Below are 72,089 nucleotides of genomic sequence, written 5' to 3' on the forward strand. Positions count from 1 at the left end.
CATGCTTCTAAGTATGCATGAAAGCTATCTGCTTCATCTGTTACTTCTTTTGGAAGTACTATTGGTTACTAACATCATCTACTTTGCATATTTCATTAGTACTGAACATTAGCAATCTGTGTGAGGCATCCATTTAGAAAATGGGATTGTTAATCCGGTTTATGCAAATCAGATGGAGAAATCCAAACATGGATTGGTTGGAACCTTGGTGCCGATATTCTCATTGGGTGAATAATTTTGACTGGCTTATATATATATATATATATATATATGTATATATACAGATGAATGTCCCATTTGATTATATGATCTGAAGAAGAACTATTCGAAAGCGCTTATCGTTGGACAAGGGACTTAATTTTTATTATTTTTGTTCTTATTTTGTTTTATTTCATTCTTTTTATTAAATTCTGGATTTTAACATAACTTTTATTACTGGATTGCACAGACAGTTTATTTGCTTTTCAGCACAGTGTTAGCCTGGGTGAACCAGCTGTCTTTTGTTTTGTGGATTATTTATTGGACAGTTCACCGCAGCAAAAGGGAATATCTCTTCATTTTTTTTGCTACAAAGATTAGAATTCACGGGTGCACTGTGTACCCCCTGGTTGTATCCTGCCTGTGGTCTGGGGAGCAGTGGACTCTTTACATTGTTTGTATGTTTCCCATGTCTGGCTGGGGCGGGGTGGAAGGTCATGCTACGTGTTTCATGTTTCTTGCTTGGGCTCCTTACTTCCATTGGCATAGCCTGTGAACATATGTCATTCTTGTGTGCTGTTTCCTATCATAGCTGTATATCTGTGTATATCTACACACACACACACACACACACACACACGCACACACACACACACACACACACACACACACACACGCACGCACGCACGCACGCACACACACACACACACACACACACACACACACACACACACATATATATTTGTGTAATTGGTGTTGCCGTAGCAGGCAGATCACAGGAATGATTCCATGTGTGGGGAGTCCTCACATTTGATTATTGTCAGCACAGCACTGACTTCAGACATTGTACACACTTCTGCGTTTTAGCAGTTTCGTCCCATCCCTCTTCTGCACAACCTATTATTCTATCTACTGTCAAAGTTTGTAAGGGCACATTCATGTTATTTATGTCTGCAAATGGAATGAATGTGTTACAGAGAATGTACTTCTACATATTGATGTCTGCATGTGTGTATGCATATATACCTATAATGAACTCACTGCCCTCCATGGGGCAGTCCAATTAGAACCAGCCCATCCAACCCTGGCATGCCTGGCTCCATAATTTCATACCCATAGTTCCTCCACCCCACCCGTGTTCAAAATACACCCATACCCTCCATTGTCCACTTGTTATCGCAGCCATGACACACCTCCACACATTGCTCTCTCCAGAGTATTAGGGGCCCTACATGTATGTTGTCTCACTCCATGTATTCTCAGGCTCTTCCACCATTTAGTCCTTGAACATACCCTCTGTGTGTAAAGTAGACTTAGCAATTCAACAATGTTACTCCCACTGGTAATATCCTGCCTGTGGTGTGAGTAGCAGTGCTTTGCTCACTCCTGCCCAGCTGCATATGACATACGCTGACAGTGCTATGTAATACTGGGGTTGCTGCTGATTCCCTTCTCATTCTTTTTGTATGCTTTATTGTTACATCATTCTTTCTTTATATATATTAAGTTAAATATCTCATGTGATACTCTTATGTCAGTTTTATGGCAAAACAACATTCATTCCACATGGAAAATGATATGTGCTATTGTTGGGCTCGAACCGTGACTGCCTGTTTGATAGGCAGATGCTCTAAACACTACACTTTTGACACGTTGATTCTGCTTGTTTTTGTCTATTTGAATGAATATGATGTGTAAGCTATGCTCGGCGGAGGGCGGCGGCGCACAGACATGCTGCGCTTTGCCTACACCTTCGCTATTGCTGCAATTCGAATGTATAATAGGGACACGGGCACAGGCACTCTAATTGTGACAGTTCTAGGGACAGGGCACTACATTCCACTACGTGCTTGTGTGTTTACTACTTTGATTTTATTTCACTGTTCATGGACACTCTTTTATGCTTCGCATACATTTTGGTACCCATGGACCCTGACTTACTGACTTACTATTAGGGGCAGGGTCTACTAGTAGGCATAGTAGGTTTTGCAAGTGTTGGGGCATGTTTACTCCTCCATAGAGCACTTGTACACGCCCCCTGCACTCGCACACATTTCCTGTGCACGTCGAGGGTTCGGCGGCGTGCCCTCATACATATTCATATGGCGCTGCTGCACCATCTGTCGTGAGGATGCTCTGCGCAAGGCTAAAACCGTCCTTGCGCCGAGCTTCTTGAATCCCAGGGTATGTTTTTTTTTTATAAATCAAATCCAACAAACTCTCCTGGTGTCACAGTCTTTAAGTACAAACATTAGACAACAATCTAACATCATGGTTATCTTCTGCTATTGTTGTTTATATTATATTTTTCCGATGCTATTATAATATACTTTATTGAGTTCTTTATTCTGTTCTTGTCAATAATAATATTTATATCCTTTCTAAAAGGAGATTAACTGTGTAACCATCTTTTTGTCAAATTCTTTGTCTAAGCTAATTAGTTAAATACTTATGAAAAATTTGAATGTATTAAGTTAAAATTAATAATCTCAAGTTTATATGGTCAATCAGATGTCAAGAGAGTTTGCATGAATGGCTATGTTTATTTTACAAAATAATATTCAAATGGGCAAGGAATGTTAGAGATCAGAACTCATGTGGCATTAGGGAAATGACAATGCGTGTAGATGCTGTCAAGAAAACTGTACAATATTTCTGAAATCCAACACCATATTTGTCCAAAGTTCCTATAGAAATAAATAAATAAAACCTTCAGTCCAAAAGAGATCAATGTTTCCATATATGGCTTTAAAGAGAAAACTGTACATTATGCAGTTTCCTAAGCAAGATTTATGTAACTCAAAATGATTCAATGGTTTCAGACTACATACATTACCAGCTTAGATTATTTAGTTTATATATGAACACTGTAACTAGCACCTTTTGTCTGGGTAGCTCAGTGCCTTTGTAAGAGCGATCAGTACCTTGTGATATAGATGATGATTTTTTTCCCCACAAAACTTATTCCAGTAATATATGAATGAGATACAATGAAATAAGATATGTTATATGTATTATTCAAGGATAACTGTATTGGTTCATAGGTGTGTACTAGGCTAATGGCCCTGGGGCCTTTATAAGCCTAGCCATAGGATTACCCTGGCATTGTGCCACCTGACCTTAGTTCCCAGTGCCTCTGTTGAGTAGAGCCCCTGGAGTTATCCCTGGGGTGAATTTTCTAATTCCCATCCTGAAGAGAGTCAGCGAGGTGCACTGCTTGACATGTATGGGAAATCTATTCCATAGCATGTGCAGTCTCTGGGTTATGAATCTGTCCCTCCAGCACATCATGTTGATTGTGGTAATGAGGTTGTGGTCTCTGGACCATGTGGTTTGGAGGCATTGGGATTTCTTTAGATGTAGCATTTCTAACATAACTGGGTCAGACATAGCTTTGTAAGTCAAGCAGAGATTGCCTCTAAGTAGGTGATAGGAGACAGAATAGTTGGAGTTTTTTGAGTCTGTCCATACAGGACAAGTGTTTAAGGCCTATGATCCTCTTTGTGATGTACTTTTGTAGCCAGTTCAGTTGTTGCAGGTGTCTAGTGAGGTACATGCCAAATGGGGTATTGTACATGATGATTGGCCTAATGAGAGAAGAGTAGAGGGAGACAATGACCTCTTTCTTCCTGGATGCAAAACCCTTAGTAATGAGATGTGCCACATAATAGGACTTTCCGATCACAGTGGCAATGTCTGTGGTAATTCATAGGAATCAGTTTTTCCCAAAGTGGATGACAGGAATTTTTTTGGCATTGAGCTTAAGGCGATGGTTCTGACACCACTTGTTGATCTCAGTGAGGCCATTCTGTAGGATGTCAACATCACTTGAGGAGTTAATAATAGCTTCCAACTTGCAACTCTCTGCAAACTTTGTCAACCAGAGTCCCTTTGTGTTGGCCTGGACGTCAGGGAAGTAGATATCAAATAGGAGAGGACCCAGGACTGAACCCCATGGAACTCCACTCATGACTAGTCAGCAGTTTGACTTGGAGTCAGTTACTTTCACCCTGTGGGTTCTGTGAGCCAGTTTACAACCCACCTACTGATATAGGGGTTGATGCCTAGCTTAGTGAGTTTTTCTATAATTCCTGAGTGGTGAATGGTATCAAAGACCTAGGTCAGATCAAGGTAGGCTGTATGAACCACCTTACCTTCATCCACATTTCTGGTGACTGATTCAAAGAAGTCGACCAAGTCGAACAAGACCTAAAGGCCAGTAAATGTAGAGTCAGAAAGAAGACAACCACTTCCAAATGAACCACACACTTTACTAACATTTAATGCTTTCTTCTCCACTACAGAAACTTCATCAGAACAGTTTAACACACAAACCCAGCCATTTAAATACCCACCCCCAATTATTCAATTTACCTTCCATAAGATTTGAAAGCAATATACACACCCAAAATCGAAGCATTAAAAAATATATAAAAATATATATGTTATTCACATTTCTAAGTTGTAATATTCATTTAAAAATTCTAAAATGCTTTACTAGAACATATATGCAATTATTAAATATAATAAAAAATAAATAATGAAGTAAAATGAAATAAAATCTTCAACCTACTGATGTTGACTAACATGCAGGCACTAAAATTTCTTAACTTGCACATACTTTTAAAAATTAACCTAGAATATGATCAGGTTTTAAAATACTAGCAATACTAATTGTTTCATTGATACCTTGATACTGAGAGGCATTTAAATACAATTGCCACCTCAGTTCCAGTACATCCAGATGAACATCTGAAATACATCCCTGCTCATCGTTAAATAACTGTTGAACAACTAAAAATTTAAAATGGTGGCCTTGATTTTCTTTTACATGCCTGTAAAGGGCACTAGTGTTCCTACGGTGTCTCATATCATCCAAATGTTCACCAATTCTCAGTTTGAATTTTCTACCTGTTTTGCCTATATAAAAAATAGGACAATTCTCGCACTCGCCATGAAAATTACATTGTTACTATTACAGTTATAATGCCCTTGGGTGTTAATAAACTTTCCATCGACTCTAAACTTGCCCTCAGTTTCAAGTATAAATGAACAAAAAGAACAAGAGTTACATTTGTAATTACCAGTCTTTCTACTGGTTTTCCTTTCTTATTTTATACCTTCCAAATTTTTTTTACGGCTCTATTCCTCCTAAAGTCATATCTAGGACCTTTACCAACTTTTGGTCCAACATTGACGTCAAATTGGCTTTCCTAACTTTAGTAATGGTGTTAGCTACACCATTATAAGTTACAATCAAGGTTAAATTGGGATTAATTCTGTTGTTTTTACTTCCACTGGAATCCAAGAATCCATTGCCTTGCTCAGATTTATTCAATACGTCTTTACTAATCTCACTTAAAAGACAGTCTGGGTACCCTCTTTGTATAAATATTTGTGTAATGAACTCAATTTCTAACAAGAAATCAACACTGGAGCTTACCATCCTGGCAGCCCGCACCAATTGACCTTTAACAGCTGACTTCTTTTGATGGTGCGGGTGCCAGCTACCATAATCCAAATACGAACTGGAGAAGGTCGACTTTCTATGAATCCTGGTAATAAAGTTCTTATTTGTCTGGTCAATTTCTAATTCTACATCTAAGTAACTAATTTTATTCTTATTGTATTCATATGTGAATTTTAAAAAGTTCACAGTTTCATTGATAAACAAGAAAAACTCTTTCAAACTGTCTTCCGTACCTTTCCAAATAGCAAATAGGTCATCCAAAAATTGGGTGTAGAGCACAATCTGGGGCCTATATAAACTTTTTATCAAATACTCCTGCTCCCAATAGGACATGACAAGGTTGGCAAAAATGGGGGCCCAAGCCCCATTGCCACACCCTTTGTCTGTTTGTAATACTGTCCCTCAAAACAAAGTTGTTCTTTAAAGCAAGCTCCATGAGTGCACCTATTTTATTGACTTCATCCTGACAAAAAATGTTAGTTTTGTTGAGCTGCTGTTCCAATCAACTTAAGCCTTCATCATGGGGAATCATAGTGAAAAGATGAACAGCGTCAATGGTAACCAAAATCAAACCCAAACCAAATCAAAGAGGATTACTGGCTTCAAACAAATGCCCTACACTGACCATCTCAAAAAACTCCAGCTTTACTCAGTAGCATATTGCCTACTCCAAGGTGATCTCTGCCTAACATATAAAGCTATGTCAAACCCAGAGCTGTTGGACATGCTACACCTAAAGAAATCCCAATCTCTTCGAGCTACATGCTCTAGGGACCAAAACCTTGTCACCACAATAAACAGGACATGCTGGAGGGATAGATTCCTGTCCCAGAGACTTCACATACTCTGGAACAGGCTACCCATCTATGTGAAGCAAAGTTCTTCATTAGCACTCTTCAAGAAAAATCTTGATGAGTGGATGGGAAATAGGAAATACACCCCAGGGATCACTTCTGTGTCTCTGCTCGATAGTGGCACAGGAAAATAACTTTCTTGGGTGGCGTAAGCCAGGGTACCTTGTTGGCTAGGCTTACGTAGGCTCTAGGGCCGATAGCCTAGTACCTACCTATGAAACTATGAACCTATGAAACCCGGTACTACCTGAATACCATTCAACTTGTCTAAAAATTGCCAGGAGTCTTTGCTAATGTAATTAAAGAAACCCAAACTCTTTTGCATTTTGTGGTCTAAGTATTTACAAATAAAGTATGTCTTTGATCTTTTGCCATCCACAATGGGCCTACATTTCAGATTTATAAGGCCCTTGCGAATTTTTGGGATGCCAAAAATGTTGGACACCCTAGGGTATTCATTTTTCATGTAATGGTATTCGTTTTCATCAATCTGAGCCTGATATACCATATCATCCAACATTAGGTCTATCTTCCGATAGGCCACTTTGATTTCATTTAAGGAACTTTCCTTATAGGTATCACCCAACAATATGGAATTCATCCCATCCAGATAATCCACCCTACCCATAATGACAACCCCACTGCTTTTGTCAGGTTTCATGAACCTAACTGTGGGGTCTTTGACCAAATCAACCATTAATTGTTTCTCTTCACCAGTCAAGTTAGAGTCACAACTTCATCAATAAAGTGTGTTGTTCATTTGGAAGTGGTCGTCTTTTTGCTGACTGTGCATTTACTGGTCTTTTGGTCTTATTTCTGTGGTATTTCTTGACTTGGACAGCAGGATGGAGGAGTATGCTTCGAATGAAGACATTATGAAATTATTGCAACAAATCAACGAACAGCTGGGGGTTCATACAACCCAGATCAAAAGTTTGATGTATAAACAACCCAATGTCCTGGGTACTTTTGGGAGTTTAGTTCTCCCTCTTACCCATCCAACCCTGGTGTGTGGAGAAAAGGTGAAACGCAAGGTAACCAAATGATGCATGGTGGAAATACAAATAATAATTTGGGACATGGTGACTGGAATTTTGGTGCTAATATTAGTGACAGTGAAAGGAAGGAAAACAGATTTCTTTTTTGTGTGACTGGTAACATGGAGAATATGCATAATCAGGGATTATCCACCCTGAATGACAGACTTTAAAGGTTCGAAAAGGACCAGACAGTGTTTAAAAAACTGCATTTAGAAAATGCATATTTGAACAGAAATATACAAATGCAAGAGGTACCTCGAGGGTTGAGGTTGTGGAGGTACCCAAATGGAATTAAGGACAATAGTGAATTCTTGAAAGATGTGCACTTGTTATTCGACAAAGCAGGCACTGAGTTAATGAGACTGATGGTCAAATACAATCAGGTCAAGCTGGAGCAAATGGTGAAGGACCTTGATGAACTGGATACATCTATTAAGACTGATCATGAATTTAACAAAAATCAGGTTGCATATAATAACCTTTATACTCAGGTCAATAGCATATGCAATGCTATCTTTTCTCGGAAGGAAAATAAAATTAAAAGGGGCATAGATGAATAAAGTAGAGATATTGTATATCCTTTATCCCTGGTTCATCAAAATTATGGTAAGCAGGGGCGTGGTGAAGCACCTAACCAGAAAAGGGAAGTGATGCAAGAGAGTAGAAGCTTCCAAAGTGGGCATTATCAGCGTTCTCAGTCGGAAACCAATGCAGATGATTCAGTCAGGCAGATTGAGAGATAAAGCGGCTTCTTTAACATCATCTTCTTTTTCCAGGAAAGGTTGACAGGAGTTTGTTGTGCAGTGGGCAAAACCAAAGACTTTCAGGTCAAAGAACACCTAGGCGGGGTAGCCTTGGCTCCCATGTCAGGAGAATTTGTGTTTGAAAACCAAGTAAGTTTTGTTGAGGTTTTTACACCATCGTGTCATGTTAGTGATTGTGTTGAACAAGTGTGCCTGAGGGGGATGGCATTATTCGTTATATCAATGACAGCACCTATGTGTTTTTGCTTCTTGTTGTTACACCAAGTGAATGTGACTGTTCGGGTTCCAGTGTGAACCAATTGAACAGTGAATGCATGGATTTGGACAAGGAAATAAGGCGAGGTTTGCTTTCATCACTTGACTTAACTACTTATTCTTTTGGTTATTCTTGTTCTTCTGGTGGGGCTAATGCCAATGGGAATTGATGTGACTAATTGTCATGTTGATTATGAAATTCCCATGGTTTCACATACAATGTCTAAAGAAAATTATTGTTTCAACAATTTCATGTTAGAGCAAATGGGTGATTATACCACTACTGATTCTAATGAGGAGTCTTATTTAGTAAAATTGATACAATGCTTGAATGAACAACAGTATATTGAGAATAGATTAGAGTCTGATATTATATTAAATAATAAGGGTGATTTCAAAATCTATAATTATTCCAAGCTAAGTATCAACAACAGACATGCTGATTTTTTGGCAAAAGGGTTCACTTTTGTGCTCTGTAGATTTGGGAACATGGTAGAAACTATTATTGACCTAAAACGGTATAAAAGGAATTATTCACATCAATCCCATTGGCATTAGCTGTCATTGATATAAAGAATAATGCCATCCCCCTCAGGCACACTTGTAAGGCTTGCTTATGTTTTAATATATGTTTTTAAGGGTGCATTATTAAGTGAATTTTGCATATTATAGGTATTTTAACTACCAAAGTATTAGAAAATGATATTGGCAAGTAGTTTCTTATATAAATGTGATGTGAACTATCACATTTGTTTGATTTACATTTTTACTTCTATTGGCTAGCTTAAGCCAGATGATATTTAGGAAAGTGAAGTCTGATTTACATCTTTACCTTTATTGGTTAGGTAAAGTTCATTAGAATAATCAAGTACATTGGATGATAAAGTTGCTTGTATAAGCACCTTTATTGGTTAGGCTAAAGCATGATATTTACATATTATTTGTCATTGGCTGATAGAAGCTTTATATTATGTTGAAGTGGTTTTTGAATGTGGATCTGAAGAAGGCTTTAGTAGCTGAAAGCGCTTGTCCTCTGTATTTCTGTTTGTTGTTTTGTCACTATCATAGTCTTAAATAAATTGGTTAGTCAAGTTTTATGGTGTGGAGCATCGCTTATCTTTTGTTTTTAGTTGTATTTTGCTGAGCGAGCTAAATTGGAGCATCCTTCTACTGTTCTTATGTAATTTAGATGTTCATCTGGATGTACTGGAACTGAGGTGGCAATTGTATTTAAATGACTCTCAGTATCCAGGTATCAATGAAACGATTAGTATTGCTAGTATTTTAAAACTTGATCATATTCTAGGTTAATTTTTAAAAATATGTGCAAATTAAGAAATGTTAGTGCCTGCATGTTGGTCAACATCAGTAGGTTGAAGATTCTGTTTAATTTTACTTCATTATTTCATTATTTTATTATATTTAATAATTGCATATATGTTCAAAGCATTTTAGAATTTTTAAATGAATATTACAACTTAGAAATGTGAATAATATATATATATATATATATATATATATATATATATATATATATATATATATTTTAATGTTTCGATTTTGGGTGTGTATATTGCTTTTAAATCTTATGGAAGGTAAATTGAATAATTGGGGGTGGGTATTTAAATGGCTGGGTTTGTGTGGAAAACTGTTCTGATGAAGTCTCTGTAGTGGAGAAAAAAGCATTAAACATCAATATGTGTGTGGTTCATTTGGAAGTGGTTGTCTTCTTGCTGACTCTACATTTAATGATCTACCCTTCACAAAACCAAACTGTGTGGGATCCGGAGTTTGCAGATTCTGTATATCCTTGTTTATTAGGTCCATGATGATGCATTCCATAGCTTTGCATATCAAACTTGTCAGGCTAATGGGCAATAGTTCCCAGGGTCTGTAGTTGCTTCTTCTTTGTGGAGAGGGATGACTGTAGCAGTGCACCATTTGGTAGGGACAATGCCTAAGGTGAGGCTGTGATTAACAGGGTACACAGGTGAGGTGCCAGTTCACTCTGTAGTTCATGTAGAACATAGCTAGGTATATTGTCAGGTCCCATAGAAGCTGTATTCTTGGCCCTGGACAGTGCTGTTTTAACAAGTGCAGTGGTAATACTGGGTGCCTGGCAATCTACTGGTGTTGTGATTGATCCTTTTGGGGGGGGGGTAAAGTTGGCACTGAATCTGTCGGCCAGTATATTGGCAATATCTGTTGGCTCGGTATAGGAGGTACCATTGTGCAGTAGCTCAGAGCAAATCTGGGTATTGCTGTAGAGATTCTTTACATAACTATAGAAGGCCTTGTGGTTGGCTTTACTATCTGTTGCAATCCTGTTTTCATAGCTAACATTAGAGGATTTGATGAGGGATCTCAACTTTTTGTTGAGGCTGGTAAGGGAGGTTTTCCAGTCTTGGGACATCACCTCATTCCACATAAGTTTCCTCCTTCTGTTGTAGAGTTTGTTTATTGCAGGAGACCACAAGATTGGCTTCCTTTTTTTTTGGAGGAAAGTGAGATCCATGCATTTGTGTATGTGTTTGTACAGTGCATCGTTGTATGATTCAGTGGTCATGCAACTATTCTCCATTTACATGGATGCCGTGAAGTTAGCCACCTCTTTTTTTAGGAGCCCAAAGTTAGCTTTGGAGAAGTTTTTCATGGTGGTTACCTTTGGGGGAGGGAGCTGGGAGGGATGTAGATTTCCAAGGTGATTAGGTTGTGGTCAGATCTAACCAGGGAGGAGATGACTATTGGTGTAGAGCAATGTCAGAAATAAACTTAAACATCGTAGCCAGAGGTTTATGTCATTGTTTACTGTTCCCATGGGAGCCTCAGCATAGTGCGCTTTTGCTAGGAGGTTTTGAGAGACTGCTTAATGAGTTCACGAGACACACTAAGTGCTAAAAGCTTAATTTCTCTCAAAGATCTATGTAGTTTTTCCCTCTTTTTTTTGTAATTGAGAGGGGACTGTCTTATCAACCAGAGGAAGCAAATAAATACAATATGCAATTTTCCACCTCAAAACTCATCCCATAACTCAGCATACATGGCAGCATCTCTCAGCTAGCTGAAAGAACACAGTGATACTAATATATATTATTATTATTATTTCTCTTCCCTCCTCCCTGTTCAAGGCAGCGAAAACATCAGTATCTACAATACTACTAGCCATATATCTGCTTTCAAGTGCGATGTCATTGCAGACCTTTCAGCACTAACAGGAACTTCCCCCATCAAGCTGACAGGCATATCTTCACTCACGGAACATACATCTAATTTATCTAATTAGAAAACCTGCAAACTGTTCTAACAATTTCAAAGGTGTCTCTATACACAAGCAGAAGCTACCCACCCAAACATACTGGCAGACATATCCCAATTCACAAGGATGCAGTAATGACAAATATTATCAACAATATTTCAAGCTAAACAAGTATATAAAGGCTGTGATGCTTATTTAATAAAATAGAAGGCACAGTAGTATTTGTGAATAAATGTTAAGTTAGAGAGTTGAAAATATGTAACTTTCCTATTTATAATCAGATTTATTTAAGTAATTATTTAGTTATTTGTAAGCAGCAGGCTATCAATTAAGAAAATATTTATTATTTTTTTTCCTCTGTCTTAGCTCAAAAAAACCACAATAAAATAAATATACATATTATAATTATTAATGCATATAGTTTGAGTAATACATAATCCCCATTCTACGAAAACAAAGTACCCCACTCAACATACCTGCATTTATGTGAGAATTAATTTGTCTCTTCTCTTTTTAGGGTTGGACATTAAAGTTTCTTAGTTGATTGAATTACTTTTTGCTTTGAGAAAACAGACAAAGAATACAAACACATTTTAAACCAATACTGGTATCTAGTTGGAACAGCAATTTTAGATTCAGTCTTTTGTTTTTTCTTTGTGATATCAGTCCAAGCACTTGTTCCTTTTGTTCTTTTAAGAGCAGGTGACATCCATTCCATATCTTCTGGTAAATAAATCACGTTGTTGTTTTTAATATATTAAGAAGCTTCTTCTAAGTCACTGAAGGTCCTCATCTCGTTGGCATATATTTTTATTTTAGCTGGATATGCAAGTTATGCCTTAATATTCTGTTTTAGAAATGTTATCATTGGACAAATTACTTTCCTTTGCTCTATTATTCTAGTAGAATAGTCATTGTCAAACCTTATCAGGTTCTGATAATATTTCAAAGGCACTTTCCTCCAGGCAGATTTTAAGATTAGTTCCTTGTCCAAATATGAAAGGAATTGTATGACTATTGATCTAGGAGGTGTATTTTTTGAGTTGGAAGCAGGTTTCCCCAGAGCTCTGTGTGCTCTTTCAATAGCAAAGGAGAGACTTTCTTTTAATTTTAAAAATCAGGGATCCAGGTTGATAAAAAGGAGAAAATGTCCTCACCTTCTTTGTTTTCAGGTAGCCCATAAATCCTTATGTTACTTCTCCTTTCCCAAAATCATTTACTTTGTTAAGCAGCCATGTGTTTTGTTTAAGAATCAATTATTTTTGTGCTTCTTCTTTAAGTCTCCTTTCAGTGTCATTTAGTGAAGTCTCTTTGTTTATTTTTATCTGTTGTTGCTGTAATATTTCCTTAAGAGTATCAGTCTGTTTTGACAGTTCATTTTGAGATTTTCTAGATTTTCTTTAAAATCATCCATCTTCAAAGACAGTTCTTGTAGGGTAGATGTCATCTGTTATAGTTCTTTCTTTAAGGTTGCATCAGGGTGAGAATTCCTTGAGTTGCTCATTTTCAGTAACTGAATAAATCTCCAAGCTTTTTGACAGGCAAATATTTGTGCAAATCCACCAAAGTTGCTGATTCTGTAGTTTAGTCTTTTGTCTATAAGTTTTTGATATTTTCTTTGAAAAATATTTTTATCTGTTTTATTTTACTAGTTTTATGGAGCTCTAAAACTCTACTCCTTTCAGTTGGCCATTCAGGCTCCGCCCCCAACAGGTGTGAATTTGAGAGTAGAATCTTACGGCTGCATTTCTGGCATTTCTTGAAGCCAGAGGGACCCTTAGGTTTTTCAGCCATAACAATAAAGGCTGGTAAAAACTAGACACTCTAAACACTCCCAAACAAGGATACAAGATAGGAAAGTATTTTTTTTTAAATGAAGGAAAGAAAAGTAAGTGTGAAAGGGACTATCAACAATTATAGTATGTGGTACACAGAAGTGTACAGAAAGGGGGCTATCAATGATGATAGCACAAGGTACACTGAAGTGTATGGAAAAGGAAGAGATACAAAAACTTGAAGGGTAGAAAAATAGAGATAAAATAATATTTAGAGAAAGCTACAATAACTAAAAGCAAAAATAGAGAAAAAATCTGAAGGAAAAAAATCAGAAAATTTACTTAGATCAAGAGCTATGCTGAATGCATCTGTCTAGAAAAGCGGCAAACAAGATCTGAGGTAACTGGGAGAGAAGGATTATGGGTAGAGGTGAAGCTCAAGAGTTTTTGGCCAGTGCGAGCTGTAGTGATGGCAGAGTTAGTTTCAATATTGGACCCAAACCCCGTATGTCAAGAATAAAATGAAAAGCTTCTTTTTTTTTTTTTTTTTTTTTTTTGCTGAAATTGAATGAAGGATTACAGAATCCCTTAAAAAATTTGTAAAAGGGGGATGAAAACTCTTAGAGATTACCTTTTTCATTACATTATTTGATAGCCTCTGCAGCAGAGGAACCAAAAACTAAATCTCTATCCAAAAGATTATTTATTTATTTTATTTATTTAACATTTGTTTACTGGGAAAGTCTGACTGGGACAGGAATCCATTTTCAGTGGAGGACCAGGGAGAAAAGCTCCAAAAGATACATGAAAGTTAGGACACTGTATATGGACAAAACAATAGCAAGAATTAAAGCACAAATTACGAGTGGTACACAGGTAGATAAAATAATAAGACATCTACTGGATAGGTAATACTAACTAAAAGTGATGTGGTAGATTACATAAGATTAGATGAAATGTGGAGTAGGATGGGAATAGTTAGGGGTGTAGAAATATATAAAGTTTCTTAGTTTGATATGGTATTCTTTATTGGATGAAATTCATGGTCTATGGATCTCCAGATGTAGAAAGGAAAGGCCCTAAAGAGTGAATTAAGTTCACCAATTATGGAAAGAACAGCTGTAGGTCTAACTAAAAAAGAAATATTATTTTAGTGTTTGCAGTTGTTTAAGCAGTCAGTGGTAGTAATATTTGTTGGCAGAAAATGTACTTAGATCGAGAGCTATGCTGAATGCATCTGTCTAGAAAAGCGGCAAACAAGATCTGAGGTAACTGGGAGAGAAGGATTATGGGTAGAGGTGAAGCTCAAGAGTTTTTGGCCAGTGCGAGCTGTAGTGATGGCTGAGTTAGTTTCAATATTGGACCCAAACCCCGTATGTCAAGGATAAAATGAAAAGCTTCTTTTTTTTTTGCTGAAATTGAATGAAGGATTACAGAATCCCTTAAAAATTCACCAATTAGGGAAAGAACAGCTGTGGAGGGTTCTGGCAGGGATGTAAGGATTTAGGATGGATGTGCAACTATTAGGTTTATATATCATTTTATGTGCAGAAGACAGCTGAACTTGGTTTAGGTGATGTGTGAGTTCAAGCTTGTTAGGTTCTTTCAGAGATAAGCAGTGATGGGAATGGCAGGAGTACTCTATGGCAAATTTGACAATTTTATGGTAGCAGGATTGGAGCTTGTTTTTAACACAAGATTGTAAATTGGTGTATAAGGGGGCTGCATATAAGAGAGAAGGAAGTAAATAGGTGTTGGCAAGGGTTTTCTGGTGGAGTTATCTAAGTAAGGTTTTGCCTATAGAGTGTTCCTAGTTTGATGTGTGTTTTTTAATGCTATTGCAGTTGTGATGTTCAACAGTTAGAGTAGCTGGGCTTCTCTCAGCCATGTCTCTAGTGAGGTGAAGGTGGATAGGGTGAGCTGCTGGAGATGTATGTTATTAGAGGAGAAAATTATGGTTGTGTCATATGTCAGATTTAAAATTTCATTTTTCATATCATCTGGGTAATTCTGAGAAAGCATCCAGACAAACCTCCTCAAAAGAGTACTAGTGGCCTTAGCACTGGAGAAGTATAAACTGTGTCATGCACCCACTGCAATCAATGAGCTGTGACCTGTAAAAATGGAAGAAATAACATCATTTAAAACAGCTTTTTTCTCCACTAGAAGAAACTGCTGTTAAACATTTGTCATTATTTCATAATCAATCTAAATAAACTTTAATGTATGAGTCTGTCAATTCAAGATTCAGAACATCAACGCTGTAGAAGCATACACATTTTTCAGTACTTGCCAGTAATCTTCCCTTCCTTGCCAGAAAGAGTAGGATTAACTAAAGCTATAAGATGCAATACCAGGTTTGAGATGACAGTAAAAAATCTGAAAACACTGAGGAACTTACTTATTCTATATGGCTTTTTAAGGGCAATCGGAAAAATCGCAGGCAATGACACACATTCTCCAAGGCTGACAGAACTGGAGGAATGAGTGAAGGTTCTGAAAAATCCTTCTAGAACAGCTTATAGTATTTTCAGTGGGACTGAGAAACTTCATTGTTCTCCTACTGAAAATACTGGCACATTCTAGTAATTGTCTCAGATAAAGAGAAATCCCACAGAGAGAATAAGAAACTGAGCTCTCCTCTGAGTCTGAATCAGAAATCTGAGGAAAAAAAAAAATCTATATCTGTCCCTTCATCTTCCTGTCCAGATTCAGAATCTTGAATCTCTTCAGGATAAGAGGCATCCCCTCTTTCTTTTACCGGAGTCCACCTTATAAGAAGGCTCAATAGTCTGAATTAAACCCTAAGCCAGACCCAGTAAACTACTCCTTTTGAAGAAATTTTTAAGAATAGATAAATTATTTTTTTTTACAAGAAAAATGGGGCCAACTGTGCCATTAAACACAACAACAGCTTCCCCAGAGATGGACACAACATTCTGACAAATCAGGGAAATCTTCCTTACTCCCTCTTTCAGGACTGGCAAAAGTGGTTCTCCCTTGCCCATTGAGGGGACCCCAACAGCATCAGAGGATGTGGTCCACAGTGGCTATAGGTGCTACACCAGAGGGATCCAGGGTAAAAGATGAGTGGTCTGCTGAACCACATTTGGCCACATCAGCATCACCCACATGTGGCTGAGGCAAAATGCTAGCCTACTGTGGTGGAAAAGGCTTTTTATTTAAAATTGTCTTTTTGTGGCTGGAAGAAGGACTTCCCTTGCAACCGGTAGTTCATTCCATGGTCTGGCTGAAAATGGTGTCTCTTTTTTGGGGGAAAACAATCAGCATAAGCTGGTAAAAATTTAAAGACTTTAAAAATCACATTGTCACACAAAAACACAGTAAAAGTCACTATAAACACACTTTGCCATCCATAAAAAAGCAAAATAAACACAATTTCGCCACAGAAAAAAATGGTTTACAGTTACCTTAAAAAACTTATAAAGTAACAGGAAAAAACTGCTTCCCTGTTTAAAAGTGCAGTTAAATTACCTGGTAGTCCATTAAAACACAAAGGCCTAGCTTAAAAATAACTTGCCTAAACAGGAAAATACATTGAAGGTTTCCCCCAAAGGGAACTTATCTGCCCTGCAAAGGAACAGCACAAGCTGACCTTCAATCCTCAAAAGCCTGCAAAGGAGTGCTCTCTTCAATGGCAGGAAGTATCTGAAGGGCTTAGTGCCCAAATCTGTCTTTTTAGTCAGCTCAGCTAGAGTGGACTAATGATTTGGGAACGAGGGAGGTTTCCTGAAACTTTGCAAACTGCTGTCTGTTATATCCTGTGCAGGTAATCAGTATGTTGCACATGAGTTCCTCCTAAGAAAACTGTGACAGAAGGGAAAAGTATTAAAAACTGAAGATAGCAGTCTTTGTGGAAAATTATTCATTGTACACCAAGCAGAAGAGAAGCAAAGAAACTGCACATGCTCAAAGATAGCATGCAAATCCAAAAAACAATATTTTTTGCAGGGGGCAAACCGCCTGCACCTCTCATCCCCTACTACTTGTAGGTTCATAAGTTCTCAAAGGCTGTGAGAATCTTAAGAAACTTAACCTTGCAGTCCTATGTTAATTATTAGCCCTTATATTTTGCACTATGACTATCCAAATATAGGTCAAACAAGTAAATGCTGGGGTAGTAACATGTTTCCCTTAACCAAGAAGGCCAGTGGTGCTAAACTATGGGAAATGTTGAGGTTACCTATCCATTTATTGAAATTCCTGTACTTTATGTAGAGTGAAAGATAGTTTCACAGGAGTGGTATTCTCTGTGATACATATGTATCCCTCCAGCCTGTTCTACTAATGTTGCAAAAAAGATTTAGGTGCCTTGAGTTTATGACACCACTGGACCTGTGAATGCATAATAGGTTTGACAGAACAGGGTCTGTTGAGGCTTTATATGACAGACCTAGGTCGCCTCTTAATAGCCTGTAGGACAATAAGAAGCAAGACAAAGCTTTGAGACAGTGCATAGTTTTTATGATTTAGGATAAGTACCAATTCTAATATCACATAAGACTGGGAAAGGATATAGTCCCTTCCCTGCTATAACACTGGTCTTGTCAACATTTTGAATTGTATATATATTTTTGTTAGTGTTTTAAAATGTCATTCTTGTGATCGATCAAGCTCACGGACTCATATTTTTTTTTTACAAAATACGTACATTAACACAATCTATATTATATATACAGTAGAATTTATTAGTATGTGATGAAAAGGGCTGACTTTAATAAGAATGAAATGAAAGGAGTAAAAAAAATGAAGCAGTGTACTTGCAGTACCAATATACAGTGCAGTCCTGTAGCCTCATTAGTGGAAATGCTCAGCACAGGTACAAAATATATATCAGAGGGTTGATATTCTAAAATTGCACCCTCCAGTGAACCTATTTTAAAACATAAGACATTTGATGCATCGACCTGATTTTTGAATGAAGTGCAGTCACATATAGTGTGTGTGCAATTCAGTAAACAAAGCTACACAATGCAGTGGAATGAAAAATCACAGCTAACTGGGTTATATGCTAATGATCATAAAATGAGGCAACTTGACTGCTAATAAGGCAAAGGTGGTGCTATTTATAAATGTATAAACACTACAGATTTGTACATGGACAGATGGCTGTGTTCAACCAGTGTTACAATGTTAGGGGTTACCACAGCTATTGTAAGCAGGTATCTGTATCTGTTACTTCAGTCAGTGGCATGTGACTTTACCCCTGAGGTGCTAGGGCTTCCAGTCATTCTTAACATTTCATGCTGTCCATCACAAAGACATAATGGGCCATTACCGTGTGGACAAGGACACCACTGCACATAGCTTTACAACTTAAAAGCCTAACCATACCAATTTCGGCAGAGGCCCAGAGAGAAAAGCTCCAAAAGATACATGAAAGTTAGGACACTGTACATGGACAAAACAATAGCAAGAATTAAAGCACACATTACATGAGTGATACATACTAAATAGGTACATAGAGGTAAATAGAATAATAACATAGTAAAAATGATACACACAAAACTACCAGACCATACTTACCCATGCATAGTCTGGCTACGCTGTGCACTAGATATAAGCAACCTAAGAAGGAATGTACAAAAGCACATGGAACAGATAAAAACATTTGCACAGGGGTAAAGGGAGTGTAAAAGTACATGCCTTTCACAGGGAAGTTTCTGAGCAGCCTACTTAGGCACACCTGCAAGTATCTTAGTTCCTGCTGTTTTCCAATTGTTTTTCTTTTTTTTTAATATCACTAAAATCACTTCCAATTAAGAAGCAGAACTAATGGGAGATCTCTACAAACATTTCCAATTATGCAACATAACTACTAGGAGCTAGCAAGCTACTAAGTCCACCAGCCACTTCGCCAAACAGAGGCTGTCACATAAATAAATATGCTGATAAAGGGAAAAATGGAACTCCTGCTCACCGTGGGTGAGAAAGAAATAAACCTCATTAAAGCACCCCACCACCACCACAAAAAGGATTGGGATCTGACATAATGGTGAAGGTTTTTATCTCATAATCAGAAGGTACAAGGTTTGACTCTCTCATTTAAAAGTAGAATCTGTTAGACTTCAAATGTCCTACAAAACTGCTAACCTAGTACTTACCTATGAATCCCCCTAGTACCTTAAATTGTAAAGTTTATTGGTTTCTTTTTTAAATAACAATTAAAACACTGATTAAGCAGCAAAAATAGCAGGAGTTAAAGAAACAAATTAGAGATGAAACTTTCTATTGCCAAAAACACAATATCCTGAGCTTAAGTAGCTGATTAAGGCCTGTTCCTTGCTGTTCAATTCCTGCAATTTTCCAGTTTTTTTTTAAATAACGGTTGAAACACTTTCAATTAAGTAGCAGAAGTAATGCAGGTTAGACAACTATGCAGTCTACCAGCTACTTATGCAAACAAGGTTTACTAACAAAAATTAATATGTTGATAAAGAAGCAAAATGGAGTTCCTGCTCATGGTGCAAGAATTCAAAACACTAAACTGAGTAACTTACTTCGGCACACCTGCTAGTATCCTAGTTTTTGCTGTTTTCAAACTATTTTTCTTTTTTAATACCATTAAAATCACTTTCAATTAACCAGCAGAAGTAATGGGGGATCTCTAGAAACACCTCCAGGTTAGCCAGGTACTCAGTCCACCAGCCATTTCCCCAAAACAGATGCTGTCACATAAATACAGATGACGATTAAGAAGTAAAAGCAAACTCCTACTCATCCTAGGCAGGAATTAAAAAGAACTATCACCCCTAAGTACTTTGAACTGTATTTTTTTTTGTTTTTCTGATAAATAGCAGTAAAATCACTTCCAGTTAAACAGCAGAAGTACTAGGAGACCACTAGAAACACCTGCAATTATACAACATAACCAATTATTCGGGATAACTAATAGGGGTTATCCACCTAATCAGTCCACCACCCACTTCCCCAAAGCACATGCTGCCACATAAATAAATATGCTGATAAAGAAACAAATTTGAGATGATTCTTTCTACTAGCAAGAATAAAATATTCCAAGTTTGATTAACTGAACAAGGCACGCTCCCTAGTTGTTCAGTTCTTGCAGTTTTCCTTTTTTTATTTTTATTTTTTGGAATACAGTTAAATCCCTTCCAATTAAGTAGCAGAAGTAAAAAGAAGTTATCTACTTGCCTTAACATTCCATTTGTGTTGTCTATTTTCATTCTTCCTCAGCTTATGATTTGGATCCAATCCCTCGGATCCAACTCTGCCATCACAATAGCTTGTGGTAACCAAAAAAAACTCTAAAAATTCTCCCTTACCCATAATGCAGCCTTCCTAAGTACCTCAGCACTCGTTTGCTAATAGAAGTAAGAAGAAATATCAGACGTAACCAGAGAGACCATATCTGGAACTGAGTAGAAGGTAAGTTCCCACCTAATACTACACGCTCAACTAGGAGTTCAACGGCAGGGGGACGTGTGGGTGGGGAGTTGAGGAAGAATGAAAATGGACAACACAGATGGAATGCAATGATGAGTACATGACTTCTTTATCTGATATCAGTTTTTATTCTATCCTCAACTTATGGGACAGAGTCCCCAGCTACCTTATATCCTGGGTGGTCTAAAGGAAAGATGTTCCGCTGTACCTCTGAAGACCAGATCCAATTTATAGTGAGAAACAAAGGCATAAAGAGTAGCACAGGTTGCTGCTGCACAAATTTCACCCATAGAGACCCAAGTTTGAAAAACAGATGAAGTAGCCCTTGTTCTAGCAGAATGGACTGATAAAGAATTTAGCAATGCCATGCCCAAACGGTCATAAATGAAGGTAATGCAAACTGGTAAGCCATGTGGACAGAGTTACTTTGGTGACTGGTTTACCCAATTTAACATCTGAGAAAGAAACAAATAATTGGTCATATTTCCTGAAATCCTTGGCTCTATGAAGGTAAAAATACAATTATCTGAAAACATCTAACAAATGTAACAAGTATTCACCTTTGTTCTCAAATTTTGGAAAAATACTAGTAAATTGATGGACTGATTGATATTTGTAACCAAGAAGATAGTCTTCCAAGAAAGAAATCTAAGATCACACTTAGCTGCTGGTTCAAAAGGGGAGTGTATAATAACCTGCAGCCCTAAATTTAGGTCCCAAGGGGGAGTAGGATCTTTATACAGGGTCTTTAAAAGGAGAGTTCATCTTAAAAATGCTTTGCGAGTTTATGTGAAGCAAATGAGGAGCCCTGGAAATCAATTGCTGCCAACTGAACTTTGATAGTTGAAGACGAAAAGACCTTTCATTGAAAAATTGTGCTAAAAAATTAATAATATCATGAATCTGAGCAGAGAAGGGTTCAATATTATTTTGTAATGCCTAGTGAATTAATATTTTCCATTTACTGGAATATAGCTTGCGTAGAGATGGTCTATGAGCAGGCTGAAGTATATGTCGGACTGTAGAGGAGAGCATAGGTTTTCTGGCTATTAGTGGAATTGGAGAAGCTAGACCATCAGCCTGAGATTGGGTATGACTGGATGAATCATGCCTGCTGGGTGAGACAGGTCTGGAGTTGGATCCAGAATCCATGGTCTGTGAAATAAGTGTGGCCATAGAAAGGGGAAACCAAATCTGTCGAGGCCAACATGGTGCAATGAGGATTATTTTGCTCTTTAACATGTCTGCTTTCTGTAGAAATTTCAGAATTAATGTAGTTGGGGGAAAGGCATAAAGGAGACTGGGGGGTGGGCAATTGTGAAGAAGAGTATATCTTGGTGACCCCCTGCTTGGGGTGGATCAGAGCAAAGTAGTTATTACACTTGTTGTTTTGGGGAGAGGCCAAAAAGTCGCAGCAAGACTGACCCCATCGGCAAAATATCCTTTCTGTCAAATTCTGATTGCTGCTATAAAGTTTAAACTTTGAGTAGACTCTAGATATGATTTCCTGTAGTTTATTGTTATCCCTAGACAGAAACAGGTCTGGAAACAATGTCTCTTGCCTTTAATAGTTGATGCCTGGTTTTGGCAGAAATGAGCCATTCATCCAGATACAGAAACACCCAGAATCCATGCAGTCTCATGTGAGCTACCACTACTACCATGCAATTGGCAAACACCATGGGGGCTGTGGTGAGACTGAACTGATAATGACTGACTCCTAGCCAGAACAGAAAGTACCTCCTGGATCATTTGTTCATTTTTATGTGGTAATGTGCGTCCTAAAGGTCTGTCGAGCACAACCAGTCATCTTTTTCCAGAAACAGAAGAATGGACTGAAACGTGACTGTCAGCAAGTTGTTTCATTGAATTGATTTGTTCAATTTGCTGAGATCCCATATTGGTCTCCAGTCCCTTGTTTTCATTGGTACTAAAAAGACTCTTGAGTATGTTCAGGATCCTTTCTGGTCTGGTGGGACCTCTTGGATGATTCATTTTTCTATCATCTTTTCCACCTGAATTGCTGCATGTTTCCTCTGACTGGGTGGAACATCAGGGATTTTTTTTCCACTGGGGAGGAGGAAAGGAAAAGGGTATTATATAATGCCTGAAAATTATCCTCTGCACCCAGGTATCCAATGTTATTTACAGCCAGGCTCTCCAGTGCAGGGATAGTCGACCCCCGACTGCATCCAGAGTAGGGCAGTTGGGCATCCATTCAGGAGAGCTGGGTCTATATTAGAACAACGAAGATTCAAAACTTCGAATGTTCTAATATCAAACCCTATTCAGCAAAAGCTGAAAACATCGAACATACAGAACAGCAAATTTTTTCCTAGGGAAAAAATTTGCTCTTCCAAAACACATACACATAACACAAGCACACCAAACAAACAGCAATCCACAGACATACACCTAAAATCTTACACCTAACCCTACACTAAACTATACACACACCACTAGCTATCCACTTACCTTAACCCAAACCCTAACCCTAAGATCCATCACTATCGCACACTCACCTCACTCATGCCCTAACCCTAACTCACCTACCCCATCCTAACCATCACATCCAAACAACTGCACACTTACCTGACACGCGCCCTAACCCTAACTCACCTAACCCGCCCTAACCCTCATGTCCACACAATTGTACACATACCTAACCCGCTCCCTAACCCTAACTCACCTAACCCACCCTAACCCTCACGTCCACACAATCGCACACATACCTAACCCACACCCTAACCCTAACTAACCTAACCCACACTCAATCGCACACTTACCTAAACCTGACCCATAACTTTCCACCACAGTGCTGAAAATACCGAAGCAACAGAAACGGACAACCAATTTCTTTCCCTAGGAAAAAAATTTGGTTTTCTGTTGCGTCGATATTTTCAGCTTTCGCTAAATAGGGTTCGATATTAGAACATTCGAAGTTTTGAAACTTCAATGTTCTAATATGGCCCCAGGAGAGCTGGAAGGGCTGGCAAAGAAGGGATCTCTAGACCCTTGGTGAGGGTGGTGTCTACCATTGGAGTTCCTCCATCTGCCTCTGGGGGAATTACTGCCAAGTGTGTCTTGAAAAGACTCTTGGGATTTTCTGAACCACATTTTCCAACTACTTCACTGATTCCTTGAGAAGGATTTCTGGGGACTGGAGAAGTGTATGCCCATGGCAGAAAATGTCTTGCCATCTTTCTCACTCTTGGACAATATGTCTCTTACCCTAGTGCCAACTAAGGACATGCGGTCAAAAGGAGCATTGAGGAACATAGATGGCAATCCCTGAACCCACTGCTCAGTAGAGTAGTAGTGTTCCTTTGGTTACATGTGAAATAAGCCTCATGGAAGATTTAGAAATAGACTGGAAGGTAGTCAACTAGGAAGTAACAAGGCCCGTACTTCCTCAGATAAGAATCCTGCTAGGGTATCTGAAAGCTCTTTAATCTGATCCCTCTGTAACCTACTAATGTGTCAGGTAGTTCAGGGACCATTAGGAGAAGGTCACTAAAGCATAGACATGCTTCCCAAATCTATCCATCGTCGGAGACTCCTTGTTTGTGGGATGGATAGCAGACTTTCCTCAGCTAGTTCCTTCATCATGGTCACTGCCACAACCATGGCATCCATGGGCACAGCTTTTATCCAGAATTATTTATCCTCAGGAGCAGTAATTATTTTGTCTGGTCTCCGGAGAATCAGTTCGATAGTGTCAGGAGCCTTCCATGCCCACTGAGAGATCAACTTAATGAACTCGTCAGCAGGTGGAGTCACCCACGAGGTAGACTGGCAGGTACAAAAAGCCAAGTAAACCAGTCAAAAAGGCAGAAGAAAACAAGTAAACCAGTCAAAAAGGCAGAAGAAAACAAGTAAACCAGTCAAAAAGGCAGAAGAAAACAAGTAAACCAGTCAAAAAGGCAGAAGAAAACAAGTAAACCAGTCAAAAAGGCAGAAGAATAAGTAAACCAGTCAAAAAGGCAGAAGAAAACAAGTAAACCAGTCAAAAAGGCAGAAGAATAAGTAAACCAGTCAAAAAGGCAGAAGAACAAGTAAACCAGTCAAAAAGGCAGAAGAAAACAAGTAAACCAGTCAAAAAGGCAGAAGAAAACAAGTAAACCAGTCAAAAAGGCAGAAGAAAACAAGTAAACCAGTCAAAAAGGCAGAAGAATAACAAGTAAACCAGTCAAAAAGGCAGAAGAATAATAAGTAAACCAGTCAAAAAGGCAGAAGAAGAACAGTTTGGGTAGGAATGTATTGATTTTTTAGCCATAATACTTGGTGTTGTATTATTATTATTATTATTATTATTATTATTATTATTATTATTAATTTTTGTTTTTTATGGTGTTTTTTCTTTGTTTTTTTTCATATAGTTCAAGGTTTATATACTGTGCCTTTAAGTGTAGCCTTTATGTATTGAAGGTATACCATTTCCTGGTACACAATGATGATGCCATGCAGCGAAAACGGTCTGTGGAGCTATTTGTCTGCCATTAAATCTGAGCACGCTACTTCTGGTTTGGTTACTTCCATATTTCTCTGGAGTGCTGAAGTTGGTTGGGTTTTCTGTATAAAAAGGGGGTGGGGGAATACCAGCAATGGTAAAAAAGGGAAATTATAGCAAGAAAGAGCAGTGGTAAGGGAAAACAATCTAAGCTTAAAGCTAAATACAAAATATGCAAAAAAAGGCATTTAAAAGAGAAAGATTTCAGTTCAAATAATTTCAGTTATCTGCTCGAGAGCAACTGGTCACCATGTCTAATGTGAATAGTGGCACACGAGATCTAGGGTATTTAGGAAGGTTGCATTATGGATAATGAGGATAGAATGAAAATTGACAACATCAGATTGTTAGTTAGCCCGCTGCTTAGGGCACCAGCTAGTTATGCAAACAAGATTTAGTAACATATTCAGTCACACTAAGCTAACTAACTTACTTAGGCACAGCTGTTAGTGTCTTAGTTCATGGTGATTTCCAATTGTTTTTCCTTTTTAATTCCACTAATATCACTTCTAATTCAGAAGCAGAAGTAATGGATCTCCAGAAACACTTCCAGTTATACAAGATAACTAATGGGGGTTAGCCAACTACAAAGTCCACCAGCCACATCCCCAGAACAGATGCTGTCACATAAATAAATACGCTGACAAAGAAGCAAAACTGAGCTCCTGCTCATGGTGAACAAAAATTCAATAACCCTAAAGTGAATACCTTACTTAGGCACACGTGCTAGTACTTTAGTTCCTGCTATTTTACAATTGTTTTGCTTTTTTAATATCACTAAAATAAAATCACTTCTAATTAACAAGCAGAAGTAATGGGAGATCTCTAGAGACACTTCCGATTATATAGCATAACTAATGGGGGTTAGTCAGCTACTCAGTAAATACGACACTTCCCATAGCAGGTGCTGTCACATAACAAAGGTGTCAATGAAAAAGTAAAATCAAACTCCTGCTTACTCTAGGCAAGAATTAAATAAACCTACTTTGAGCACCTCACTAAAGTGTATCCCCTAGTACCTTAAATTGTATTTTTTTCTGTTTTTCTGATAAGACTAAAATAACTTCCAGTTAAGCAGATGAACTAATGGGGGACCTCTAAAAACATCTCCAGTTACTCAGTCCAACAGCCACTTCCCTAAAACAGATGCTGTTAGAAAAATTAATATGCTGATAAAAGGAGAAAATGGAGCTCCTGCTCACTGTGCGTGAGAGTGAAAGAAACCTCACTAAAGGACCCCCCACCACCACAAGCAACAGGGTTGGGATTTGACATAATTAATGGTTAATGTGTTTACCTCACAATCACAAAGTACAAGGTTTGATTCTCTCCTTTGAAAGTAAAATTGGCTAGACTTAAAATGGCTTACAAAGAATTATGTTGTACATACCTATAAACCCCCTAGTACCTTAAATTGTAAAGTTTATCTGGTTCTTTTTACAATAACAATAAAAACACTGATTAAGCATCAGAAATGGTGGGAATTAGCCAGCTACACAGTCTTCCAGGCACTTCCTCAAAACAAATGCTGCATTTAAAAAAAATGATGCTGATACAGAAAGAAATATAAAAAAATGTTTAGCTTCTGCTCACTCTGGGCAAGTATCAGAAGTAATGGAGGATAAATAGAAACACCTACAATTATGCAACATAACTACTGGGGGTTAGCCAGCTACTGATGCTGTCATATAAACAAATATGCTGATAAAGGGTGAAGAAGTACAAAAGCCTAAAAAAGGTCTTGTATATGTAGAACACGGGGCATAAAAGGGGCATACTGATAAAGATAACTAGAACTGAATCACCCCAGAGCACAGTCACCATTTGACAAAAGGATTTCATGCGCATCCAGAAGGAAAAAATGCAGAACAAACAAAAGAGGCTTGGAGGGAGAGAACAAATATTACAACAGTAAAGAGGAGGACATCTACTGTTATGATAAGATTTTACACAACTGTACAATGTCCTTCTATATTACTATTGTAGTTCTCCACAGAAAAGGGAGAGTAAAAAAGTCCAAGAAACAGAATGGGTGGTAGAAGGCTGAGAAAAGCCCTCAATAAACCCATGTAAAATGGTTTCAACAACACCTGCAATGGCCCTAGAAACTGTATCCAACTTATAATGCTTAGTAAAGGTATGCACTGAAATAGCAACTTCAAGAAGGGAATTGGTTTCGAAACCCTTAAAGAAGACACCAAAAGAGGCAACAGCCCTAGTGGAATGAGCTCTAGCAGAAGTAGGCAGAGATTTGCCATGAAAAATATAACAAAAGGAAATGGCCTTAGATATTCAGGAAGAGATGGTTTGCTTCGAAACATCCAAACCCAAAGACCTAGTTATGAAAGGAAACAAAAAGCTGATCAGACTTACGAATTGTCCTAGTTTTATTGAAATAGTACCTGGGCTGTCTGTGCAAATTTAAAGTACGCAGGACCTTCTCACTGAAGACTGAGAAAAAGAGGAAAAGCAATGGAATTGTACCGACTGAGTCAAGGACAACTCATTTACTACCATGGGCATAAAAGAAGGATTAGTACAAAGGGACACCCTGTCTCTGTGAAAAACCTAAAAAGGAGGAATGGCCATAAGTGACTGGAGCTCAAAAACCCTCTGAGCAGAAGAGCCAGCAACAAAACAGACTTCCAGGTACAGTGCTGCACAGAAGCAGAATCTGCAGGCACAAAAGAAGGCTGAGTCAGTTTTTCCAAAACAAAATTAAGGTCCCAAAAAGGATGAATAGGTGTTCTTGGAGGCCTAAAATGCAGGGTGACCTTCACAGAAGAATAGGCCAAGCAAGACTGGAGCAAGTCACACAAATAAGAGAGGCCCATACAACCCCTTACTGAAAAAGAGTCCTGGTTACAAATATGGCACCAGACCAAAAAATCCTTTCCATTTAGACATATAAGATTTTCTGGTTGAGGGTTTCCTTTCTTCCTATAGAACCCTGAGCACATCCTCAGAAAAGAGCTGCCTGAAAAAGGGATCAGAGCCCTATCAACCACAATATCAGTTGCAGAGTAGACAAGTGGGGATGGATGAGAGAACCCTTGTGATGATTGAGAACCAGTGTTGTCTTGGCCAAAAGGGAGTCTAGCTGAATCTTCTGCAAGACTCTTGGAAGTATGGGAACAGGAGGGAAAGCATAAAGAAACATCTCATTCCAAGGAAACAAAAGGGCATCCATCTTCCATGCTAGATGGTGTGGCACTCTGGAATAGAAGAGAAGAAGCTCCCTGTTAAGAGGTGAGGCAAAAAGAGCTACCTGTGGAATACCCAACAGTTGTGTAATGTCCAGAAACATGTCTCTATGAAGTATCCACTCGTGAGCTTGTGTTTTGGAACTGCTCAGACAGTTTCCCACTAGACTGTGCCCTGAAGTAATGCATACTGCCTGAAGAGTTAACTGATAACTGAGATACACTTTCCAAGCCTGAAGCGCAATCCTGCAGAAGAGGTAAGATTCCTTGCCCCCCTTCTTGTTGACAAAGCACATCACTGTAGTATTGTCTGTGTACACCTTCAAGGGGCCTGGTGAGAACATGGTGTGAAAAGCCTGAAGGGCCAGAATCAAATCTCTCATCTCTTTGATGTTGATATGGTCTGACTTCTGATGGGGAGGCCAAAGACCCTGACCTTTTGTGTGATCAAGAGAAGCCTCCCAACCCATGTCTGATGCATTATTGAACATCTCTTGAGAATGGACTGGAGGCTGAAATGGCTGACCTTGGTTGAGAGTGAACTGTTGAATTTACCACTCAAATTCCTTCTTGAGACAGGGAAGAAGAGATAACACTGAAATTCAGAGGGTGACAATGCTGTAACCAAACTGACTTGATATACCATTGAAGCTTCCGCATATGCTGTCTGGCAAGAGGAAGCTTTGGAATAGAAGTCGTTATGAATCCCAGGGCTGAAGAAACTCCTGGGCTGGCATGGTAGTCAGAGGACAAAACATACTGAAGGAAGGCTGTAAAACAGGCATCATCTTTGAGGCAGAAGGGAGGCCAACATTCACCGTCTGAATCCTACATCTGAGATACACATGATCCTGAGAGGGAATCAGGAAGGACTGTTGGAAGTTGATAATAAACCCCAGACTTTGAAGAAGAGAGATGGTGAACTGCAGATCTTGTAACAACTGACTGTGAGAATGTGCCTGAACAGGTCATCTATATAAGGAAAAATCATAATGCCATGGAGCCTTCAGAATTCCCTTGGGGCAGCAGAGAGGCTAAATTCCCTTGGGGCAGCAGAGAGGCTAAATTCCCTCTCCCTTATCTTTTTTAGGTTCTGCTTCTCAAGTTGCTCGCCACCTTTCAAGGAAAAAGAAACAGCTAGTAATAAAAACCCATTCCCACTTGGGAAGGAGGGACAAGTTGTATTGTTTCTTGGTTCAGCATGGACCCTGGAACCTCCAGGAAATGAGGAAGCTGCTCTAGAGGAGGTTGCAGACTCCCTAAAAAATCCCTAAAAAAGGAAGGAGAGATTTTCATACCATGAAGTAACCCTGATGAATAACAGAAAGAACCCAAGAGTCTGAAGTGATGAGATGCCAATTTGGAAGATAAAGAGAGAGCTGAAGGGACAAAGGAACATGATGGGGGGTGGGCAGCTGTGAAAGAGAAGCAGGCTTATCAGATAAAGGAAACTTATGGGTTTTCTGTGAACAAAAGCTGACCTAGAAAGACAATTCCTCTGGAACTTATGGATAGGAGAGACAAAACTATGTTTAAGGTCTTGCAAAGTTTTGCCTTTCTCTTGAAGAGACTTAAGCATGTCAACAGCAGCAGTCCCAAAAAGATGCATATTATCCAAAGGAACATCCAACAACAACTTGCCCTTAATCTCCTCAGCTAAAGACTGGAGACAAAGACAAAAATAATGCCTCAAAATGGACCCAAAAGTAGCAGCCCTAGAAAGGGAATCAGCAGCATCATAGCTACACTTAATAGGGTGGCGAGCAACTTGAGAAGCAGAACGTAAAAAAGATAAGGGGAGAGGATTTGCCTTCAGAATCAGGGAGTTCAGAGATGACCTGACAAGTCAGGGCAATAAAAAGCTGAGCATGCTTGGTCATTAATAACCTTAAAGGCCAAAGTAGAAGCAATGTAAACTTTCTTGAAAATCCTTTCCATTGCCCTACTACCTGTATCAGAAGACAGGTTTGGAAGATGGCAAAAGTTTAGAAGGCTTGTCAGCAGAGACTGATACCACAGCCGGATCAGCAGAAAGACTTTTAAATAAAAATTGACAATCCTCAGGAACCTTATAGAACCTGTCAGATTTCTTAGGAGCAGGAACCAGCAATAAAAGTATCTAACAATTCAGTCAACACAGGAGGAACTGACGGTGGTTTAAGAGTATCTCCCAAAAGCAACTCATAATATCTTCTCTGAAGACGAATCTCACTTAAAGAATTCTATCATCCTAGCAACTGTGCCCTCATAGGACAATTCCTCGAAACGAGACTCAGGGCTAATGGATTCTTTTTCATCAGAACCATAAGTCAAAGGCAAAGACAGCTGTGAAGAAAGGTACAAAGACCCCTCACCAGACATTAATTTCTCATCCAAGGAACCTGGTTCCCTAAGAAATCTAGAAGGGGTAGAGGTCCAAGGAGTAGTGGGTACTATAACCCCTTGAGGAGGCCTTAGGGCCAATTAGGGAGAAAACAAGCCCTGAGTAAACTCTAACCATTCCTTTTAAGGATCCATAGGACGGGATAAAACAAGCTTCAGTTGTCTTTTCTTAGAAGGGACATCAGCCCTAACAAATACCAGAGGTTCTGACCCTTGGCGCGTTTCGATAAGAGAGCCCAGAACCTCCTCTCCAACCAATCTCTGTGGAATCCTTCTAGGACTCTCCAAGATAATCAACTGCTGTTCCCCCTTGATGTCCAGAGCAGACACCTGCAAAGCCTCAGGGAACATACAAAAAGATGGATCCATGCTAGCCTCTGGCAGAGTCACAGTGGAGGAATCTGATGTAGACACTGAGCAACCTATAGAGCTATTACATGCTTCTAGAGGGATATGATGTGGAAGCTGGATAGCTAAAGAATCTGTCTGAGACTTCTTTGCCTTCTTTTTCCTTAGAGACAGTTTAAGCTGTTGGTTTTCAAGATAAATGGCCAGGGAACACAAATGGCTTCAGAGTGTCTTGGGTGCAAATGCCTTACAGATATTGCAACAGGTATGGTTGTGGGAAGCACCCAAACAAACAAGATACTATTCAAGATAACTCTTATGGGGAATCTACCTCCCACACTGACATTTTCACTTCATGGATGACATGATCGGTAGGTAGTAAAATAAAATACAAGACCAAAATAGTAAAAAAGTTAACCCCAATGGGGCACTTATCTGGTGTTATTAAATATTCAGTACAGCAACAGGGCATTGAGACCAACTAGCAAAAATGGCGTTCGAACTGGCAGCAAAGAAGTTCGAGGTATTTGCATCCGTACATTACTTTTATGCTCTAAGTTCTGTGTGGGGAGCATAAATGTGACTTATGGAGCATGCAACATTTTTTTAGGCTTTTGCAAACTGGCCAAGTGTAGGTCTGCCCTGGACGGGACATCCCTTCTCTGTAGAATATTGGAACAGTGATATAGAAGGATGTATAGAGTTCCTGCTCACTGTGGTCTAGAATAAACTTCAATAAAGCACCCCCCCCCCAAAACAGTTGCGAATTAGCATTATAGTTAAGGTTGTTACCTCACAGTCAGAAGGTACAAGGTTCAAGTCTCAACTTTAAAAGTAAAACAAACTAGGCTTAAAATGTCTTGCAAGGCAACAAGCCTCATACTTAACTATGACCCCCTAGGACTTTTGGATGTAAAGTTTTCTGTTTCTTTTTTAAATAACAAAAAACTAACTCCAATTAAGCAGTAGAAATAATGCTATTTCTAGCATTCAGCTAGCTATTCACTCCTCTAGCCATTTCCATGAAGCACATTCTGTCACAAATTTAAAGATTTTGATAAAGATTCAAAGTGAGTTACTGCTTCCCATTGGCAAGAATAAAATATCCCTAGCTTGAAGAACTGAAAAAGGCATACTCTAGCTGCTCGCTTCTTGCAATTCTCCTTTTATTTTTTTCACTGACATTAAAAACACTTCTAATAAAGCAGCTGAAGAAATTAAGTTTACCATTAAACTCCCTTAGCATATTGAAGTGTAATTTTTTTCCCACTTTTTAAGAACTCAGATAAAGACTTTCAAATAAGCATGACTAATGGAGGTTATCCATACACCACCTACTTCCCCAAAATAGATGCTAGCCACTTACTCGAAAAAGATTATGCAACAAAAATAAATATGCTGATAAAGAAACAAAATTGAGATAATGCTTTTTATTGGCAAGAGTAAAACATCCTGAACCCGAGTAACTCATTAAGGCATGCTGCCTAACTGCCTAACTGTTCAGTTCCTGCAATTTTCCAGTTTCTTTTTTTTTGTAAAATGATTAAAGCACTTCCAAATAAGTAGCAGAAGTAATGCAGGTTAGCCAGCTACTCAGTCCACCAGCTACTTATGCAAACAAGATTTAGTCATCATCTTCTTTCAGCTGTTCCCATTAGGGGTCGCCACAGCAGATCACCTGTTTCCATTTCTTCCTCTGCATCTTGCTGTGTCACACCAACCACCTGTATGTCCTCTCTCAACACATCCATAAACTTTATCTTAGGCCATCCTCTTTTCATGTTACCTGGTAGCTTCATCCTTAGCATCTTTTTCCCAATATACTCAGCATCCCTCCTCAGCACATGTCCAAACCAACGTAACTTGCCTCTTTGGCTTTGTCTCCAAACCTTCCAACCTGGGCTGACCCTCTAATATACTTATTCCTAATCCTGTCCACCCTCGTCACACCCAGTGCAAATATTAACATCTTTAACTCTGCCACATCCAGCTATGACTCCTGCCTTTTTGTCAATGCCACTGTCTCCAACCCATATAACATAGCTGGTCTCACTACCCTCTTGTAGACCTTCCCCTTTCACTCTTACAGGTACTCATCTGTCACAAATCACTCCTGACACTCTTCTCCACCCACTCCATCCTGCCTGTACTCTCTTCTTCACCTCTCTTCCACACTCACCATTACTCTGAACTACTGACCCCAAGTATTTAGACTCATCCACCTTTGCCACCTCTACTCCTTGCATCCTCACCATTCCTCTATCCTCCCTCTCATTCACACACATATATTCTGTCTTAGTCCTGCTGACATTCATGCCTCTTCTCTGTAGAGCATATATCCATCTCTCCAGGGTCTCTTCCACCTGTTCCCTACTCTCACTACAGATCACAATGTCATCTGCAAACAACATAGTCCACGGGGACTCCTGTCTGATCTCGTCTGTCAACCTGTCCATCACCATTATTTAGTAACATAAACAAATATGCTGATAAAGAAGCAAAATGGAGCTCCTGCTCACAGTGGGAAAGAATTCAAAACACTAAATGGAGTTTTTTAATACCACTAAAATCACTTCCAGTTAAGCAGCAGAAGTTATTGTGGATCTCTAGAAAAACTTCCAATTATACAGCATAACTAAGGGGATAGCCAGCTACTCAGTCCACCAGCTACTTCCCAAAAATAGATGCTGCCACAAAAATAAATGGACTGATAAATGTCCCCCCAGACAGGATTGGCAAGTCACATAAGGTGTTTTTCAACTTTCAAAGTAAAATTGACAAGGCTTAAAATGGTCTACAAGATAGCTAACGTTGTACTTTCCTATGGACTCCCTAGAACCTTTTTTTTAAGTTTTCTGTTTCTCTCTTCAATAACAATAAAAACAATGCGAATTAAGAACTAAAAGTAAGACTTGACTAAGAGTGATGGATCAGCACAGGGTGCCACACCTGAACTTGTCATTGGAGAAAGGTTAGTTAGACTGACATTTATAATGACTTTTAGTTTGGATGCCCCGATTATAAGGCAGACACTATATAAAAATTGGGATTTATTGAAATCAGGTAAGAAGCTGACTTTTATTATTGAACCATTCCCCAGGATCACCTAGAAAAGGGGTTCTAACCTTAAAAATGATTGGAGAAAAATTGTACCCCCTTCACTAGAACTACAGGTATGTACCAATGTGAAAGTTGTGCCTACTGTAAATTCATAGGGGTAGGTGGTACCTTTAATATTAGGGGAAGAGAATATACCATTAAGAATAGGTTCAATTGTCTATCTAAGGGGGTAGTGTACCTGGCAAGCTGTAGATTCTGTCCTTGTTTTTACGTATGGAAAATTGACCATAAATTCAAGGACAGAATATATGAGCATTTGTATAGTATTACGAAAGGTAAAATGGAAAATGCTTTAGAAAAGCACGTATATGAACACCTAGATCATAGCTTTACTTTCAAGGTCATTGACCAAGTTCAACATAACCCCAGAAAGGGACCATTGGGTTTATTACTCGAACTTTATGAACTCATGTGGCAGATTAAATTAAATGCCTATAAACCACCAGGCTTAAATGACATAAGTTCACTAGCTTGCATATTAAAATTAAAAACTATTCAGAGATAACCAGGTTGTTTTACGCATTAAGTGTCACTATATTTTAATACACGTTTTAAGGATTTAATAGTATAATAGTTTCAGATAAATTGGTACATTGGACATTAGTTATGATGAATATTTATTTAACTAATATTTATTTTTTGAATATTTTTACTAGTGTATTTATGTAATTTGATTGACTGCTTCCCTCTATTGGACATCCATTGTTTTAATGTGTTTTTAAATAGGGTCAGTATACCTTTTAGAAGGATGAAAGGGCTAACTTTATTTTGTTTACTTTGTTTATTTTTGGGCATTTTTACAAATTTTAATTAAAAGGAGTGTGGTGAAAGCAGGTGCCAGCAGTTCATTATTTATTTTTATTTTTATTTTTATTCAAGAAGTAAAAGTAATGCTATTTCTAGCACTGGGACAGCTATTTAGTCCTCCAGCCATTTCCCAAAAACAAATTCCTTCACAAAATTAAAGATGTTAATAAACAAAACTGAGTTACTGATTCCCATTTGCAAAAATAAAATATCTCTTGCTTGAGTAACCGACAAAGACATGATCTGTAGTTGCTCATTTACTACAATTTTCCTAACCCCCATAACAATAAATACACTTCCCATTATGCAGCTGAAGTAAAGGAGTTTACCATTATACCTGTCTTTGGAATCTCACTAAAGTACACCCCTTAGCACATTAAATGGAAGTCAGCCCACACAATTTTCCTTTTTTTTCTTAATAACATTAGAAAAACTTCCAATTCTTTACCATAAATAATGATGGTTATTCATTTACTCAGTACACCATCCACTTCCCCAAAACAGATGTTAGCCACTTCTGCGAAAAAGATTCTGCAACAAAAATAAATATGCTGATAAAAATACAAATTTCAGAAGATGCTTTCTACTGGCAAGAATAAATTATCCTGAGCTTGATTAACTGATTAAGGCACACTCCCTGGTTGTTCAATTCCTGCAGTTTTCCATTTTTTTTTTAAATAACAGTTAAAACACGTCCAATTAAGTAGCAGAAGTAATGGAAGTTAACCGGCTACAATTTAGTAACAAAAATAAATATGCTATTGAAGCAAAATGGAGCTTCTGCTCATGGTGGGCAAGAATTCAATAACACTAAACTGAGGACCCTAGTTAGACACACCTGTCAGTATCTTAGTTCATGCTGTTTCCAATTATTTTTCTTTTTTATTGCCACTAAAGTCACTTACAATTAACAAGCAGAAGTAATGGGGGATTTCTAGAAAATACTTCTAATTATACTAATGAAACAGCTGAAGCAATGGATTTTACCATTAAGCTACTAGGTACACAATTTGATTCTTTCTTTTGAAATATAATTGGGTAGACATAAAATGGCCTACAAACCAGCTAGCCTAGTACTTGCCTATCAACTTGCCTATAGCGATTCTACCTACCCCTTTTTTCCCTGAACTATCCTGAAATCAAAGCGATTGACCAATACTCTCGAAAACAATGTACAAACTCAGGTATTCTGTTTGAAAAAAAAAAGGAAAAAGACTATCAGTTTCTTAAATCTGTGGATTTGGTATCTTTTTTTTTTTTTTTTTTTACAGAAAAGCCTAGCAAATTGCCAGAGAAAGCATCACAAATGGAAAAAAAGGGTGTTCCCCCTCACCTGACATAATAATGATATCATGAAATGGATGGAAAGTGGACAAGGAAAGGAGAGGAGTTGGGTGGAGTTATAGGAGGTGTGTGGCCTATCTTAAAGTTTAGTTGCATATTTTTAAAATAACAATAAAAATAAAACTAATTTAGCAGCTGAAATTGCTGGGCTTAGCCACCTACAAATCCTTCCAGCCACTTCCTCAAAGAAAGTGCCTCAGGAAAAATAAACATGCATAAAGAAAGAAAACTTTAACTGTTGCTTTGTATGTATGTGTAAGAATAAAATATCACTAGTTTGAGTAACTGACTAAGACATGCTCCATAGTTTCTCAGTTCCTGCAGTTTTTTTATATATATAACATTTACAACACTGCCAATTAAGCAGCAGAACTAATGGGGGACCATTAGACACACCTAGAATTATGCAACACAAGTAATGGGGGTTAGCCAGCTACTCAGTCCACCAGCTACTTCCCCAAAACTGATGCTGTCATGTCAATACAGGTGCTGAGAAAGAAGTAAAATTAAACTCCTGCTCACTCTGCTAAAGAAATAAACCTATCTTGAGTATCTCACTAAAGTCCAACCCCTTACCTTAAACTGTACTTTGTCTCTGTTTTTCTGATAAATAACACAAAAGTTGTGTCCTGTTAAGCAGGAGAAGTAATGGGGGACTAATAGAAATATCTACAATTATACAAAATTTAGCCAGCTACTCAGTCCACCAGCAGCAGAACTAATGGGGGACTATTAGACACACCTACAATTATGCAACAAAGGTAATGGGGGTTAGCCAGCTACTCAGTCCATCAGCCACTTCCCAAAAACACATGCTGTCAGATAAATAAATATGCTGATAAAGGGGGAAATGGAGCTCCTGCTCAGTGTGGTGGAGAATGAAATAAACTTCACTAAAGTATCCTAGTTTACAACTAGCTTAGAGGTGGTTACCTCACAGTCAGAAAGAACAATTTTGATTCTCAACTTTGAAAGTAAAATTGGCTAGGTTTAAAATCTCCTACAACTCAGCTAGTCTAATACTTCCAATGCACCTCCTACAACCTTTGATTGTAAACATTTTGTTTCTTTTTTTAATAACAATAAAAACAAATATAATCACTTAGTAGAAGTAATGCTGTTTCTACCATTCATGCAGCTATTCAGTCCTCCAGCCGTTTCCTAAAACAGACGTTGCTAGAGAAACAAAAGTGATACTGCTTCACAGTGGTAAGAACAAAATATCCCTAGACTGAGTAACTGACAAAGGCATGATCTCTAGTTGGTCAGTTGCTGCAATGTTCCTGTTTTTTCAATAACACTACAAACACTTCCAATGAAGCAGTTGAAGTAATGGAGTTTATAACCCTTCATACCTTAAAATGTATGTTTTTCCATTTTTTTTAATAACACAAAACACTTCCAATTATGTAGCAGAAGAAATGGGAGTTATCTCCCACTGTTTCAAATTTAATAACACTAGAAATACGTCCAATTATTCAGGATGACTAATAGGGAGTTATCCATCTATTCAATATGTCAAGCACTTCCCCAAAACAGATGCTGGCCACTTATGCAAAAAATATTCTGCAACAAAAACAAAGGGCCGGATTTATGAAAGCTTGCACGGAGTGCAAGAAGAGTGTAGGAGCTCACGCCTGCAATATGTCTGCCGTGCAATTCAGGTACAGCTGGCAGGGGCGTGCACGAGAGCTGCTAAAGCTACTCTTGCACGGACAGCGTCATGGTATGCAAATTACCTCATTTGCTGGTGAAAGCCATGCAAATGAGGTAAATTTGCGATCCAGGAAACACTAACCTGTTCGTGGAAGATTAGTGTTAGCTGCAGAAATGTACTCCATTGGTAACGGATTACCGTTCTGCAAATAGTTAAATGGAGCTATGACAGCTCCAAATAAAGGATGCATACAGTTGAGGAAGCATGCCAATGGCCAAATATAAGGCCATTGTCATTTATAAATGTTTAAAAATATAAAAATTTTACTTTTTTTTCCCCCGATCTCCGATGTTTAAGCAAAGCGCATTACCGCGCAAATTTGCGGCACTTATAAAAACAAGAAAATAATTTAAAAAAAGCCAAAAATAGGCATTTTAACTAAAAGCTTATTCTGCCATGCATGTGAATGGCACGCTGAAGACAACATGGCCACTGAGTAATGATTGCAAATGGGGGGAAAGCTCAGTGTGAGAGATGTAACCATGCATTAGTAGGCAATCCTATGCAAATGAGGATAAGGATAGTGAATCCCAATTTTCCTCAGCATGTGAGCCATGTCCCAAGAGTGTAAGAGTAGGAGTAGGTGAGTAGTAGAGTAGAATATAGGTGAGATCATGAGGGTGTGTGTAAGCTAATTGGAGCACAGTTGGTTATGTTTGCTTTGAGTTGCTCAGGATTGCAAGAGGCATGCCTTCAGTTGTCCTATTTGAAAACCTCAAACCAAAGGTGCACAATGTTAAAAAATAGGAAACTCCTTGCAAACATGCACACAGCATGTGTGTGCATGTTCATGCATTTGCACTTGTTTGCGTGGTGCTTCCCCTAGGGCGGAAACAGAAAGGCAAAAGGAAGGAAAAGAAGTAGTAGGAAGTTAACCAAGGAGAACTAGCAGAGCTACCAGGTAAAATATATCAGAATCAGCCAATTACACAGGCAGCAGACTAGCCCAGCCCAGCACTTTAAACTCTGAAAACAGCATTCCCCCCTGTTTTTTCCCAAGAACTCTGCAACAATGCAGTATACAAAGAGGGAAAGCTTAAAAAGCTTAAGTCTGACAAAATGTTAGGGGCTGCTCTTGCTATCATAAACCAACATGTGCAAGGTGCTGAGGGTGGTGATGTTGTGAATGCTGCTGAGCAACCCACAGTGAGGAGACGGAGAAAAGTGTACAAACCCAGGATAACCTACCAGGGGCTACATGATCTGGAGATAGTGGAGCGCTATAGGGTCGACAGATACCTCCTACAGCGAATTGTTGAGCTATGCCGGCCACACCTCACACACAGAAACAAAAGAGGGGAACCCATCCTAGTGAATACCAAGGTATGTGTTGGCCTAAGAATATTAGCTACAGGTACCTTCCAAAGACCAACTGGTGATATGATGGGGATTTCACAGGCATCAGCATCCAGAGTACTCCACCAGTTCCTGGATGCCATGTCAGCACATGTCAGTGCCCATGTATATTTCCCCAATTCCCGTGAGGCACTGGCCAGCAATATGCGTCTTTTCCATCAAATAGCTGAATACCCTGAGGTAGTGGGTGCAATAGACTGCACACACATACACATCAAAGCACCACCGGGTCAGCGAGGTAGGGTCTACATCAACCGCAACTGCTTCCCCTCCATCAACTGCCAGGTCATGTGCGATGCCCAGGGCATAATAATGAATGTGTGTGCTGGCTGCCCTGGAAGCTATCACGATTCCCACATCTGGCATCTGACGCAGCTGTACCAGTGATTTGCCAATGGGGACTTCCCTGATGGTCACCTTGTGGGGGATGCTGGATACACACTGGAGCTGTGGCTGATGACACCCATCATAAATGCACACACACCTGAACAAGAACTCCATAATGAGGCACACGCACAAACACGAAACATAATTGAGCATGTGTTTGGGATGCTCAAGTCATGGTTCCGGTGCCTAGACAGATCTGGTGGAGCCTTGCAGTACTCATCAACTACATGTACCCAAATTGTTATGGTATGTGCCATGCTACACAATATGATCCTGAAGAAACAGCTGCAGCAGGAACAGCATGGGGCAGGGCCAAACAGCCCTCCACCATTCCCAAAGCCTGCACAGGCACAGAGTGACTTGGAGGAGGAACAACCTGAGCCTGCCCCAGTAGGCAGAAGGAGGCATGCCCAGTATGTGCTGGCCTCGGCAAAGAGGCAACGCATATCATATACACTGACTCAATAGGAACCCTGGAAATGACACCTCTCTCTGACTCACACATACAGTAAAAGGGATGCCTAACATGACACCACCTGTTTTCAAACATGTATAGGGAGTGTACTATGTGCATCCGACATAGGCAGCCCTGCAGCACCACCTGAGGCATGAGTGCCCTATTTTAAGAAATATAAAGCACTGCTAAGCACATTTTACCAGTACTGCACATATTTAAATACAATTGCATATAGCTGCACACCATGCTAACCAGCGCAACGTCGGGCAATGTTGGGCATGTTGGGGACTGTTGGGCAAAGTCCGGCAAAGTCGAGCAAAGTCGAGTAAACACGCTCACACCTGCTTTACTGTTCCTTAACCAGTCAGGTCTGCCCAGCAGGAAAATAAAAAGCAGTGCCAGGGCTAAAACTCAGGATACTGTGCACTACAGTCACAGTACTGAACCACTAAGCCATCAGCATTTCACTGGCACAGACACAACTTAAGTTACTCACACATACCAGTTTGGCGGGGGGGTCACATACCTAACAGTCACAGCCAGCAGGACAATTGTAGACAAACGCAAACACAAACAAATGCTGTATCATGCCCTCTGAAGAGGCATATGAGTAACCACCCCCCAGGCCTATGCAGACAGATAACAGAAGGCCAGGCAGTGTGATGTGGGTTGGGTAGGCTATGAAGTCACAAACTAATATGCATGTAATTGGAAGCTAATGTCTGTAGTACACTGGTATGCCTCAATCCAGTATGATAGGCAACAGTACAGACTGAAATGGAGTACCTGACATAGCAGTGCAGGCCTAGCAAATGTGTATAAGTGTCAGGTGTACCCCTCATCCTATGTACACCCACAGTAACAATCAGGTGTGCCCCCCGGGTAGAAATGTACAAATAATAGCTGTCCCCCCTGCATGTAGAAATGTTGATAAGTCTATGCAAATTGACTCATGGAAGTCCTGCAGGCACAGCGTGCTTCCTGTCGATGTACAACACAAAGGTGAGCCCTGAAGTAAAAACCAACCTGAATTTTCATACACAAATACAGTATATATATATATATATATATATATATATATATATATATATATATATATATATATATATATATATATATATGCCCATAGTGGGCATGCTCACACACTTAAACAAATTTAGCAAATGTCAGTCAACAACATACTGAAAGGTCATACTGGGCATGATCACACACTTAGGCCATGTCTGAGTACAGCAGTGGGCCACACATATCTGGCAGTTGCAATTCTTACTCCAGACACATGTCACTATTCACCAATCCATATGAAAACAGACCCATATAATATATTGGACCCCTGTCATAATCAAACTATGTAAAACAAGTACTTAAGTTGTTCAAAGAAAGTGAAAATCCAAAGAAGATCAATACATCTCTGATCAGTATCATCAAGAAACAATGAGCACTCCTAACATTATCCAAGCCATGTTCTGGCAAAAATATTGCCAAAGAGTCCATAGAGAACCATAAAGCTTTCTTTAGCTATGTCATAAATATCAATGTATACTTACATATGTTCTGAGTCAGTGCAAAGTGTAAATGAATACATGTACATGGCTAACATTGCCAACATCTTGTCAGACAGGTTCATACATATTTACCCCTCTCTCTCACTGACAAAGGGCCCATTACCATACCTGGAGATTGTGAAAAGCCAGAAATCACATATACAATGGTTAAACAGTTCTATCCAAACCTAAAAACACGTTGTCTATGGGATGACATAGTGTCCCTGGTTGTGTCATATGTGAACTCCAAAACAAACAGACCCTGCACCTGAACAGTCTGTTGAGACTCACCCTCTATACAGGATATGAAACTGTTGAATGGGTTACAGAAATGTTTAGCACACTCCACAAGTGTTGGTGCACAACAGACCATGGGAACTATTGTCTTATATGCCTAATAAGCCTGATCTGCAATGCCATGGAGTCCATCATTATGGAGCTCATAAACAGAACTATTGGGAGCCTACAAACACCCAACCCTACCCATTTTGGTTTGGTCAGGTGCAGATCATGGTCCCTAAACCTGCTAGACAGTTTTCAAGGCAGTTACCCAGGACATGCATCAATGAAATGAGCTACACACGGCCTACATAGACCTTGAAAAGCCCTTTTCCAACATTCCACACACATGTCGTATCCACAAAATCAACAACATGTGCATAAACACGTATGTCATCTGATGGATTGCCAACTGGGGCACAGATAGATCCCACAAGGTAAGAATTGTGGTCTCCCTGTTGGACTGTAAGCTGGTAACAACTGCTGTCCCCCATGGCTCAGTCCTGGGACCCCTCCTGTCTGGTGTATACTTTTCAGAAATACAGTCAAACACACGAGGGCTATGGTTAGCAAAGTTTGCAGATGACTGCAAAAAGGTTGTCTTAATCGATGTTTGGGACAACAGAGACATCCTTAAAAAGGGTCTCAGTCAGACAGATGTGGTGTCAAAATTATGGCCTCGAGCTACAGTTATACAAATACCACATAGGTGCCAACACCCTAAATATGGAGGTAATAATAAGGGATCTATGGACACATGCGGATAGTCATCTCTACTTCCAGAAACACATTCACAAAGTGGTTAGAAAATCATGCTATGTGTTCCCACAAATTGTGAAGGTCTTTGCATGTAGGTCAAAGGAGGTTCCCTCTACTCATCAGTCATCAGACCTATCAGAAAGTATCACGGCACACTTGCGATTAATCTGACTAGGCACCTTCAGCAGCTGGAAAGACCACTGAAGTACCTCAACATTCATTGATTACTGGCCTCAAACAAGTATGCAACAGAGTACAGATTGAGTTAAAAGACTGAAGTAACTCAATCTGTACTCTGTTGCATACTGTCTACACAGGCGATCTCTGCCCAACAGACAGGTCCATGTCCAATGCAGAACTGATGTACATGCTCTATCTGAAGTAAACCCAAGCTCACTGTGCCACATGCTCTAGGGAAATAATCATCACAACAATAAATAGAACATGTTGGAGTGATACATTACTAAATCACAGACTTCCCTTGCTTTGGAACAGGCTCCCAACCTACATTAAGCCGAGTCCCTCACTGACATTCTTCCAGAGGAGCCTTGATGAGTGTATGTGAAACTGAACTGTCACACCATGGATCACTTCATCAGCTCTACTACACAGAGGCATAGGGAACTAACCCCATGTGTGGTGATTGCTGTACACTCTGGCCATACTAATATATGCCTTCAGGCAGATAGCCTATTACCTACCTATGTACCTGTATATATATGTAGGGGGAACACAGTATAATAAGCCAAAGATGGATGGGCAGAGATGTGTGTAAGAGGGTGACCATGACAGGGAGCCATCCAGGACTGTCCCACCCAGCACACATCCCAATGGCACAAAAGACATGAGGTGCACATCTCACCCACTGTACATAATAGCCACCAGTATCTGTAAGCATTACAGTGTATGTGGTGCATGTGCCTGCTGTACAACATGACTGTACAATGAAGTAAACATCTACTATCTGTAGACATGTACCTGTCACATAAGTTCATAAGTATGTAGTAGACTATCTTCACAAAGGCATATATTAGCCTAGGCAAGTTGTGCAGCTTTCACCACCTCATTGATTAGTCTCATAAGCCCTAGTTCTAATAGTTAGTACCTTAAGCCCCTTTCTAGCAGGGCTGCTGATGTGATGCCTGGCGTGAATTGTCTGTTTCCCATCCACTCATCAAGGTTCCCATTGAAAAGTGTCAGCGAGGGGCTCTGTCTGATGTACATTGGGACTCTGTTCCACAGTAAGGCAAGTGTCTGGGATGGTACTCTATCCCACCAGCATGTTGTATTCATTGTTGTGATGAGGTTCATATCCCTGGAGTGTGTAGTGCAACTCAATTTTGTTATCCGTAGATGGAGCATGTTCAACAGTTATGTGTTGGATATGGCTCTGTATGTTAGGCAGAGTGTGCCTCTGAGTAGGTGGTACGCAACGGAGAGCAGATTTAGTTTTACCAGTTGTGTTGCATAACACAACTGTTTGAGGCCAGTAATCCTCTTGGTGAGGTACCTCTCTGGTCTCCCCAGCTGCTGGATATGCTTAGCTGAGTACATCCAAAATGGTGCATTGTACTCAATGATGGGCCTGATGACTTAAGAGTAGAGGGCCACCACTACCTCTTTTGATCCTGATGAAAACCCTTTGTTGATTAGGTGGGCCACATAGGATTTCCTAATCACTTTGGCAACATGGCTGTCAAAAGAAAGATGACTCTCTACTTGTGTCCCCAGATCCGTTATTACCTTCTCAGTTTTTAGGGGGTAACACCTATGTGGTAGTTTGTGGGTACTTTGTTTTCCCCAAAGGGGATTACTATGCATTCTTTCACATTGAGCTTGAGGCCATGATTCTGACACCACACATTTGTCTCATAGAGTCCCTTCTGGAGAATATTTGTGTCATCCAGGGAATCTATTATGGCAAACACTTTACATTTCCCAGCAAACTTAGTCAACCACAACCCTCCTGTGTTGGCATGTACTTTTGAGAAGTCTATACCAAACAGGAGGGGCCCCAGGACTAAACCCTGGGGGACACCAGTTGCTACCGGTTTAGAGTCTGACATGTAGCCAGCAATTCTTTATTTGTGGAATCTATCTGTGAGCCAGTTTGCAATCCATCTTGTGATGTATGGATTTATTGCCCAGGTTGGTGAGTTCATATATGATACCTGACTGGGGAATGGTGTCAAAGGCTTTAGCAAGGTATAGGTAGGCTGTGTGGAGCTCCTTTTAATCATCTGTAGCCTGGGTAACTGTCTCAAAGAAATCCATCTAGTTCAGGAGGCATGATCTGCATTTGATGAAGCCAAACTGGGTATGCTCAACTGTGTGAAGGTTCCCAATGTCTTTATTGTTGACTTCCATTATGATTGGCTCCATTGCCTTGCAGATCAGACTTGTCAGGCTCATAGAGCGTGAATGCCAAAGGTCTTTTGTGGCCCCAACCCTGTGGAGTGGGAAGAATGTTGCTGTGCAACATTCTATTGGTACATATCCTGTAGAGAGGATGTAGAGAAAGGTGTAGGTATCCTTGATGAATATGGATACATCCACACCCTATGTGCTATGATCGAGGTTCTGATGCTGGAAGGTATGGAATGAGAAGTATGCTGGTAGTGCTGGTGTGCTCTCTGGAGCCTTGAACTAGGTTTCTGTTACTGCACAGATATCAATATTCTCCATACTGAGAAGTGCCTCGAGTGTGTGCATTTGGAGGCTGAGACTTCTGGCAATTTAGCTCACTTTGTGGTTATTTGTGTTGGTTACAGGGTTTGGTTTGTCCTGAATGCCTCATTGGTCCGATCCCACCATAAGCATGGATTGTGCTATCCCAAACAGAACAAAGACGCTATCCTCCAAAAAAAGGAAGCCAATCTGGTGGTCCCCTGCCATAAATAAACTGTACAACAGAAGGAAGAAACTGTTGCAAAAGAGAGTAAAATCCCATGAGTGGAGGAGCTCCCTTGTCAGCCTCAGTAAGAAGCTGCGATCCCTGATTAAATCCTCCAAAGATAGTTACAAAAACAAAATCGCCACTGATTCTAAAGACAACCACAAAGCATTTCTATAGCTATGTCAAGAATCTCAATGGCAACACTCAGATGTGCTCTGAGTTACAGCACAATGGCACTAAATATACAGACCCAACTGATATTGCCAACATCCTGGCAGATAGGTTCAGTGCTAACTTTACCCCCTTCTCACCCATGAAAGAGCCCATCTCCATACCGGAAGAATGCAAAGTTCCTTTAATCACGGCTGCACAGGTAAAAAACACACTCTCCAAAGCCATAAACACAGCATCCATGGGACCAGACAACATCCCAGGCTGCGTTCTACATGACCTACAGAACAAACGGCTTTGTGCCTGCTGAATGGTGTACAGTGGTGGTTATCCCACTACACAAGGGAGGAGCCACCCCGGACCCTGGGAACTAGCGCCCCATTAGCCTGATGAGCCTGGAGTGGAGTACCACAGGGTTCAGTCCTGGGTCCTGTCCTGTTTGGTATCTACTTCCCTGAAGTACAGGCTAACACAGAAGATCTTTGGCTAATGAAGTTCATAGATGACTGCAAACTAGGAGCCATAATCAAAGCTACTAATGGAACTTACAAACAAAGACATTGGTAATCTCCAAACTCTGGACCCCAAGCAGTTCAGGTTTGTAAAAGGCAGATCATGTTTCCTAAACCTGATAGACTTCTTTGAAGCAGTCACCAAAGCCATAGACAAGGGTAAGGTGGTTCACACAGCCTATCTAGATCTTGCCAAGGCTTTCAACACCATCCCCCACTCTGGAATTATAGATAAACTCACTAAACTAGGTATAAATCCCTATGTCACAAGATGGGTTGCCATCTGGCTCACTGACAGAACCCACACTGTGAAAATCGCAGACTCCAAATCAGACTTCAGACTAGTGACAAGTGGAGTACCACAGGGTTCAGTCCTGGGTCCTGTCCTGTTTGTTATCTACTTCCCTGAAGTACAGGCTAACACAGAAGATCTTTGGCTAATGAAGTTCATAGATGACTGCAAACTAGGAGCCATAATCAAAACTACTAATGATGTGGACATCCTATAAAAGGGCCTCACTGAGACAGATGCCTGGTGTCACAGCCATGGCCTCAAGTTCAATGCCAAAAAGTGCATTGTCCTCCCCTTTGGTAAAAGCTCTGTACCCATGAACTACAACATAGGCGGTAGTATACTTAACACCGAAAGTGTGATAAGAGACCTAGGGACACAGGTGGACAGTAGTCTCACCTTTGATAATCACATCGCTATAGTAGTCAGGAAATGCTTCTATGTGGCACCTCATCACAAAAGGTTTCTCATGCAGAAAAAAAGAGGTCATTGTTCCCCCCTACTCATCACTCATTAGATCCATTACAGAGTACAAAGCGCCTTTTGGTATGTACCTCACAAGACATCTACAACAACTGGAAAGGCTGCAGAAATACCTCACAAAGAGGATTACCGGCCTCAAACACATGCCCTACTTAGACTGTCTCAAAAAACTCCAGATTTACTCCGTCGCATATTGCCTACTCAGAGGTGATCTCTGCCTAACATACAAAGCTATGTCAAACCCAGAGCTGTTGGACATGCTCCACTTAAATAAATCCCAATCCCTCTGAGCTACATGCTCTGGGGACCTAAACCTTGTCACCACACTAAACAGAAAATGCTGGAGGGATAGATTCCTGTCCCAGAGACTTCCCATACTCCAGAATAAACTACCTATCTATATCAAACAAAGCTCCTCATTAGCACTCTTCAAGAAAAATCCTGATGATTGGATGGGAAATAGGGCACCCTGGAGATCACTTATATGTCTCTGCTCAACAGTGGCACAGGAAAATAAGTTTCTTGGGTGGCAAAAGCCAGGGTACCTTTTTGGCTGGGCTTGTATAGGCTCCAGGGCTGATAGCCTAGTACCTACCTATGAACCTATGAACCTTTGAGCCTTGGCTAAAAAAGGTAATATGGGGACAGCAAGAGCCTTGGCCAGTATTCAGAAGCATAGGGGTGACAGGTGCAAACCATCTGTAGCGAAGCAACAAGGCTTGTCTATCATGTCATCACAGACAGACAGAGACTGGATCCCCTTTGAATGACACCAGAAGCTCAGCCAATTGTTGAAGTTTATCGTCTTTCTGTTATATTGCAGTATCATGTAGGTGAAGGTAAGATGCTACTCAAGGTCAGGCTCATACCAGCCTGGGCTACATGATCATAGAGCTACTATATATCTCTTGTCATGTTGTCCTGGGAGGTATGTCTCAGATCATTTACACTGACATGTACAAAGAACACGTCATATATGTACCTGTTCTGGAGTGATGTAAGTGCTTGTGTTATGTGGCGGATCATAGCACCTGACAGACAACTGACAGTAACCTTCCCCTTGTCCAGCTGAGTGAGTGGAACATCTGTGCGCCTGACTATGGAGTCACCTATTACTAGTATGTTGGGTATGTTGTTTTGCCTTAGAGCCTGTTGTGAGGCACACTGCTTTGGTGTATTACGTGTTTTCTGGCATGTGCTTGGAGGTGCATGTTGCTTGCTTGTCTGCTTAGGAGGACACTCTCTCTTTTTCAGATTAATATTTGTATTCTCCGACTATGGTAATGTGTATTTATGTGTGTGTTTTGCTGGTGCTTATATTGTAGGTCTATGTGAGACTATTAGTGTTGTGGTTGTATGACCCTACTCCTCTTGATTGTATTGTCCAGTATTGGGTTGACAGAGCTTAGCCACCGGTTTGACACTGTGTGTGCCAGCATGTGGTGCATCAACCCATATATGATATGGTCATGGCCTATGTATACAATACACTCACAATACACCTAGTATGATAAGCCTGCTGAGGTTAGCAAATGTGAAAAAAAACTTTGGGCAAACTGTCAGCAAGTAATTTCTGTATTGTACCCTGTAATGCCATATTGCTTGCTGAAGTGTAAAAACGTACTTAGCTTGGATTAAGAACCCCGCACTTGCCAACTGTGTGTGTGTGTTTATGTCTGTCTCTCCCTCGGGAGAGAGCAACCTTTTTATAGACTACTCACACCACTTAAAAGTGGTATACTCATCTTTGTCAAGTCTGATGATGTCACCATCCTACAAATATACCTGTGGAAAGGTGAAATCCCAGTAATGTGTATAGTGTGTTGTGTAAATGTGTACTGCTGTAGTATTGTAATGTAGTTAAGTAGGGGTTTGATTCCTGCACTTGCCAACTGTGTGAGTGTGAGTGTGTGTCTCCCGCGGGAGGGGCAACCTTTCAGGAGACTACTCACACCCCTTAAAAGTGGTATACTCATCTTTGTCAAGTCTGATGATGTCAACATCCCACAAATATACCTGTTGAAAGGCGAATCCCAGTAATGTGTACAGTGTGTCGTGTAAATGTGTATTGTTGTAGTCTCATAATGTAGTTTGATAGGGGTTTGATTCCTGCACTTGACAACTGTATGAGTGTGGGTGATTCCCTGGGGAAGAGCAACCTTTCTGGAGACTACTCACACCCCTTAAAAGTGGTACACTCATCTTTGTCAAGTCTGATGATGTCACCATCCTGCAAATATACCTGTGGAAAAGTAAAATCCCAGTAATATGTATAGCACATCATGTAAATGTGTACCGCTGTCGTATCATAATGTAGTTGGGTAGGAGTTTGATTCCTGCACTTGCTATGAGTGTGCGTGTTTCCTTGGGAGAAGCAATCGTTTTGGAGACTACTCACTCCCCTTAAAAGTGTTATACTGATCTTTGTCAAGTCTGATGATGTCACCATCCTACAAATATACCTGAGGAAAAACAAAATTAAATTAATGTGTATAGCACATTGTGTAAATGCATACTGCAGTAGTATCATAATGTAGTTAGGTAGGGGTTTGATTCTTGTACTTACTAACTGTGTATGTGTCTTCTTGGGGAGGGGCAACCTTTTTGGAAACTACTCACACCCCTTAGAAGTGGTATACTCATCTTTGTCAAGTCTGATGAAGTCACCATCCTACAAATATACCTGTGGAAAGGTGAAATCCCAGTAATGTGTATAGCGTGTTGTGTAAATGCGTACTGCTGTAATATCATAATGTAATTAAAAAGGAGTTTGAATCTCGTACTTGCGGACTGTGTGTGTGTACTCCAGGTGTGTGACAGCATTGATCAATGTGGAGTGGGTTTTGATTTTTCTAGTGTATGACATATCACAATGACAACTGTATGTGCATTACACATGTAAGGTAGCTGTGGGGCAAAGCCATATACATACATGTGACATAAATTATTTCATAGGTGGGTAGTCTGCTTTCTCCATGAAAGCATCTGTTATCTTTGCCAGAGCATGCTGGCACTTTCCAGACCTTAGGTCACGTCTGTATGCTTGTGACAAGCTTAGCCACTGCAGTGATCCATGGCTACATCTTCTGTTTCACATCCACTCATCATGGTTTCTATTGAAGAGTGTGAGTGAGGGTTTATGCCTGGGGTATATTTGAATCCTGTTCCAAAGCAAGCAAAATCTGGCAAAGATAACTAATCATTATAGGAGTGCAACAACCTCTGTGGATCTGCATGCAAACCATTTATTGCTTATATGCTCCACAGAGGGATTTCCAAAACCCTTTGGTAATGTGATTATCAAAGGAGAGATGACTAAACACATGACTCTATGTATACATTAGTACCTGTTCCACATTTTGGGGGCTTCTACCTAAGTGTTACTCTGGGGATACTTTGTTTTCTAAAAGTGGATAACTATGCTTTCTTTGGCTTATAGCTTTACAGCGTGAGTTTGACACAGGGTATCTGTCTCTATGATACCCTTTTGGAGGATGTGTGTGTCATCTGGAGAATAAAGTATAGCCCACAGTATGCATTTTCATCAAACGTGGGCAGACATACCACTACTGTGTTTGCTTCTACCTAAGAAAGCTATATGCCACACAGGAGTGGTCCCAGGACTGAGTGCAGGTGAATACCACTTGTTACTGGCATATAATTGTGCATGGAGGCTGCAAATGTTACTGTGTGTCCTACATCTGTGCGTCAGTTGTCAATCCAGCATCTAACAATCGTTTATGGTCAGTCTGTTGAGGTTATGTATAATAACAGAATGTGGGATGGGTATGAATTGCTGGTGAGCTATAGCTTGGCTGTGTGGACCTCCCCTCCCTCACCTATAGGCTTGTTATCTGGCTTAAAGTCTACTAGGTGTGGGAGCCATGATCTGGCCTTTAGAGAATCTAAGTGGGTATGGTGCAGTGTTTACAGGTTCATAATGATTCTGTTAATGAGTTCTGGCTTATAGGGTGAGAGTTTCCAGGATCTGTTGTAGTTCTACCCTTAATCAATTTATGTTAACATTTACACTGGGGTGTGACAAGGGTGGACAGGATTAAGAATAAGTATATTAGAGGGTCAGCCCAGGTTTGAAGGTTTGTAGACCAAGCCAGATAGGCAGGAATATCTGGCTTGGTCTACTGAGGAGGGATGCAGAGTATATTGTGAAATAGATGCTAAGGATGAAGCCACCAGGCAACAGGAAAAGAGGAATGCCTAAGATGAGGTTTATAGCTGTGGTGAGAGAGAACATGCAGGTGGATGGTGTGACAGTGCAAGATGCAGAGGGCAGGAAGAAATGGAAACAGAAGATCTACTGAGGCGACCCCTAATGGGAGCATCCGAAAGGTGAAGAAGAAGAAGTAGACGTTGTAGCTCAACCCTTGTGGACTGTGAACACCATTACCATGCGTCATTCCACAAGTATGTAACTAGTATAGAGGCTGCATCTGGACAGAGTGTTTAGGTGAGTGGTGACTTCATATGTCAGCTTGTGTATGACACAGCCAGGGACACTGCCCAGTACAATTGCCACTGTGGTTTGGACTTTGGTAAAGAGATCTTTTAATTAGAGTGTCTATGAATCCTCAGGTTTTACATTCTTCAGGTGTAATGACAGGGTGGTGAAATCCGCATTGAAACTGTCTGACAAGAAATTGGTAATGTCAGTCAGATAAGTGTACTTTGTGACAATTTACATTAACTGTGACACGATCTGAGATTTCCCCTGTAGATTATAAACAACATTAAAGAAAGCTTTAGTGTTGTCTTTGTAATCCTTGCCACTTTGTATTTTGAAGCTTGCCTTGTATGTTTAATGAGGGCTTGTATTTTCCCAATGATACTGACCAGAGAGGTTATCCCTTCTTGGTATGTAACTCTTTTTTGGTACAACTTCACACCTTCTATTATATATTTAGTTTATGGCAATGGTCCATGAGACTAATGCACTTTCACTGTATAAGTGCGAATTTCTTGTGTTTGTGATAGCACGGTCCATGCAACCCTGTAGGTGAACAGTGTGCATTACTAAAGGATAATGCAGATGGGACAGTGTTAACCTTAGTAATGCAAACCAATGACAGATATCAACAACAGCATCACCCACAGCACAGTGTCAACCCATCCCACATGCGTACTCAAGTTCCAAAATGTGTGTAGTACAATGCATACTGGCCACCAATAGAAACTATGGAGTGTTAACACTGGCCAATACAGGGCATGTCACCCTGCCCATGTGTCCAATATGCATGTACATGCAGACAGTCCACCTCCACCATTTTCACAAATGGACACCTGCAAACGTGTGTTGCACACACCCCATGTGCCAGTTGGCTGACACAATTACACACATCAGCCAAGTGGCACATGGGCAAACAAAACACAACTGGAATAAACACTGGTGAAAACAATACAGCATTGCTAATTACAGCTTTAATGCATCATGCCTGCTCAGCTACACCTTCAAGGATATCATTACACTTTACTGTGGACAACATGCTACACATCCAACCATTGCTATACTTTATTAAAGTCACCCTGTGCATCAGCACCATGTTAGCCTGTTCCTGCATCAATGTTACAGATGACAGGAGGTGGCACAGGTTTCATCATATGCACAGGGTGCGTTGTTGGTTTTCCAGAGGCCTACACTGAGCCATACAATCGACATGTGTGTGTGAGTGTGTGTGTGAGGGCCATGAGTACTGTTATGGGCCAATGTTGATGTCATGTGTGCGGGTATGTGTTTGCCCTAGGTTTCTGGTTTATGTGTGTGTGTCTGCATGCACACAGTTCCAACATGCGGCTGCCATATACGGGGATTTGTGAGACAGCTACAGACTGTACCTGGCAGGCTTTACAGATCAACATCTCTGGCCATTGATACGGAACCTGTGCCTGGCAGGGGTGCTAATCCAGACTGGGTACTATCCGAAGAGGTTGACATATGTCCGCTGGATCCAGGCCCCTGCTGGGACTAGCCAGAGCCACATGCACGTGATCTGCTAGGATGGTCTATAGACAGCCCCCCCAACATTGCTGGGGCTGGTACTGGCACTACTGGCTGTGACTTGCTGGATGTCCACGGCGGCCTCCAGCTGATGATGTTGCTGGCATATGTCCACATCAACATCTCAACTGTCCCGCACTGTCCTAACACATGGACATGACCCCAACGTCTATCAATGACCTCAGTGTAGTTACGTATGGCACCTGCTAGGTCATGGATACTGTCATTTACAGAGGTGTAATGAGCCCTCTGTGTCCTTAGCCCCTGTCTGGTGTACCGCTCCATTCATGTCTGTGCCTCCATGACAGCCTGGAACATGCGCGTGGAAGAAAGAGGGCATCTGCCTATGTGGTACCATTCCAGACATCTGGCTATGGCTGCTGTGTCCTGATACATGTTCCATAGATACCACACTGTCCTGGCTAGTGCCAACCATACACTGTCCCTCAGCTAAGGGCAATGGTGATGATGGATGTACAGGCAGTATGACTGTGTGCACGGATGGGGTGGAGACTTGTGTACTGTCAGTTGGTGGGCCAACAACAGACCCTGACAAACCTGCCTGTGCCTCAACAAACCTATCCTCATCATCACTGTCTGTCTCAGTGACATCAGGTTCCCTGCTGTACTGAAGCAGCCCCACCTCACCACCTGTGAGAGGAAAACACGAAACACACTTTAAGACTCGAACATGAATTCAGACCACATGCACACATGTGCACTTGCACACATGCACACATGCACACATGCACACACACAAAACTACACTCCTCCCGAAAGTAGACACACACAACACCAGCAATCATAGAACATACACAATAGCAGGTGATGGTGCCAGTATCACAAGCAAAACAGTCATATCACACATCAGCATGCAGGACATGTGTTGCTCAACAGCATGCAGTGCAAGTGTAGCCAGTCCTTGTTACTAACAGTATACATGGCTTTGATGCATGTGTTTTGTTATTAGGTGATGGATCTCCTCGTGGAACACAATGCATACATGGACACAACATTGCTGTGCAGGTATTCATAACCCTGTGATGTACTGTGCACCATAACTCACAGGTGTACATACCATTGCTGGATGTGTATCTGTGTGTCAGATAGGTATCCAATGCTGATTACAGCCTCTGTGTCTTTAGCAAATAATTGTGGACACATTTTTAGCACATGCATGATAAGTATTCACTCAACATTATCAGTGGTGCATGGATAACTGATGGAATACCATTCGACCACATACCCAATGTACAGTACTTATGCTGAGTGTAGATCATATTGTGGACATGCCAGTCTCATACATGACATGGTATGCTAAAACACAACTGCATATTTAAACACTACACATACCCAATATGTGTCATATGACCTAGCCACTCAATAGCATCACAAGACATATATGTGTCAGTTGTGCAAATGGTGATTGGTATGCATACTGTTTAGAGGTGCATATGTGTGCACACATGCATCATTATGGTATGTAGCAATGACAGCTATATGTAGTACTGTGGTTACAATAACTGGATGGGGTATTGTACCATAGGCCATCATCATGAAGCATCAGGTGGTCACTCAAGGCTACAAATGTTTCACAAACCAGCACTAATCATGGTGGCTAAATTCACCATTTCACAACCAGTTGTTACGTGAGTTTGCAAGGAGGGCAATAAGGAGGATTCCCTGACATGAATGTGTAGTGTGTTGCAGAGTGTTTAAATGCCCCAGAATAGGCCTCTACCCCTCAGGTATATTATGTGTAATGTGTGGATGAGATTTTGGATACTGGAGTGTGTCTTTACAGAGGGTTTGGGAATCCTTTATGTGTAACATGTTAAAATGCTCTGTGTATGACATAAATGTGTATGTTATGTGCACATTAAGTATCAACTGTGCCTATCCAATGGTCACTACAGTCTAGCCACATTTATTTGAGATGGTCTGGGTATTACATGTGTTTGAGCTAATCACATTAGTGAGATGTGAGTGCTCTTACACCAAACATGCACAGCATGCATTATGGGTAGGTGTGTTACATGTGTACATGTCCTACACCTTAACTATGACATGCACTTTTTATTTACAATAATAAATGTAGAACACACTCACCAGCATCTGTCCACTGCCTTGATGTCACCCCAGAGGGACCTACATAGAGATGAGACAGTTTGTCAGTGGCCACAACTGTGGCATTGCTACTGTGTGTTTGCAATCTTACAGTACAACAACAGTTTACATTCACAGGGCTACAGATTATGCTCCAAATTATCAGTATTGCACAACAACAGCATCTCACATATGCATGATCTACCAATACAGATAACAGTAGTCTACACATATGCCATGTTACCTGCATGTTCCATGTGTGCTTGTTGGGTGGCTCCAACCTCCATCATGGTGTATGTCTGCTGCTGCTGTTGTTGTTGGGCAGGTGCCACCAGGCTCATGAGCAGCTCCTCCACTCTGGTGAGGGGGGATGGATATTAACACCACCTCCTGTTGCAAGCTGTTGTCTATGCACATCAGCGGCATGCTGATGGACATGTCTGAGAAGATCACTGCATTGGTGGCATACCTGCACACATGTCTGGTTATGCAGGCCTACCTCATTGACACTGCGGACAACATCTTGCCACATTGCAGTATGCTCCTGCTGGTCCTGGCTGGTTCATGAGAACATGAGACGGTAGTTCTGAATCATACTGCTAGTAATGATATCATCTTCAGCACTACTGTAACTCAGGTTCCTGTGGTGGGCCATGATCCCTGGAAGACATAAATACAAAAATATGTCTGAGCAAATCATTTGGCACATTTAACATTATACAGTACAGATATCACAGAACTGCCATATATAGCAACCTATAAGCTAACCGAGAGTGAAACACTGTAACTGCCACTTATCACTGCTCACCCCACAACTACTTGAAAGTGCCTTGCTCACTCTCTATCTAATGAACCATGTTTTGCACAGCAACAAAATAAAATCACTATATAAGACTATACAAGAGTACCTGGCACACTGTATGCAACATGATGCACCACCTAGCCACAGCAGATATACATCAAGCTGATGTGTAAAGAAATATATCATCCATCACAATCAGTGTAAGGTCCAGTAAATGTATTACTAATATACCACACAACTTGTTAATGCCAAACCAGTGGCCAAAATATGTGCACAACTGGGAATATAGGTCACATACTATGAATATTGCTAGATACGCAGTTATACGTATTACCACACATATGTCAAAGGACATGTTACAGACATACCCACACACACACATCAGACATAATTACAGGAGAAAAAGGTATGACAGCCCAGATAAGCTTTCCTTGTGTACTATACAGTATTGTGTGTCAGTACTTACACAACCTTAATCTTGAGAAATGTAATCTGTGATGAATACAGGGACCACACAAAACAGTGGATGCAAGCAATGTGGACATACAACATACTTTGCTGTACAGGCCCAGAGCTTCAATTAGTACTACAGTACACACAGGATTTGCATTCAACATCGGTACCAATCAATAATCATAGATGTAGTGCTTTAGCCTCCAATGACACACCCTAGTTAAAACGAAGGGACTTAGTCACACTGTATGCAATAGCACTTGTTCTGCCTAGCAACAAAATACACAGCTTTTGCTAGGATCAAAGCAAGGACCCATAATACTATAACATAAACAGTTTCCCACTAAGCTATCCCACAGATACATATCTCTGATGTATTGACAAACATATTGACCATCACAGTCAGTCAACACTACAGAAAATCTATTGCAACAAGTAGATGTAGGTATGTATGAGTGTGTGTGTGTGTATATATATATATATATATATATATATATATATATATATATATATATATATATATATATGCATATACACATCCATTTGTCTACATATACATATATATGTAGGCACATATACATTTCACCTTTCATAGTGAGAATATCAATTATACAAAGGATGTAAGGTGTACAGTAATATAATAAAATCGCACAGTCTTGGGATAAATTCACAGCCCAGTAGCTTTAGCAGGCCTTACTGGCTTCAACATTGCAAACTGAACAAACCACCCACAGTGTTAAACCACCACATGTCATATACCAGCACTGTATTCTGTCTTGTTTGTCACACACTAAAACCTACATACAAATATGCGCATACTAACCTTCACCAACATATATATCTCTCCCCTTCGCAAACAGTTGCAATATGCCCCCTGCTCTATGTACATATACAGATGTGAATATATATGACACATATATATTTCTCCGTATGTGTGTGGCATACACACACATGGTCCACACTGTTGTAAGTCTCTGGACCTCACAGCTGAACTGTTGGGCCTTGCTGCAACACAAACAGGTGTCACATATGAACACAGACTAACATTGGGGGGTATATATGGCAACAGATGCTAGATAAGCATACTAGACTGCTACAGCAGTTGCCACTGCTAAGCTACACTTTAGTATGACTATCATGCATGTGTTGTTCTGTCACACCCATGTTTATATAATGTCAGCGCTAATCCCCCCAACAGCCATTGGCCACACTACTGTACAGAACGCAGATAACATGGATCAGATCTTTGACATTTAATGCTGAGCTACACATTTCACAGGTATGTCCCACTGCCCACAGGTACACACAGTATTGTCCATAGCAGTAGTTATGCAGAACATCTGTGCATAAAGAAGTACTTCTGCCACATATGAATATTTCACATTATGTAGACTGTTCTTCAATAACATCTACTACATGCCAGTAAATATACATGTGTCGCATACCTTTACTTCGTATAATTTGGTAATATTTCTTTTTCCTTTTCTCTGTGTCTCTCTCTGTCAGTCTCTGCACTAGAGTGATTGAGTTTGTTGGCATGATTGTAGCCTGCTTTTGTAGGAATTTGCGCATGAGCATGTGATGGCCTCTGCACCAATTAGTGGCCACCATTTGCTAATTGCATGCAGCCTGCTATGTAGTAATTGCAGTAATCACTGTCATAACAACCCAGTACTATAGATTGCTGACTCATGTAGGCATGGCCCTTTCAGCTTTCCAAGATGGAGATCATCCTTGTTTGGTGTGGACATAACTGTTTAAGACAGAAGGTTGGTATAGTTCTTATATCAGAAGCCAGGGGTGTAGCCAGAGATTTACATTTTGTACTCAGACCTAATGTTGCTGCTTTCAGTACCCACTTGTCAGTGTAGAAATGTACTCACCCCTCAAAATGCTACCCCAAGGTACATGGAAAGATGTACTTTATTTTCAACTGTTACAATTAACTGCCATACAAAGCTAGTTATAGAGATGTATTCCTTTGGCACAAGAACTGTTTGTGAACTGCTATACTGTGAATATTAATTTACTCAGTTTTAAACAGTTTGTGCTTTTTTAGTGTTGACATTAGCACAAGCTGCTCAGAACAACTGGACACATATCAGTACAGTGAGTATGCTTACCTACATCCTTGGTAGACCCTGCATATACAGGTATATTCTACATTTGGGTAGGGTTGCAGAAGTACAGAGTGCATAAGTAGTATTGTGTTGATTTTATCTTGCTGGACTTACAGGGTTGCTGTGTACATGTTAGTTTATCAAGGCAAGTAGTCTGTTTGTGTAACTCCCAACTGTGGACCTATCCACATGATAGCCAAAGAATATCCTGTTATTTTTTGTCTGTGCACCACACAGGTCTTTTCAGCAATAGAGCAGCAGCATTATTACAGTTGGTTGCTGCCAGTACATGGCTACATCCATTTGTATTTCAGTGTTGTATTCTTACATAAGGGTATGCTTCCAGAAACTCCTTCCAAAGCTATTTGCACAGTGTGTAACAGCAGAAAGGCTAATATGCCTCTGTGTTTCTGACTCTGCCAGATCTCTCAACCAATCAGGTACATATTTGAACAGACTCACGGAAAAGTCAAGAAAAAGTCAGGGACAATCAGGGACACCTTTAAAATATTAGTGCCATTAAGTTGAAACATTTAGAGAATCAGAGCATATGAATGAATACACCTTTTCTGAAGTAAAAGAAGTGTCTAACACTTAATTATTGTCATTCATTAAGTGTAATTCACCACCTTTCTGGCCAAAGTCAGTAGTTTTAAGAGGGATTCAGAGGACAGAGCTAAAGTTTGTGTCAAAATCAGGGACATCCCTGAAGATTAGGGACAGTTGTGAGGTATGGCCTCTGCCTTAAACAGATATACCAGTGTTTGTCCTGCTGTGATACTGTATGGGGTTGTAAAGTGATGGTGTAACATTATTTCCTGCTAGAATGGCTGCTTCTCTTATCACAGTCATGTAATGTAATCCCCACAACAACTGTTGGTCAACATCCACATAACAAGTTGTGTGGTATGGTATTCCTAATTTTCCTTTATATTCACTCATTCTGATGCATGATATAATTATTTAAGCACCAACGTGATATATATCTATTGTGGCTTAGTGGTACTTCATGTTGTGTAGTGTGTGCAAGGTCTGGGATTCGAGACTTACAGAGGTGTTTTATTTTGCTCCTGAGCAGAACAAGGGGCCTCACATATAGAGTGACTAAGGCACTTTTAAGCAGTTGTAAGTGGGTTTGCATGGGTTTGCGCATTGCTGTGCATTGCTTAGCCAAGCACAAGCAAGCGCAAACTCTCGCAAACCCGCTAACTACTGCTTAATAGTGGTTACTCCCGCTCACCCCCGTGCTAATTTCTTTGAAAGAAAAGAAAAATGGGGAGATAGGAAAGTGGTTAAAAAGGGGCACAAAGAGGGAAAGACAGTATGGAAAATAGCTCGAGATGTGCAGGACAGGTGTAGGGAAGGTCCATAGCCGCCCATTTCTTCAGCAGCAACAGCTGTGCATATCCAATAAATTTGGAGGTAGATACGAACCCATCAACCCCTGAGAGAGGGGTGAGGACAACAAAGTATGTTGTAATGCCAATTAAATAACATTTTATGTGTCCAGTGGATGTTTGCAAAATAGGCAGTTATGTATGGGGCATAATTTTTTTTAGGAGCAGATTGCCCTTTTTTTATTTTTTTTCAGGTGAGAGTGGAATGTGGGGTAGGGGAAGTAGGTATATTTGGGGGGTAGGTTGGGGGGGTAAGCAGACAAGACAAACAAGACGCATACAGGGGCAATATATGACACATGTGGTGGGTGAACACCTTTGACGGGGAGGGATGTTTGGAAATCGCAAGCCCATGAGCCTCCAGATGGAAACAGTGGGACTGAGGTCCCCACCCATGGGCAGTCACCACTGCACCTTCACGGCCCAGAGGGTGGCTGTGCTGGAGGCTGTGTAGGAGGGGCAGGCTGACCTTGGAGTTGCACCACTCAGGCCTCAAGCTGGCATAGAGGTTCTGCAACAGAACATTCAATCTCTCTACACACCACAGCCTGGACCGTTTGAAGTGTGATTGGTGCTCCTCCGCCCACGCTTGCACGGGGGGGGGCAAGCCCCATCCCCTGCAGTGCTTACACCCAAAGGTGGCACAGGGCCAATGGAGGAGGAGGTCCCAGGCTGGGCACCAGATCTGCTGGTGCCAGATGCCATGGCCAGCTGATGTGAGACAGGTGGGTCTGCTGGGACCGGCCTTCCCATGCGAACTATGTCTTGGAGAGTTTAATAAAGATATGGGTTAGTAACAGTCAACAACATTCCCATTTAGTTATAACAGCATGCAGAAGTATTCCCATTAAACAAACTCACCAGATTTTCAACAGTTGAAAAGCAAGCATAACACATGCATATATAGAAACATTAGTGGACATTACAACAGCATGCAGGTTGAATTGATGGCAACAGTCAACCAATATTGTGGTATTTTAACAGGGCACAAGCATGGAAATAAATGCAAATATTTATTAACCAAAAGGACATATGTCCCAACAAATGTTTTGAGATTAGACATACCGATTGAGGTGTGGAATTGCATTTTTTATGCACATACAGTAGGGTGGGAAAAGATAGCTCAATTAACAACTTATATATCCTTCTAGTTTTCACTACATTCCTATTAACTGCAGTTATATGTCCCTTACATGTATTATTACACTACCCAATGTCCTTATATTGTGCAATTGGATTTTGCTAGATCATTATATACATGAGCTGTATCTTACATACAAACTGTCCAAGATGCAGATGTTACTGCAACATATTTTGAGAGTTGCTCACACACACTACTGCTAAGATGGTACACTGACAGATCTATTTTCATATAATTATCTAGATATGTTCAGGTGAAAGCATCAGTTATATGTTAACAGCTCCCTACATTTCTGGCAGCACACTGACATTTCTAGGGAACACAATACTAAGCTACTCATGTGCCAGATTAACCTGTACATGCTGGCCATGAACCAACAGTTGAGGGCTGTACATATGCATACAAGCTACTGGCACTCCCTTCATCCACGTTATATGGGCCTACCCAAGTGTGGGTTGACACTGCCTAATTCTACAACACACTCCATGAATCATACATTTATTAAAGGATTATTACACCTTTATTTATTGGGTTAAAAGACTTTTTGAAGGCTCTCTCATTTATTTTATATAACAGTACATGCAGAATAAATACTAACCTGCCTCATGATGCAGCTTTTGCAGCCTATCTTCATGGGCTTGCTGGTTCATAGCCCAGACACCTGCAGCTGTGAAGTAAATGCAGTGATATTGAGACATACCTATCCATAGTATAGACAAGCATAGCAATTCTTAACTACTTAATACAATGGCTACTTACTCAGTACTGGGGCATTAGGCATCATACAGGATTCCTGGATTCAATGGTCCAGTTGATCCTCCTTACGTCGCTTCAGCTTAGAATAATGGTGCCTGACCTGCTCACCAGTCCGAGGAACACCAGTGGCACTGGTGAGATCACGGACAAGACTGTTCCAGGCCTCTGTTTTATACTGGGTACCCTGGTACTGGCCCCACAGGAGTCTTTCCACATGATTGTGGACAAGGAGACAAACCATTACTTTGGACTCCTGGATGCCCCAGTGTTGCGCTCTAAATCGAGTACCTTCTCCAACACCAGCCATGCTGACTGCAGAAGGAAGCTACAACCAGTTTTAGCAAGTATTCCCACCTGTGGAGCTTAAATATGCCTCATTTCCCACACTTATTTGTGATTGGCCAGTTTTGGAAAAACTCAGCTGTAGGCACGCCTGCTTAGCTGATGTTGGCAGTGTTTAAATTCCTTTGTTAGATATGTGTCTGTTGAAAGTGTATGTTTGTGAAATGCTGTCATGTCTTAGTGGTTAAGTACTGTGACTGTAGTGCACAGTATCCTGAGTTCGAGCCTTGTCACTGCTTTTTATTTTCCTGCTGTGCAGACCTGACTGGTTAAGGAACAGTAAAGCATGTGTGAGCGTGTTTACCCGACTTTGCTCAACTTTGCCCGACTTTGCCCAACGTTGCCCAGTGTTGCTCCACATTGCTTGACGTTGCTCAACGCGCTGGTTAGCGCAGTGTGCAGCTACATACAAATACATTGCAGTTGCGCTGGTTAGCACAGTGCGCAGCTACACACAATTGTATTTAAATATGCTCAATAATGGTAAAATGTGCTTAGCAGTGCTTTATATTGCTTAAAATAGGATACTCCTGCTTCAGAATGCATAACCATGTCACCTTCATATATTTATAATTCGTTCACTACTATATTTAACATTTCAATGCTTTTTACAAAACATATACATAAAAAATGTCAGGAAATATTTTTGTATACAGATTTCCCACAAAAAATGGAACGTGCAGTAGTGGAACTTGAACTGGGAATGTCTCCTCTTTGTGCGAAGGCTCTAACCACTATGCTATTGCTATTTTGCTTAATTTGCATATATTTTTCATATTATCCTCTTCTGGTGTCTAAGCTGCTAACTGTAGCTAAGCAATGGGCAAACCCGCGCAAACCCACGCAAATACAGGCAGCTACAGCGGAAGAAAAAAAAAAGAATTCTTTTTATTTTTAGTTTTGTCAGTTGTTTAACATATGGGGGAGTGTAGTGTTACATTGTGCACATGTGAGCGGACTCGCTCATGTAACTCGAAATTGCGGCAATTCTTCATTGCAGGGGCGTGGATTTTTGGACTGCTCTGCAGTCCGACACGCCTCCTACACTCATCCATGCTCCATGTAAGCTTTAGAGTTGAGGCAGCACACCCTCATTAATATGCATGGCACACTGCCATCATACTCTTACACTGGTGCCTCTGTGCAAGACTAATCTAGTCTTACACGGAAGATTAGTAAATCTGGGGGACAAATGTTCTTTCTTTCTTTGTCAGATTTTTTTTTTTGAATAATGGTTAAAACACTTCCAATTAAGTAGCAGAAGTAATGCAGGTTAGCCAGCTACTCAGTCCACCAGCTACTTATGAAAGTAAACCATAACCAAACTGTACAACAGAAGGAAGAAACTGTTGCAAAAGAGAGCAAAATCCCACGAGTGGAGGAGCTCCCTGGTCAGCCTCAGTAAGAAGCTGCGATCCCTGATAAAATCCTCCAAGCTAGTTACGAAAACAAAATCACCACTGATTCTAAAGACTACCACAAAGCATTCTATAGCTATGTCAAGAATCTCAATGGCAACACTCAGCACAATGGCACTAAATATACAGACCCAACTGATATTGCCAACATCCTGGCAGATAGGTTCAGTGCTAACTTTACCCCCCTCTCACCCCCTAAAGAGCCCATCTCTATACCGGAAGAATGCAAAGTTCCTGCAATCACGGCTGCACAGGTAAAAACCACACTCTCCAAAGCCAGAGACAACATCCCAGGCTGCGTTCTACATGAACTACAGAATGAACTGGCACCCCACCTAAGTACCATGTTCCATCATAGCCTCACCTCAGGCTTTGTGCCTGCTGAATGGCGCACAGCAATGGTTATCCCACTCCACAAGGGGGGAGCCACCACGGACCCCAGGAACTACTGCCCCATTAGCCTGACAAGCCTGGTCTGCAAGGCCATGGAACGTATTATCATGGAAATTATATACAAAGAGATTGGTAATCTCCAAACTCTGGACCCTACCCAGTTCGAGTTTGTAAAAGGCAGATCATGTCTCCTAAACCTGATTGACTTCTTTGGAGCAGTCGCCAAAGCCATAGATGAGGGTAAAGTGGTTCACACAGCCTATCTAGATCTTGCCATGGCTTTTGACACCATCCCCCACTCTGGAATTATAGATAAACTCATAAACTAGGTATAAATCCCTATGTCACAAGATGGGTTGCAAAGTGGCTCACTGACAGAACCCACACTGTGAAAGTAGCAGACTCCAAATCCGGCTTCAGACCAGTGACAAGTGGAGTACCACAGGGTTCAGTCCTGGGTCCGCTCCTGTTTGGTATCTACTTCTCTGAAGTAAAGGCTAACACAGAAGGTCTTTGGCTAATGAAGTTCGCAGAAGACTGCAAACTAGGAGCCATAATCAAAACTCCTAACGATTTGGACATCCTACAAAAGGGCCTCACTGAGACAGATGCCTGGTGTCAAAGCCATGGCCTCAAGCTCAATGCCAGAAAGTGCATTGTCATCCACTTTGGTAAAAACTCTGTACCCATGAACTACAACATAGGCAGTAGTATACTTAACACCAAAAGTGTGATAAGAGACATTGGGACACAGGTGGACAGTAGTCTCGCCTTTGATAATCACATCACCACAGTAGTCAGGAAATCCTTCTACGTGGCACACCTCATCACAAAAGGTTTCTCATTCAGAAAAAAAGAGGTCATTGTTCCCCTCTACTCATCACTCATTAGACCCATTATAGAGTACAACACCCCTTTTGGTATGTACCTCACAAGACATCTACAACAACTGGAAAGGCCGCAGAGATACCTCACAAAGAGGATTACCGGCCTTAAACTGATGCCCTACACAGACCGTCTCAAAAAACTCCAGCTTTATTCCGTCACATATCACCTACTCAGAGGTAATCTCTGCCTAACATACAAAGCTATGTCAAACCTAGAGCTGTTGGACATGCTCCACTTAATGAAATCCCAATTCCTCCGAGCTACATGCTCTAGGGACCTAAACCTTGTCACCACAATAAACAGAACATGCCGGAGGGATAGATTCCTGTCCCAGAGACTTCCTATACTCTGGAATAAACTATCTATCTATATCAAACAAAGCTCCTCATTAGCACTCTTCAAGAAAAATCTTGATGATTGTATGGGAAATAGGAAATTCACCCCAGGGATCACCTCTGTGACTCTGCTCGACAGCGGCACAGGAAAATAATTTTCTTGGGTGGCAAAAGCCAGGGTACCTTTTTGGCTGGGCTTGTATAGGCTGATAAAGAAGGAAAAGGAACTCCTGCTCATGACGGGCAAGAATTCAACACTAAACTGAGTAACTTACTTGGGCTCACTTGCTAATATCTTATTTCATGCTGCTTTCCAATTCTTTTTCTTTTTAATACCACTACTAAAGAACCTTACAGCTAACATGCAGAAGTAATTGGGGATCTCTAGAAACTCTTTCAGTTATACAACATAACTACTAGGGCTTAGCCAGCTGCTTCCCAAAAACAGATGCTGTCACAAAAATAAATATGCAGATAAAGGGGGGAAGTGGAGTACTGCTTACCTTTGGCAAGAATAAAATATCCCTATCTTGAATAACTAACAAAGAATTAAATAAACTTCACTAATGCACACCCCCTCCTCAGCAGGGCTGGGATTTTGAGTCTCTCATTTGAAAGAAAAATTAGCTAGACTCAAAGTGGATTACAAAATAGCTAGCCTGGTATTTACCCATGAAACCCCTACTACCTTAAATTGTAAAGTTTATCTGTTTATTTTTAGATAACAATAAAAAATACAAATTAAGCAGCAAAAATAGTGGGAGTTAGCTAGCTACTCAGTCTTCAAGGCACTTCCCCAAAACAACTGCTGCCAAAAATAAATAAATAAATAAAAAATAAATAAATAAAAAATAAAGATCTGACAAAGAAAGAAAGAACATTTTAGTTGTGGCTTTCTGTGGCCAAGAATAAAATATGAATAAGGCATGCTTAGTAGTTTTTCGGTTCCTGCAGTTTCCAGTTTTTTTTTTTTTTTTTTTTTTATAACATTTACAACAATGACAATTCAGCAGCAGAAGTAATAGAGGACCACTACAAACACCTCAAATTATGCAAGATAACTAATGGGGGTTAGTCAGCTACACAGTCCACCAGCTACTTACACAAACAAGAATTAGCAACAAAAATAAATATGCTAATAAAGAAGCAAAACAGGACTCCTGCTCCCAGTGGGCAAGGATTCAATAACCTTAAACTGAGTACCTTACTCAGACACACCTGCTAGTATCTTAGTTCATGCTGTTTTCCAGTTGTTTTTCTTCTTTAATACCACTAAACTCACTTCCAGTTAACAAGCAGAAATAATGGGGGATCTCAAGAAACACCTGCAATTATACAACATAACTACTGGGGGTTAGCCAGCTACTCAGTCAACCAGCCACTTCCTCAAAACAGATGCTATCATAAAAATAAATGTCTTGATAAAGGGAGAAAATGCAGTGCCTGCTCACTGTAGGGGGAAGTAAATAAACCTTAATAATTACCCCCCCCACAACATTGTTGACAATTAGCATAATAGTTAAGGTAGTTACCTCACAGCCAGATGGTACAATATTTTATTTTTAAGCTTAGACAATTTTACTTTTAATGTCCTACAAGGCAGCTAGCCTAGTACTTACCTATAAAGCCCCTAGTACTTTTCATTACAATGTTTTTCTTTTTTTATATAGCAATAAAAACATCTCCATTTAAACAGTAGTAGTAATGCTTCTCAACTCTTCAGTCAGCTTTTCAACCCGCTAGCCATTCCCCCAAAATAGATTGTCACAAAATTAAATGTGTTGATAAACAAACAAAAGTCAGTTACTGCTACCTATTGATAACAACAAAACATCCCTACCTTGAGTAATTCACAAAGTCACAATCTCTAGGTTTTTTCCACAATAACACTAAATACACTTCAAACGAAGCAGCCAAAATAACAGAGTTTACCATTAAATCTGTTTTAAGTATCTCAGTAAAGTACACACCTTAGTACATTAAATTGTATTTATTTTTCATTTTTTTAATAACACAAAAAACATTTCCAATTATTTAGCAGAAAAAATGGGAGTTAGCTCCCGAATTTTCCATAATTTTAAATAACACTAGAAATTCTTCCAATTATTGAGATAGCTAACGGGGGTTATCCATCTACTCAATACACCACCCACTTCCCCAAAACAGATGCTAGTCACTTATGTGGAAAAGATTCTGAAATTCTGGCCAGTCTACCAAAGTCTACTCTTGCTATAAGTATACTGAACATTACCTACACACTCCTCGTGTAGTGTAGGGCATAAAGATGACGTTCAGGCATACCATCTTCAGAACTGATTGACCCAGTAGGAACAGCAGTCCAAGAAAAAACAAAGAGAACCTGCACATCCAGGAAGGAAAAAAGACCAGGGAAATGGAGGCAGAGATGGAGTGAATACTGCAGCGGTGTAGGCAAGGACAGCTACCATTATGGTAAGATTTTACACAACTGTACTATGTCCTTACATTCACCGCTGCAGTATTCATAATTTATGGGAGAGTGCCAAAGCTCAAGAAGAAACTTGGGAGGAGGAAGTAGGAGTAGAGCCCTGTAAGAAGCCATGAAGAATAGCATTAGCAAAACCAGCTCTAGCTCTTGGGAGACCATCCAACTTGTAATGTTTGATAAAAGTATGTACAGAAGTGCAGATAGCTGCTTCAAGAATAGAATCAGTGTCTGAACCATTGAAAAAAGCACCCAAAGAAGCCACAGCTCTAGTAGAATGAGCATTTACAGAAGAAGGAAGGCGCTCGTCATGGAAAGTGTAGCAAAAAGAAATATCTTTTGAAATCCAAGTGGAAATAGTTTGCTTGGAAACAGCCGATCCTAAAGACTTAGGATGAAAGGAAACAACTGATCAGATTTTCTCATAGCTTTAGTCTTATCCAAATAAAATTTGAGCTGTCTATGAACGTCTAAGGTATGCAGCATCCTCTCACTGTCAGATTGCGGAGAGGGGGAAAAATATACAAATTAATAAACTGTTTAAATGACAAAGCATTAACCACCTTGGGTATAAAAGAAGGATTAGTACACAAGGGCACCCTGCCCTCATGAAATATCAAAAAAGGTGGAAAGCCATAAGGGCTTGCAACTCAGGCAGAAGTAAGAGCTAAGAAAATAACTGTCTTCCAAGAACAATATTGCAAGGAAGCTGAAACAGCAGGCTCAAAATGAGCCTGAGTCAATTTCTCCAGAATGAAATTAAGATCCCAGGGAGGAGGAACAGGCTTCCTGAGAGGTCTAATATTAAGGATGCCTTTAAGAAGTTGCTTAGCCTCAAATCAGCAGAAAGAGCTGATAAGTGGGCCTTCCACAGTAGGTGGATCCAGGTCACGAGAAGGACACCAAATAGAAAATTTATTTCATTTAGATAAGTAGGATTTACTAGTAGTGGGTTTCCTGGCCTCCTGCAGGACCTGCAGCATGTCCTCAGAAAAAAAGGTGTCTATGAGGGCTCAAAACCCTATCACCCACAGTGTCAGTTGAAGCATGGACGGGTGGGGATAGATGAGAGATCTCTTGTCTTGTGTGAGTAGATCCACCCTGTGAGGTAACTTGTGATGATTGTCCTTGACTAGATCCAGACGTAGAGGGAACCAGTGCTGTTGCAGCCAAAAGGGAGTCACCAACAAGATTTTGGGAGCATCTTGTTGAATCTTGAACAGGACTCTTGGAATGAGAGGAAGCAAATGCATAAAGAAACAGTCCCTTCCAAGAAAATGAGAGGGGGTTCACCTTCCATACCAGAGGACCTGGGACTCTAGCACAAAACAGAGGTAGTTGTCTGTTCAGAGGGGGCAGCAAAGAGATCTACTTGAGGAGTACCCCTCTGGTGAACAATGTCCAAAAACAAATCCTTGTGAAGCATGCTTTCATGGGATTGAGTTGAAGGACCTTCTCAGAGTGTCTGACACAGTGTACTGATCTGAAAGAATATAAACTTCCTAAAGAGTCCATTGATACTTGAGAGCCAGATCCCATACCAGAAGTGCCAGCCAGCAAAGAAGTTAAGATCTTGCTCCCCCCTGTTTGTTAATATACCATATAACTGTGGTGTATCTGTGAATACCTTGAGAGGCCCCGGAGAGAAAAGAGGATGAAAGACCTGAAGAGACAATATAACAGCTCTCATCTCTTTGAAGTTGATGTCCTCCTTCTGCTGACATGGTGCCCACACTATTTGAACCTTCAGTGAGCCAAACATTACCACCCATCCCACATCTGAAGCATCTGGGAACAGATTCTGAGAGGGAAGAGGAGGATGAAAAGGGAGCCCTGGATTCAGAAACAACTGCTGAATCCACTACAGAATTTATTTCTTGAGACAGGGGAGAAGATGAACTGTAAAGTGTAGAAGATACACATGTTGAAGCCACACTGACTTTTGAAACCACTGGAACTTCCTCATGTGGAGTTTGGCCAGAGTGAGCATTGGAATGGTGGAAGCCATGAACCCAGAGCTCTGAGAAACTCCCTGGCTGAAATAGAGGCCAGGGGAAGAAGAGTTTGAAAGTAAGAAATGAGAGTTAAGGCCTCTGGAGGAGACAGGGATGCCAGCATTGAAACCATCTGGATCCTGCAACCCAGAAAGACATGATCCTGAGAAGGAGTCAGGGAAGTCCTTTTGAAGTTTATCATAAATCCCAGGCTCTGAAGAAGAGAAATGGTAAAATGAAGATTTTGCACAAGGACCTCTGGAGGGGATGCTTGAATCAACAGGTCATCCAAATAAGGAAATATTTGGATCCCTTGAAGCCTGCAAAAAGCAGTCACAGGAGTGAGGCATTTGGTGAACACCCTTGTGGCAGAAGAAAGGCCAAAGGGCAAAGCACAGAACTAAAAAAGCCAGGAAGCAACCGAGAAATGCAAAAACCTTCTGAAAAGAGAATGGATCGAAATATGTAGATAAGCATCCTTGAGATCCAGAGACACCAGAAAGGCCTGCAGAAGCAAGAGAGGAAAAGGGTCTGATGCAACAACATCTGAAAGGAAGGCACCTTCAGAAAAGTTTGTAGATGAGAGCAGTCCAGAATTGGTCTCCAAGTGCCTTCTTTTCTGGGCACTAGAAACATTCTTAAATAAACCCCTTTCCACCTTTGGGACACAGGCATCCCTTGAATAGAACCCTGAGACAACAGATCTCAAAGAACCTTTGGGGAAATAGGAAGTTGTTCTAGAGGAGGCTGAGGAATGCCCATAAAAGGAGGACAGAAAATCCACACTGTTAAGTACCCCTGATGAATGATTGACAGAACCCAAGAATCCTGAGTGATTTGAAGTCAAATAGGAAGAGAAAGGTGAAGAGAAAGAGAAATGTGGCTGTAAACAGGTGGATAGTCAAGCAGCACCTGGTTTGTCAGGAAAGGAAAGCTTTAGAATCCCTGCAGTCTGAGTGGCCTTAGCAGGAGGAGCTTGTTTACCACTCTTTTTACCTTTAGCAGGCAGGCGAGATTGTCTACGAACAACGGCTGGCTTAGAAGGGTAGTTTCTCTGAAATTTAGGCACAGAAGAAACAAAGACATGTTTAAGCTCCTGGAAGGCCTTCCCCTTGTCTTGAAGAGACTTAAACCAGCAGCCACTTTCCCAAACAAAAGTTTAGTATCCAGAAGAGCATCCATCAACTCAGTATCACAAGAAGAAACAAAGCAGAGTATGTGGGCAAAGGCTCAATATCAGTAAAAATCCAAATGTCAAACTTAGCCTGAGTATCATTGGGCAAAGGTTGAAGTCTAATCCAAGCATACCTCCTCAGTACTGCACCAAACGTAGCAGCTCTAGAAGAGGCATCCACTGCGTCATAACTAAATCTGATAGAATGACGAACTACATGAGAGGAAGTCCCTAGGAAGGAAAGAGCAAAAGATTTACTCTGAGTCTGGAAGATCAGAAAAAATCTGACAAGCCTAAGAAAGAAGAGCCAACACATACCTAGATATATGGGTCTGATAATTAATAGCCCTAAAAGCTAGGGTAGCAGAAGTAGCAACCTTCTTAACCAGCTTGTCCATGGTTCTGCTGTCCTTGTCAGATAGCAGTAACTTGGATGAAGGAAGCAACTGAGATGGCTTATCAGGGACTACAGACACCACAGAGGGGTCAGCAGCAGGACATTTGAACAAAAAGGAACAATACTCAGGCACTTTAGAGGCACTGGAAAAAATGTCTAATGAAGCAGCCTGGAGAGGAATACTAGCCACAGATTTAGGAGATTCCATCTGCAGTAACTCATAGTACTTGTTATGGATATCAGAAACCTGGGCACAATCCCACTTAAAAAATTCCATCATCCTAGAGAT

The sequence above is a fragment of the Protopterus annectens genome, chromosome 7.part0 (genome assembly GCF_019279795.1).
Source record: "Protopterus annectens isolate FY-2018-M chromosome 7.part0, PAN1.0, whole genome shotgun sequence".
Lineage (NCBI taxonomy): Eukaryota > Metazoa > Chordata > Ceratodontiformes > Protopteridae > Protopterus > Protopterus annectens.